General features: G+C 46.3%; 3 protein-coding genes, 1 non-coding gene and 1 pseudogene across 4 annotated transcripts; 2 read left to right on the top strand and 3 right to left on the bottom strand.

The window, feature by feature from the left end:
* Positions 1-14227: 14227 nt before the first annotated feature.
* On the top strand, positions 14228-15364 carry LOC103639705 (potassium transporter 25). Its single transcript, XM_020544184.2, has 3 exons — positions 14228-14345; positions 14477-14731; positions 14847-15364. Exons 1-3 carry the CDS (start codon positions 14267-14269, stop codon positions 15362-15364), a joined length of 852 nt encoding a protein of 283 aa, XP_020399773.2. The 5' UTR covers positions 14228-14266.
* Positions 15365-16134: 770 nt separating this feature from the next.
* Positions 16135-16216, top strand: LOC111590259 (small nucleolar RNA Z199). The gene has a single exon (XR_004852956.1). It is a non-coding gene; the product is annotated as a small nucleolar RNA Z199 (small nucleolar RNA).
* Positions 16217-26799: 10583 nt separating this feature from the next.
* Positions 26800-27423, bottom strand: LOC100277105 (uncharacterized). Its single transcript, NM_001150766.2, has one exon. It carries the CDS (start codon positions 27333-27335, stop codon positions 27009-27011), a length of 327 nt encoding a protein of 108 aa, NP_001144238.2. The 5' UTR covers positions 27336-27423; the 3' UTR covers positions 26800-27008.
* Positions 27424-32848: 5425 nt separating this feature from the next.
* On the bottom strand, positions 32849-34244 carry LOC103637874 (pto-interacting protein 1-like; annotated as a pseudogene).
* A 122-nt stretch (positions 34245-34366) lies between these two features.
* Positions 34367-36080, bottom strand: LOC100273755 (uncharacterized). Its single transcript, NM_001148163.2, has one exon. It carries the CDS (start codon positions 35952-35954, stop codon positions 34440-34442), a length of 1515 nt encoding a protein of 504 aa, NP_001141635.2. The 5' UTR covers positions 35955-36080; the 3' UTR covers positions 34367-34439.
* Positions 36081-72089: the final 36009 nt, after the last annotated feature.

Genomic DNA, 72089 nt, shown 5'->3' with positions numbered 1-72089 from the left:
GGCCGACCCAGTACAGTCAGCAGGCTGACATGCCGTGCCTGGGCCAGAGATGTGGTCCACGGGCGTCGGGCCCGTGTCAGGCCGTCGTTTGGCCATCTATATACGGGGTGTGTTTTGGGACGTGGAGGTTGGTTGCACGAAGCGGACATGCATGCAGCGGGGTAATTTGAAATAGATGTGAATGATTATTTATAAAAAGATGACATGGGACAACCATTGCAACTGGTGCTTTAATATAGTATATGGAAAACACAGCCGAAGGGGTATGGATATTGATGCCAGGGGCCAAGGGCGTCCCTAAGCCCGTGTGGACTATGCGACCGCACATTGGCTCTAAAATTACAGGGCCTCCAATTTAATAGAGGTCCATATATATTAAATAAACACTATATTATATTCCATGTATTCTAGGCCAAAATATTTGAGATAGCCGAATAGACGGTGTCTTGTAGCATCTCGACTCTAGAACCTAAGTGGTGCTCGTTGCTCTTCCAAATCCTACACATCTAACTCAGAGCTAGACTGACGCTGGTCAGTAGTATATAAATATACAAGTGCCAGGGCTTAGGGGCAACTCATTTTTGAGGGAATCATCTACACGTGGAAGAGAGACAAGGTGAATGATAGCTAGTCCCCAAGGAGACTTGAACAGTATCAAGGTTATGACGGAAGAGCCTAAAATCTTGTTGTCACAATCCTTAGGCTGCACATAAAAGAGATGAACGATCTGCTATTGATGCAAACAACATATGTATGGAGTTGAGTTTTCTTCAAGGTCTTATTCCACATGAAAATATGGGCCCACTTGATATTCTCAATTTTTTAAACAACATGATTATTTTCAAATGCAACTATTGCATATAAAGTAATGTTGACCATTTCTATGACCTTTGTATGCAGAGTTTTCCAAAACTAAAGCTATTGAGTCCTAGTTAGGCTCTATAATCTCTACTACTTATTAAGTAAGCAATAGTAGTCTACCAGGTTCTGCCCCGACGTACAGTCCCCCACGCCACAAAATCGTTTTGCTGTGGCCTCTAACTCATTCTGAGTCTAACGTCTAAGCAACAAACAACACACACCAACACATCTGAGCAATGAACAACACACACCAACGCTTATAAGTCACGTTTCGACGCTCTCGGTGGCCGGTATGGTACTATAATTAAATAACACCATACCAGTGCTTGTGTCCGAGCGGTGGGTGCGGCCCATTCTGCAGCCCATCCTACGGCGCCTGCCGCTACAGCCCAGCCTACGGCGCCCTGATGTTGCCTAGGCATTGCAACGGGAGCCTCCACTCCAGCGACGGCGCGCTGCCTACGACCTCGACCTCCTCCCCCACGACCACGGCCTCAACCGCTCCGCTAGCTCCGCCCCCCGTGGCCCCGTTCACCTCGTTTTTTCAGCGCCTCCCTCGCCATCGACGTCGGAAACCACCCAGACCCCGGCTCCCAGATCCGTGTTCACCCTAGATCCACCAGCGTGATGCGGCAACCGCGCGGGCTCCCCTTCAAGGAAGTGGAATGGGGGCCTCCACCACCGCCGCTCGTGTGTGGCCGCTGCACACGTACGCCGGCCCAAATGATGGTGCGATGAACGCGATGGACCGACTCCAGCGCCGGAACACCCACGACCTCCGTGAGGGCCGACCTTCCAACCCCCCATCGGCATCGAGGCCCCTACGAGAGTTGGAGCCCTCCTCCACAGGTCTTTGCCTAACTCCCACCGTTTCATGTTTCTTGTTCATGAATCTCCATAGTTTTCTTTCGCTCTGAGATCCCAGCTAACTCAAGACCGAGGAGATCCAGGAGGGGGTCACGGTTGCCTCCTCTGCCAACCACAGCAGCACCTCATCCCCACGCGTGCAGCCACCGCGCCATCGATCCCGGCCATCGACCTCGGCCGGCCGCACGAAGGTCTGCCCTGGGCCTCCGCCCCCGTCGACCAAGCTGTCGGAATGTGCTCTCCTCTATTTCACAAAAGAGGAAAAAACAAAAGCCAATAATGAAAAACCTAATCCCCCAAATCCCCAATCCCTCTCGAGTTGCAATTTAATGTTCATGTTCTTCCCCTCCGATTCGATGTTCCTAACTCTGCACCCCGCGGAAATCGGACCCCGGATTGCAGAACTCGCGGTCGTTGAGGAGGTGTCCGATGCTGGTTCCAGCGCCTTGTCGTCGACACCATGACGAACAAGCTGGACACACGCTTCCCCTCTGTAAGATTCAATCTCATATGGTGTGATCAGTTTGAATTCCCGTATCTTGATTCCATTGTGTATTTGATGCTTGATACATGTGCCTTTGTTATGTGTGTAGCTGTTTGAATTTCTGATGGTGAAATCTGCTTACAATTTCTTTCTTTCTTTGTCAATAAAGCCTTCCCTATGAGTTTAATAGGTCAGTACATTCTACGCTTGTGTTTCAATAAACTTTTTGTAGTCCAATAATAAGTACATACATCAGGATACTTTAGGGCTTCGGTTGACGATTTGGTGAATTCACTGTAGATCTAAGTAGTCCATCTATACAAAGACCTGGTGCCTGATGCTCCTTGCTGCACACCCAGACTGGCAGGATCGTGCTCGGGCTGAGGTCCTAGAAGTGTGCCGTGGACAGACAGCGATGGACATCGACGTCCTTCGTCAGCTGAAAATAGTAAGAGACTCTCTCCTGGTTCCTGTGGCTACAAACAAATCATTCTTTTGGTGACGCACACTAACTAACAGTGGCATTTCCTTAACCACTTTGTCTTTGCAGGTAATCCATGTTTCATTAATTCATTTCTCATCTTGCCATTTATGAAGTGTGGTTAGTTTTGTTCTAATGTAGGAGAATTATATTGATGACTGAGAGCACCTAGAGGGGGGGTGAATAGGTGATCCTGGGAAACTTAAATTTATAACCACAAAAACTTGTTAAGTGTTAGCACAATAATCGCCAAGTGGCTAGAGAGGAGTCTCAACAAAACACAATACCACAAGAGATCAAACACAGAGATGACACAGTGGTTTATCCCGTGGTTCGGCCAAGACCAACGCTTGCCTACTCCACGTTGTGGCGTCCCAACGGACGAGGGTTGCAATCAACCCCTCTCAAGCGGTCCAAAGACCAACTTGAATACCACGGTGTTTTGCTTTGCCTTTCAATATCCCGTTTGCGAGGAATCTCCACAACTTGGAGCCTCTCGCCCTTACACTTGAGATTCACAAAGAAATACGGAGTAAGGGAGGAACTAGCAACGCACACAAGACTCAAAATCAGAGCAACAGCACGCACACAAGTCGCAACAAGAGCTCGCAACACAACTCAATGAGTTCACAACTCAACAAGAGCTCTAGATGCTATCACAATGAACCAAATGCGCGGAATCGATGTCTTGGTGCTTAGGAATGTTGTAGGAATGCTTTGTGTGCTCCTCCATGCACCCAGGGGTCCCTTTTATAGCCCCAAGGCAGCTAGGAGCCGTTGAGAGCAATCTGGGAAGGCTGATCTTGCCTTCTGTCGACTGGCGCACCGGACAGTTCGGTGCACACCGGACACTGTCCGGTGCCCGATTTCTTTCCTTAAACGGCGCAGCCGACCGTTGGTCACCAGAGAGCCGTTGGCGCACCGGACATGTCCGGTGCACACCGGACAGTCCGGTGCCCCCTTCCGACCGTTGGCCCGGCCACGTGTCGCGCGCAGATTCCGCTGCCGACCGTTGGCTTCGGCCGACCGTTGGCTCACCGGACAGTCCGGTGCACACCGGACAGTCCGGTGAATTTTAGCCGTACGCCGTCGGCGAATTCCCGAGAGCGGCCTCTTCACGCCGAGTCAGTCTGGCGCACCGGACACTGTCCGGTGCACCACCGGACAGTCCGGTGCTCCAGACCGAGCTGAGACTTGGCTGTACACATCCAAGCTTTTTGCACCTCTTTTCTTTTCTTCTTCCTTCCGTTTCTAGCACTTAGACAAGTATATTAGTACTCAAAACCAATGTACTAAGGCTTAGAAACATACCTTTACTCATGATTTGCACTTTGTTCATCCATGGGCATTAGTTCACATTTAAGCACTTGTGTTGACACTCAATCACCAAAATACTTAGAAATGGCCCAAGGGCACATTTCCCTTTCAATCTCCCCCTTTTTGGTGATTTATGCCAACACAACATAAAGCAACTAGAACAAGTGCAATATCACTTCAAATAAAAATAAATTTGAGTTTTATTCAATTTTGGCATGTATGGATCATTCTTTGCCACCACTTGGTTTGTATTTGCAAATCAAACTCAGATCTCTATCTCTAAGTTAAACACACATGTTGAAGCATAAAGAGAGTCATTCCAAAAGAGATTGATCAAAGATTTCAAAAACTCCCCCTTTTTCCCATAATCACTACTTCTCCCCACAAGAAGCCAACTTTTGACAAAAGAGACAATGAAAGAGTTTTGACAAACCAAAAACTCTACTCTACTATTTTCAAATCTCTCAAGTGGTAGCTGATCCATTTATTGCTTTGGCCCTTTATTTTCTCCCCCTTTGGCATCAAGCACCAAAACGGGATCAATCTTGGCCCTTTAACCCCATTGCCTCACCAAAATCTTCAATTAAGAGCAAATGGCAATAAGAGTTCATGAGATGAACTTGGAATAAGTTACCCTCTCATCGGAGTGCAGTGGAAGTCTTTCATGGTCCAAGTCCACCTTTTTCCTTTCAATTCTCCTTGGAGACTAAAACAAGCAAACTCAAGCATATGGTTAGTCTCAAAGGGTCAAGTTGTAACACATCTCCCCCTAAACATGTGCATCACTTTGCAACGGACTTGTGAGGTCCAGGGAGTGTTTGTACAACTTGAGCACCACAGTGAACAACAAAATGCAGAATGAACATGATCAAAGGCATAAACACATGTATGCTACGATTCAATCCAAGTTCCGCGAATCTAAGACATTTAGCTCACTACGCAGCCTGCAAAAGGTCTTCTCATCTAGAGGCTTGGTAAAGATATCGGCTAGCTGGTTCTCGGTGCTAACATGAAACACTTCGATATCTCCCTTTTGCTGGTGGTCTCTCAGAAAGTGATGCCGGATGTCTATGTGCTTTGTGCGGCTGTGCTCAACAGGATTTTCCGCCATGCGGATAGCACTCTCATTATCACATAGGAGTGGGACTTCGCTCAGATTGTAGCCAAAGTCCCTGAGGGTTTGCCTCATCCAAAGTAGTTGCGCGCAACACTGTCCTGCTGTAACATACTCGGCCTCAGCGGTGGATAGGGCAACGGAGGTTTGTTTCTTAGAGTTCCATGACACAAGGGACCTTCCTAAGAATTGGCACGTCCCCGATGTACTCTTTCTATCGACCTTACATCCAGCATAGTCGGAGTCTGAATATCCAATCAAGTCAAAGGTAGACCCCTTTGGATACCAGAGCCCGAAGCAAGGCGTAGCAACCAAATATCTAAGAATTCGCTTCACCGCCACTAAGTGACACTCCTTAGAATCGGATTGAAATCTAGCACACATGCATACGCTAAGCATAATATCCGGTCTACTAGCACATAAGTAAAGTAATGACCCTATCATTGACCGGTATGCTTTTTGATCAACGGACTTACCTCCTTTGTTGAGGTCGGTGTGTCCGTCGGTCCCCATCGGCGTCTTTGCGGGCTTGGCGTCCTTCATCCCAAACCGCTTCAGCAGGTCTTGCGTGTACTTCGTTTGGGAGATGAAGGTGCCGTCCTTGAGTTGCTTCACTTGAAACCCAAGGAAGTAGTTCAACTCGCCCATCATTGACATCTCGAATTTCTGCGTCATCACCCTGCTAAACTCTTCACAAGACTTTTTATTAGTGGAACCAAATATTATGTCATCGACATAAATTTGGCACACAAACAGATCACCATCACATGTCTTAGTGAAAAGAGTTGGATCGGCTTTCCCAACCTTGAAAGCATTAGTAATTAAGAAATCTCTAAGGCATTCATACCATGCTCTTGGGGCTTGCTTAAGTCCATAGAGCGCCTTAGAGAGCTTACACACGTGGTCGGGGTACCGTTCATCCTCGAAGCCAGGGGGTTGCTCTACGTACACCTCCTCCTTTATTGGCCCGTTGAGGAAAGCGCTCTTCACATCCATTTGGTACAACCTGAAAGAATGGTGAGCGGCATATGCTAGCAAGATACGAATTGATTCTAGCCTAGCCACAGGAGCAAACGTCTCCTCAAAGTCCAAACCTGCGACTTGGGCATAACCTTTTGCCACAAGTCGAGCCTTGTTCCTCGTCACCACCCCGTGCTCGTCTTGTTTGTTGCGGAACACCCACTTGGTTCCCACAACATTTTGCTTGGGACGTGGCACCAGCGTCCAAACTTCATTGCGCTTGAAGTTGTTGAGTTCCTCCTGCATGGCCAATACCCAATCCGGATCTAGCAAGGCCTCCTCTACCCTGAAAGGCTCAATAGAAGAGACAAAGGAGTAATGCTCACAAAAATTAACTAATCGAGATCGAGTAGTTACTCCCTTGCTAATGTCACCCAAAATTTGGTCGACGGGATGATCCCTTTGAATCACCGCTCGAACTTGGGTTGGAGGTGTCGGTTGCGCTTCTTCCTCCATCACGTGATCATCTTGTGCTCCCCCTTGATCACACGCCTCCTTTTGATGAACCTGTTCATCGTCTTGAGTTGGGGGATGCACCGTTGTTGAGGAAGAAGGTTGATCTCGTTCATCTTGTTCCTGTGGCCGCACTTCTCCAATCGCCATGGTTCGTATAGAGGCCGTCGGAACATCTTCTTCATCTACATCATCACAATCAACAACTTGCTCTCTTGGAGAGCCATTAGTCTCATCAAATACAACGTCGCTAGAGACTTCAACCAAACCCGATGATTTGTTGAAGACTCTATACGCCTTTGTATTTGAGTCATAACCTAACAAAAACCCTTCTACAGCTTTGGGAGCAAATTTAGAATTTCTACCCTTCTTCACTAGAATGTAGCACCTGCTCCCAAATACACGAAAGTAAGATACATTGGGTTTGTTACCGGTTAGTAGCTCATACGAAGTCTTCTTGAGGAGGCGATGAAGGTAGACCATGTTGATGACGTGGCAAGCCGTGTTCACGGCTTCCGACCAAAAACGCTCGGGGGTTTTGAATTCTCCAAGCATCGTCCTCGCCATATCGATTAGCGTCCTGTTCTTCCTCTCTACCACACCATTTTGCTGTGGTGTGTAGGGAGCGGAGAACTCGTGCTTGATCCCTTCCTCCTCAAGGAACTCCTCCACTTGAAGGTTCTTGAACTCGGACCCGTTGTCGCTCCTTATCTTCTTCACTTTGAGCTCAAACTCATTTTGAGCTCTCCTGAGGAAGCGCTTGAGGGTCCCTTGGGTTTCAGATTTATCCTACAAAAAGAATACCCAAGTGAAGCGGGAAAAGTCATCAACAATAACTAGACCATACTTACTTCCTCCTATGCTCAGATAGGCGACGGGTCCGAAGAGGTCCATATGCAGCAGCTCCAGAGGTCTTGAAGTGGTCATCACATTCTTGCTGTGATGTGCTCCTCCCACTTGTTTACCTGCTTGACAAGCTGCACAAGGTCTATCTTTTTCGAATTGAATGTTAGTCAAACCTATCACGTGTTCTCCCTTTAGAAGCTTGTGAAGGTTCTTCATCCCCACATGTGCTAAGCGGCGATGCCACAGGCAGCCCATGCTAGTCTTAGCTATTAAGCATGCATCTAGACCGGCCTCTTCTTTTGCAAAATCAACTAAATAAAGTTTGCCGTCTAATACACCCTTAAAAGCTAGTGAACCATCACTTCTTCTAAAGACAGACACATCTACATTTGTAAATAGACAGTTATACCCCATGTTGCATAATTGACTAACGGATAGCAAATTATATCCAAGAGACTCTACTAAAAACACATTAGAGATAGAGTGCTCATTAGAAATTGCAATTTTGCCTAACCCTTTTACCTTGCCTTGATTCCCATCACCGAATATAATTGAATCTTGGGAATCCTTATTCTTGACGTAGGAGGTGAACATCTTCTTCTCCCCCGTCATATGGTTTGTGCATCCGCTATCAATAATCCAGCTTGAACCCCCGGATGCATAAACCTGCAAGGCAAATTTAGGCTTGGGACTTAGGTACCCAACTCATGTTGGGTCCTACAAGGTTAGTGCAAATATTCTTAGGGACCCAAATGCAAGTTTTGTCTCCCTTGCATTTTGCCCCTAACTTCCTAGCAACTATTTTCTTATCCTTTCTACAAATAGCAAAGGAAGCATTTAAAGCACAATAAATTGTAGAAGGTTCATTCACTACTTTCCTAGGAGCATGAATAATGTTCTTTCTAGGCACATGATGAATAGCATTTCTCCTAGACATATTTCTACCATGCATATAGGAAGAACTAGAAACAAACATGGCATGGGAGTCAAAATCATCATAAGCATTATAACTCCTATAAGCATTTCTAGTTTGTCTCCTATCATGATACATAAATGCATGGTTTCTTTTAGTACTACTTGCCATGGGGGCCTTCCCTTTCTCCTTGGCAGAGATGGGAGCCTTATGGCTTGTTAAGTTCTTGGCTTCTCTCTTGAAGCCAAGTCCATCCTTAATTGAGGGGTGTCTACCAATCGTGTAGGCATCCCTTACAAATTTTAGCTTATCAAAATCACTTTTGCTAGTCTTAAGTTGGGCATTAAGACTAGCCAATTCATCTTTTAACTTGGAAATTGAAACTAGATGTTCATTACAAGCATCAGTATCAAAATCTTTACACCTAGTGCAAATCTCAACATGTTCTACACAAGAATTAGATTTACTAGCTACTTCTAGTTTAGTATTTAAGTCATCATTAACACTCTTTAAAGTAGCAATGGTTTCATGACAAGAAGATAGTTCACTAGAAAGCACTTCATTTCTTTTAACTTCTAAAGCATAAGATTTTTGTGCCTCTACAAATTTGTCATGCTCTTCATACAAAAGGTCCTCTTGTTTTTCTAAGAGTCTATCTTTTTCATTCAAGGCATCAATCAATTCATTAATTTTATCTACTTTAGTTCTATCCAATCCCTTGAACAAACTAGAGTAATCTACTTCATCATCACTAGACTCATCATCACTGGAAGAATCATAAGTGACATTGTTTTGATTACATACCTTCTTCTCCCTCGCCATAAGGCATGTGTGACGCTCGTTGGGGAAGAGGGATGACTTGTTGAAGGCAGTGGCGGCGAGTCCTTCATTGTCGGAGTCGGAGGAGGAGCAATCCGAATCCCACTCCTTTCCGATATGTGCCTCGCCCTTGGCCTTCTTGTAATGCTTCTTCTTTTCCCTCTTGCTCCCGTGTTCCTGGTCACTATCATTGTCGGGACAGTTAGCAATAAAATGACCAAGCTTACCGCATTTGAAGCATGATCGCTTTCCCTTGGTCCTAGTCTTGCTTGGCTGTCCCTTGCGACCCTTTAGTGCCGTCTTGAATCTTTTGATGATGAGGGCCATCTCTTCATCATTAAGACCGGCCGCCTCAATTTGCGCCACCTTGCTGGGTAGCGCCTCCTTGCTCCTTGTTGCCTTGAGAGCAATGGGTTGAGGCTCATGGATTGGGCCATTCAACGCGTCGTCCACGTACCTCGCCTCCTTGATCATCATTCGCCCGCTTACAAATTTTCCAAGAATTTCTTCGGGCGACATCTTGATGTACCTAGGATTTTCACGAATATTGTTCACCAAGTGAGGATCAAGAACGGTAAATGACCTTAGCATTAGGCGGACGACGTCGTGATCCGTCCATCGCGTGCTTCCGTAGCTCCTTATTTTGTTGATAAGGATCTTGAGCCGGTTGTATGTTTGTGTCGGCTCCTCGCCCCTTATCATCGCGAATCGTCCGAGCTCGCCCTCCACCAACTCCATCTTGGTGAGTAAGGTGACATCATTCCCCTCATGAGAGATCTTGAGGGTGTCCCAAATCTGCTTGGCATTGTCCAAGCCGCTCACCTTGTGATACTCGTCCCTGCACAAAGAGGCTAGCAACACAGTAGTAGCTTGTGCATTTTTATGGATCTGTTCATTAATAAATGAAGGGCTATCCGAGCTATCAAATTTCATTCCACTTTCCACAATCTCCCAAATGCTTGGATGGAGAGAAAATAGGTGAGTACGCATTTTGTGACTCCAAAATCCGTAGTCCTCTCCATCAAAGTGAGGAGGCTTGCCAAGTGGAATGGGGAGCAAATGAGCATTTGAGCTATGCGGAATGCGCGAATAATCAAAAGAAAAGTTTGAGTTAACCGTCTTTTGTTTGTCATAGTCGTTGTCGGCGTTGTCCTTTTGGGAAGAGGAAGATTCGTCGCTGTCGTCGTAGTAGACGATCTCCTTGATGCGCCTTGTCTTCTTCTTCCCTTCCTTCCGTCTATGGCCCGAGCCGGAGTCGGTAGGCTTGTCATCTTTGGGCTCGTTGACGAAGGACTCCTTCTCCTTATCGTTGATCACGATTCCCTTCCCCTTAGGATCCATCTCTTCGGGCGGTTAGTCCCTTTCTTGAAGAGAACGGCTCTGATACCAATTGAGAGCACCTAGAGAGGGGGGGTGAATAGGTGATCCTGGGAAACTTAAACTTATAACCACAAAAACTTGTTAAGTGTTAGCACAATAATCGCCAAGTGGCTAGAGAGGAGTCTCAACAAAACACAATACCACAAGAGATCAAACACAGAGATGACACAGTGGTTTATCCCGTGGTTCGGCCAAGACCAACGCTTGCCTACTCCACGTTGTGGCGTCCCAACGGACGAGGGTTGCAATCAACCCCTCTCAAGCGGTCCAAAGACCAACTTGAATACCATGGTGTTTTGCTTTGCCTTTCAATATCCCGTTTGCGAGGAATCTCCACAACTTGGAGCCTCTCGCCCTTACACTTGAGATTCACAAAGAAATACGGAGTAAGGGAGGAACTAGCAACGCACACAAGACTCAAAATCAGAGCAACAGCACGCACACAAGTCGCAACAAGAGCTCGCAACACAACTCAATGAGTTCACAACTCAACAAGAGCTCTAGATGCTATCACAATGAACCAAATGCGCGGAATCGATGTCTTGGTGCTTAGGAATGTTGTAGGAATGCTTTGTGTGCTCCTCCATGCGCCCAAGGGTCCCTTTTATAGCCCCAAGGCAGCTAGGAGCCGTTGAGAGCAATCTGGGAAGGCTGATCTTGCCTTCTGTCGACTGGCGCACCGGACAGTCCGGTGCACACCGGACACTGTCCGGTGCCCGATTTCTTTCCTTAAACGGCGCAGCCGACCGTTGGTCGCCAGAGAGCCGTTGGCGTACCGGACATGTCCGGTGCACACCGGACAGTCCGGTGCCCCCTTCCGACCGTTGGCCCGGCCATGTGTCGCGCGCAGATTCCGCTGCCGACCGTTGGCTTCGGCCGACCGTTGGCTCACCGGACAGTCCGGTGCACACCGGACAGTCCGGTGAATTTTAGCCGTACGCCGTCGGCGAATTCCCGAGAGCGGCCTCTTCACGCCGAGTCAGTCTGGCGCACCGGACACTGTCCGGTGCACCACCGGACAGTCCGGTGCTCCAGACCGAGCTGAGACTTGGCTGTACACAGCCAAGCTTTTTGCACCTCTTTTCTTTTCTTCTTCCTTCTGTTTCTAGCACTTAGACAAGTATATTAGTACTCAAAACCAATGTACTAAGGCTTAGAAACATACCTTTACTCATGATTTGCACTTTGTTCATCCATGGGCATTAGTTCACATTTAAGCACTTGTGTTGACACTCAATCACCAAAATACTTAGAAATGGCCCAAGGGCACATTTCCCTTTCAATGACCCAATGAAATTTTTATTGGTAGAAAATTTTATCAAAAGTAAATTTAGAAACAGCCTTTGTATGGTTCGTGGTATCTGTTATTGCCTTATTGGCAGTGAATGACCTGAAGAACACACAACATTTAAAGCTGCAATAGACTTTTTTAGCTTATTGACCTTTTCATCTAATAGTGTGCTATGCTTTTTAGGTGTATCACTATTTGGAGCCCTTGGGTTTGTTCTCTATGGAGGAAGGTAACATTTTTTACTCCACTTTGCCATAACAAAGTGTTGCTATTCTCCTGAAAATCAAGAAACATTCTTTGCTCTCTTTAATGGGTGTTATGTGTGCAGCTCCATGATCTTGCTATGCCATTTCCTTATAGAGTAGACCAAATGCCTTCTTTTGCTTAGATGGTAGTAGAGTTCTGACCAATTTTTTTCACTAAAAGATGCAGAGCAAGACTTTCTTTCTGTAACCACTATTTTACAAGCATAATCAAAATGAGTAGAAGTGGTTTTCAATGCTAGCCATAGACCACCCATTGCTAGGATGCTGAAAACTAAAATTATGCACAAACATGGATTTGAATCCTGGTTGTTGGCTCCAAAGCCACATTCACAACCATAGCCAACAAAAAATGTATATGTCTTTGTGTTCTATGATCTATATATACTCATGTATAAATGGAAACCGTGGCAACAAGAGTGATAGTCCATGCATGGGTTATTTCGTCTCGGATTATAGTTATTGTACTTGTATGGCCAAATGCTTGTTTTTGTGCAGATATACTTCATGTCTTCTCTTCTTTGCCAATAAATCTTAATTTTATCAAGCACTTTCGGTTATCTGGGTGGAAAGTGTAGGTTCCCTACTAATTTGTTAATTTGCTAACTTGTATAAAATGTCTCTATTTTTGTGCCCTTACTTTGTGGCGTTTTCCCCAATCTCAGTAATATAAGGGCAAAACCAATTGTTCTGGACCCAGGGCTCTATCTGTCAAAGAAATTTGACCTTACTATATCAATTGGTGGTAATGGTATTTTAAGATTAGATCTTTCTGTCTTTAGTAACTTCTATATCTGTGTTATGGTTACTTCTGGTAGTCAATGAAAGATGCTGGTGCTTTCCTTTGTACATTAATCTCTTTGATGCCTAATTTATCAAGTGCCTGAAAGTTCAGGTATGTGCCTCCTGCATGTTTACCCTTCACGAATATGGACTGGTCCACTCACATATACATTGATCTTGCTTGCTTCATTTTTTTGAAGTTCAAGGTTTTTGGCCTCCTGGTTCCAATGCTCTCTGTTTTTTTCTTTATCCTTTTACACTGTATGATTGTTCCTGTGGTGAATTGCATGTAAGTCAGCATATATCTTTATTCTTCTTTCTCTCATTCATTCTTTTTCGTCTACAATATCATCCGTTGGGACCACCACGTTTATCGAGCCCTCTCGCCATATTACATGTATCAATTCCTCAGGAAGACTCAAACTGGTGGCTGGATGTCACTGGGTGGAATCCTTCTCTGTGTAACAGGTACAAATAAGCTAGGCTGCTGTTGCTTAACGTTTGACTGCGGCAATACCTGAATTCTACTGATGGAAGTCTGTCATTTTTTTCTATTATTGTTAAAACTTTTAGGCTCTGAAGCTATGTATGCAGATCTTGGACATTTTTCGCAATCAACAATACAGGTATAGACGAGACTGTTACAACTTACAACAGCAAGTCAACGACTATGAAACGTGATTACTGTTATATTTATAGAATTTTATTGATTCCCAATGTTTACCATTTTCTCATAATAAAATCATATATAGCTTACCTCAGTTTCTTATTCTTTGTACAAGATACTCCAGATGTTTACACGACTCACATTAAAACTCCTATTTTCATTGTATTTGCATATCACCATCTTAACTTAGACTTCTGCAAATGTAGAAAAAATTGTAACACACTAAGAACCGTCAGTATAATTTTCTAATTGTCCTTAACATTTAAACTACTTTTTTAATCCACATTGTTTCTTTCCTTAGGAATTTTGTGTTGAGTCAGTTCCTGATCCAGTAAAATCATTCCTGAAAGCATCTGCCTCTTGACTGAAATCTTTTAATTATAGGGCTGGGAAGATTTAAATTTTCATGCAAACACTAATTACTGATTTCTTTGAAAGGTCAACCAAGTACCTGTACTCGATGCATGTTTAAGCTGTCAGCATATCTGTAATTCTTTATATTATACTCGCTATCCTTGACATCCCTGCATTTCATGAGATATTAACATTTGCGTCATCTCTGAATCTTGATTGTGCTAGCTACTCACCACACTTGAAAAAGGAAAATATAAATGTTGAACTGTCATCCGATTCTGAACGTTTTCAAAAAAAAATCCTGACAGATTGCATTCATATATGTGGTTTATCCTGCACTTGTATTGGCTTATATGGGACAAGCGTCTTTTATTTCACAACATCACAACTTCGAGAGCAGTTATCATATTGGATTTTATGTGTCAGTACCAGGTAGTTTCTTTATTTTCCCTTGTCTTTTTTTTCTTTATAAAATGGTATTATTAAAGTAATTTGTTATTATAGAATTCTATTAAAAAGACCTGCAATGTTTGAAGCACTGATGTATGCAACTTTGTTGGTAGAAACACTCAGATGGCCTGTTCTGGTGATTGCTATATTGGCAGCTGTAGTTGGGAGTCAGTCAATTATTACTGGAACCTTTTCAATCATCAAGCAGTGCTCTTCATTAAGTTGTTTCCCTGGAGTGAAGATTGTGCACACATCCTCGACAGTGCATGGTCAGATATACATACCAGAAATCAATTGGATGCTGATGATACTCTGCCTGGCTGTTACTATTGGCTTCAGAGACACAAAGCACTTGGCAAATGCACAAGGTAAAAAAAACTCGGATTCATATAGCTGATCCCAGCTACTTGTAGTGCTTGTTCATGCATTGAAGTGAATCTCATATATAATTGTTGTGGTTTTGCCTGTCTTTTCTTGGTACAGGGTTGGCAGTAATCACTGTCATGCTTGTTACCACTTGCTTAATGTCACTCGTTATTGTGCTTTGCTGGAACAAGAGTGCCCTTGGTTTCCTGCTTTTCTTTGGCGCGATCGAAGTAATCTACTTCTCAGCTTCCCTTGTCAAGTTTCATGAAGGTGCTTGGGTTCCCATTACTCTCTCCTTCATATTTATGGTGGTCATGTGTGTCTGGCACTATGGCACGATAAAGAAGTACGAGTTCGATGTGCAAAACAAGGTTTCAGTAAACTGGCTCTTAAACCTTGGTCCTTCGCTGGGCATTGTTCGTGTTCGAGGCATTAGGCTAATACATACAGAACTGATGTCTGGAATCCCAGCTATCTTCTACCACTTCGTCACCAATCTTCCTGCGTTTCACCAGGTACCTTATCACTTCAGAGCTCATAAACATACTCAAGCAACAGTTTTTCTGAATGCACTTCCCAGATATCTGGATAAACAGCATCAGTGCATGGGGGCAGTTTATGGATGCAACTTTTAGAGTTCTCACAACTGTTTTCCATCAGGTACTGGTATTCCTCTGTGTCAAATCAGTTCCTGTGCCGCATGTGCAACCTGAGGAACGATTTCTGGTGGGTCGCATTGGTCCGAAAGAGTATAGGCTATACAGGGTCATTGTCAGATACGGTTATCGCGATGTCCAGAAGGATGACCTACAGTTATCGTGATGTATTTTGCTGAAGGCTTGAAATTCATTTGTTTTTCTTTTATAGCAGATATATTTTTAAAAATAAAGCTCAACCTTTTTCCTGGGAATATATGCAGTTCGATGATCATGAAGTCAGTTGCGTTTTTGCTGAGTTCTGAAATGATTCCTTTGTGTCTGTGTGCTATTAATATGAGCAATGAGCTTTCAAAATTGTATTTACCAACCTACCCGACCATTACTGAAAACACAATTAATCTTTTATGTTTGCTCTATGCTGACTACTCAATTAATGCGCTCCTTTCTTGTTCTATTCTCCATATATCGTGATTGCTATTTGAGATATCAAACTATTTCAGTGATCAGAACTGCAGATGATGAAGTGGTGAGCTATTAACTTGCTCCAATGTCATGATTGGAGTTAGTTATTCTCCTATGATTCCTAAGTTTTAAGCCTCTGATGATCCCATCTTTATCCTTGTGCATCATATTATGAGCAGAAATATACTAAACAATGAGTGCCATTGTTTCTCTTTGAAAATCTAGACTTTAGTTTGCTATATTTCTTACTAAGATACTTAGCTAGGTTTTTTTGCATGTTTCCATGGTCAGATGAAGAATATAAAACTGCAACAATATGATGGGATTATTCTCCTATGATTCCCTCATTTTAAGTCTCTGATGACACTTCTAAATTTTTCCTGGATTTTGTTTGCATCATCCATTTCTCTCGTGACTTTGCCTTCGTAGTGACTTTGTGTCACGGTACAGAAATCGATTGTTTGTTCATATCTGGTTAAAGCTTTGTTTTTCAATTGTTGTGTTGCAGTCTTACATGGTTGTTCCCCAGGGCATGATAATATTGAATCATGAGATGGATGATGATCGCATAGAGTGCCTAAGCCACCACCTCAAGAAAGTAGTGTTGAAAGGTTACAGGGGGCAAAAACATCAGACACAACTTGACATTTTTCTTGTTAGTTATGTAGGGTTCTACATGTTTTCAACTGATTCTCCGCGCCCGGTGATTGTAGGTGTGGTGCTCCAACTGATTCTCAACACAGGTGTGGTCGTCCAGCTTCACACATATTTGTAGGACTTGGGTATCCGGTCGCTAGCCAAATATAACTAGCAGAATTTGCACATAAGAATTTCTCTTTGTTGGTGGATCATGTTGGGTTCATCTAAGGCTTATGAAATTTGTTTGAGTAAAACTTTAGTAGTGGTGTTGCATCTTAATAATTCAGATGATTATTATGTATGTATCCAAGAGCCCAGGACTATTCATGCATTCAATTTCTTTCAATGTTTACTGTGTGGTTTACTGTTGGTACCTTGTTTGACTTGCTTAGGCCTATAGACTAAGGATGCTAGGATAAATGCTTTGTTCAGCTATATCCGAGACATTTCCTGAGCCCAACCGGAGGTAGCTGCAGATGTTGTCTTTGCATTTTTTTTGGGATAAAACTACCTGTATGTGTCATGTGTATAATGTACACACCAAGATTCCTCCAATTTTATAGTTTGATTGGTTATTGAAAGTATGATGATGTAATTAGATTTCACATTTGGTTCAATATTAATATGCTATCCTGGTTTAGGTCCTTGACTTGTTTTCGACCTTCTTGTGAAGCTGCCAAGCATCACTATATCATAATTTGTTCACATCAGATGATTCTTTTTTCAGGAATCCATAACAGATGATTCTGACCACAATGTTTGTTTATCAAGGCCAGAGCTATACTACTATGAAGAACCTAAGGGGTAGGCTACCTCCATTCTGCCTCTCGCGCAGACGTCCCACGCCCAGCCAAAAACTAAAAAAGCAGGTTGCGAGGGAATTCGATCCTGCACCCCCAAGTTCTCAATATTGTGGTGGGTTCTAGCGTTTCCTTGCATTTGGGCCCGAATTGAAGTGATAGCTTTGAGCTCTCAACCTCCCGCCGCACCCCCCAAGTTCTCAATATTGTATTTTCACAACTGCTCAGATCCAAAATTTAGTTCCCCTTGTTGCTGCCCCTCAAGGAATGGTTCTTCCTATGCTTCATGAGCTTAGTTTATATTTCTTTCTACAATGTATATGTGTTGTGGGATTACATAGGCATTCGTTTACACAGTTTTTTTGAATCTACACAATAAAAGATTAGTCTGCCTCTTGTTTTTCAGTCATATGACTAATGAGATTAAATTGTACTCCTTTTTGACAGCTATAATTACATAGGATGGGTATGCCTTGATAGAAACATTTTTTTACCTTCAATACAGATCCTATTGCTCACATTACTGATCATTAACAACATGAGATGCTTATGGCTAAAAATTTATGTCATCAAGTGAACCCCATATACCATTGAGTTCCTAAGTTCCAGCAATGTATTTTATCAATATATTTTATTATAGTGTTTCTACATCTCAATGTATCTTATCATTACATGTTGACTCCGTAGCAACGCACGGGCATCCACCTAGTGAAACAAGAAAGACCGAATGTGAGAGTGAAATGCTTGATAGGATTAGTAACAAGAACATCATTGAAGATTTAATTTCTAAGAATAGTCACAGAATAATGCTTTTTAAATAAAGAATATGTAACTAGGACAATTTAGTACATACAATTTATATTATGATATATATTATTATTTTTCTATATTAAATTAAGCCCTTTTAGATATTTCGCACTGGGCCTCTGAAAATACCAGGACGCCCCTGATTGATGATACTACACATTCACTTCCATAATAGCGATTCTTTTTTGTATGATAAACCTCATATGTGCAGATTGTACAAAGCTTACCAAAAATTTTATGCATCCATGCATGATGAAGCAACTGGTCTACACAAAACTCAGCTTCTGTCTTCTCATCCTCTTCCAAAGCTTTGATTAAAGAGTTCCTCTTCTTTGTTTCCATCCTTGCAAGAGCAATACTTGCATATGATGTTTTAGGTTTTAAATGACAACTTGTACTGAATTTCGATGAGAAGACAATTATTTAATAATTACCTCTGTCATTGGAGCCCCCTTGCTTCTCCTAGCAATAAAGAGATCCATTGTCGTTGATAAAACCTAAAATATTGGAACATTATAGATTTTAAATGTCCATTTTTCCAATTGCGTAATATCACCATGAAAAAATACCTCTGCATCCAGCTCAGTGCCAAAATTAAGACCAAAATTTGGAAGTTGTGTAATGAAAGGGTCCTTTGAAGTCTCATGTTTACACAGTTCACAAAATACAAATATAACTTAATAAACTATGAACTTTGGTAACCATATCTTCCAGATGAAATTCATTATCCCTGTTGAAAACAAAGTTTAGTGAAATGAAATAATTAGAATGCAAAAGTACCAGCAGATCACAACTTTCAAAGAACCATTGAGACTTAAGTTCAAGCTTGGCTAATTTGAGAATGAAAATACTGACTTGCAGAGTTTCAGCAACCCCTTCAGAAAACTTTGTTCTAGAAGTCTTAATATTTTTGGAGCTCACATCTATCTTAGATCACTTTCATCTATGTTATATATATATAATCTATTATTGCTAAGACAGTTTATTTGGCGAACTGAGCTGAAAGGCCTCACAAAAGTGGGGTTGTAGTTTCTAGAAAAGACATCTTTACATGAGTAGATCGAATATTACTTTCTAACACACTAATAAGAGCAAAAAAAATATGTAGGAGGTACATATGTAAAAGAAAATTATGTAGGAGGTACATTTGCCATACACATGCAGGAGTACAAGCCACACTTCGACTACTTCCATGACAGGGTCAACCAGCTAGGCTCTGAGCGACCACCGCTATGCCACCGTGCTCATGTGCCTGTCCACCGTTCGCGAGGGAGGCGAGACTGTGTTCCCCAACACCAAGGTAGGTGTTGCTGCTTGCTCACACACAGGTCTCGTCGCGGGCAAGATCTTGCATCTGAAATGAAATAGGTGACAGGATGGTGCGAGTGCGACCAACTGCCAGCGTGGTGATCGTTCGTACCTGTGGATTGGAGATGTAGGGGACGACGACGGCGTAGGGGACGGCGGCGGCGTAGGGCATCAACAGTCCTGGTGAGTGTTAGACTACCCGTCTAGGGTTTGTGGTGTTCCCCTTGTAATGACCGTCATACCCCTTGTATAATGGGCCTGGCCCAGTTACTTACTCTATTAATACCACTCCCAACCCTTGTTTAGGGTATGGGTTCAGTTTCCAATATGGTATCAAATTAGGGTTACGTCCTCTCCACTGCTACAACCGACAGGGGCTTCTTCCCCCTGCAGCCGCCGCCGGCCCCCCCCCCCCCAGTCGCCGGCGTCCCCTCTCCCTCCCTCACTCCCCACCGCCCGCGCCGCCTGCTGCCTCGGCGCAGCAGGACGCCACCGCGCCCCCCCACCCTCTGGCCGGTCGCAGCCGCGACCGCTCCAGGCAGTCGCCGCGCCGCCCGCTGCCAGGGCGCCACCGCGCCCTTCCTCCCGGTTCGCCGCGCCGCTCTCTGGCCGGACGCAGCCGCGGCCTCGCCCGGTCGACGCCGCACCACCTCCCGCCAGGACGCCGCCGCGCCCTCCCCGGTTCGCCGCGCCGCCCTCTGGCCAGACGCAGCCGCGACCACGCCCGGTCGACGCCGCACCGCCTCCCGCCAGGACGTCGCGCCATCCGCAGGTCCACGCCCGACTGCAGCACTCCTCTGCCTCTCTGTCCTGTCGCCCTGCTGCGTCCACGCCCGATGGACGCACCTGCCGCCACCACGGCCGGATTCAACATCGGGGACATCACCGGCCCTGGCACACACCCCCCCATCGCCCCCGCTGCACCCAGCAGCGAGCTCACCCATGGGGGCCCCCCTACATCGCCGGCCTTGGGCCGATCCACGCCTCCTCCCCGCTGCCCCTGCGTCGCAGCTCCCCACCGGGCTTTCCCGCCTTCGCTTCACCCACCTGGAGTCACCGAGTCGCGCCCTCCACCGACTCCCCGCTCGTCGGCACCCTCGCCATGATCCAGGCCGCTGTGACGGCCTCGCGGGAGCGCGAGCGCGCTGCCTCCCTCGCCCTGGAGCGTGAGCGTGCCCTGGGCGCCGCTCTGACCACCCAGATGGCCACCACGCAGCGCCTCCTCGGCCGCCCGACACTCACCGATGCGGAGCCCCCAGAGGACCCCCACGCCTCTGACCTCGACGCCGACCTCATCGCTGCTCTCCACGCTCAAGCCGCCGGCCTGCACAACATCCGGGCCCTCGTGTCCGTGGTGTTGGATCTGGCGTCTTCCCACTACCCCCGGTGGCGAGGACAGGTCCTTCTCACGCTGCGGCGGTTCGTCCTTGACGATCACGTCCTCGTCGACCACGACACTCCGTCGCCTCGCTCCTGGTGCCTCATGGACAGCGTTGTCCTCTCGTGGCTCCACGGCACCATCACCGTTGAGCTACAGGACATCATCCGCGACCAGGCGGACACTGCGCGCCAGGCGTGGCTCGCTCTCGAGGACCAGTTCCTCGGGAATCGGGATGCTCGGGCACTCCACCTCGACGCCCAGTTCCACCTGTTCTCTCAGGGGGACCTCTCCGTGGGCGAATACTGCCGCCAGATGAAGGGCCTCGCTGACTCTCTCCACGATCTCGGCGAGCCAGTTGCCGATCGTACCTTGGTGCTGAACCTCCTGCGTGGCCTCAGCCCCCGCTACGGCCACCTGAAGGCTCTCATCAAGAGGAGCGTGCCCTTCCCCACCTTCCACGCCGCGAGGAACGAGCTTCTCCTCGAGGAGCTCACCATGGCACATGAGGCGCCCACACCCTGCCTCGGCTCTCTACAGCGCTCCTACCAGCGGTCCTCCGCCTTCAGGGGGCCAGGCCAACCGTCCTCCGACGACCGGGGCTCCCACACGCCCTCCACCCTCCGTCCCGGCGGCCCCTCGTCCGACTTCCACGACCGACGGGGGTCGTTGCTCCCGCAAGGGCGGCCGTGGAGGTGGCGGCTCCTCTCGTGGTGGTCCCTCCGGCCGGGGTGGCGACCACGCGTGGCCGTCATTCTACAACCCCTGGACCGGGACCATCGCCATGTGGCCGGGCCAGGCACCGAGTGCCTCCCGTCCTCCGGCGCCTGCACTCCTGACTGCACCTCACTACGGCACGCCTCCCTATGGTGTACCCGTCGTGCCCCAGGCTCCGTCCGCGCTCCTGTCCCCGGGGACCCACACCTCGACGCCCTGGTCCCCGCCGACCGGTGGTTGGGACAACGCATCCCTCGCTGCTGCCTTCAGCACCATGGCGATGACCCCACCCCCCTCCGACTGGGTGATCGACTCCGGTGCTTCGTACCACACCACTCCCACGACAGGCACGCTCTCTCGCTCTCTTCCCCCCCTCCCCTCTCACCCATCCTCGATCGTCGTTGGAAACGGTTCCACTCTGCCAGTCACCTCAGTAGGTGCATCGTCGTCTCGGCCATCCTGGACCCGACGTCATGACCAAGATTACCAGTAGTCTAGATCCTTCATGTAGTAGGGGACATTTTGAGGGTCTCTGTCATGCTTGTCAGTTAGGCCGACATACTCGTCTCCCATTCACTACTTCTTCCTCTCGGGCTGAGCAGGCTTTTGACCTGGTTCACTGTGATCTTTGGACCTCCCCTGTACTCAGTCTTTCTGGTTATAAATACTATTTGGTGATTTTGGATGATTTTTCTCATTTTCTCTGGACCTTCCCGCTTCGGCTGAAGTCGGACACATTCTCCACCCTCACACACTTCTTCACCTGGGTATCCACTCAGTTTCGTCGCCCGGTCCGTGCTCTGCAGTGTGACAACGGCCGCGAGTTCGATAACAACGCCTCTCGCTCTTTCTTCCTCACTCATGGCGTCCAGTTGCGTCTCTCGTGCCCCTACACCTCTGCACAGAACGGCCGAGCCGAACGCATGATCCGCACCACCACTAATATGCTCCGCTGCCTCCTCTTCCAAGCGTCTCTCCCTGCCAGCTACTGGGCAGAGGCCCTGCACACTGCTACACACCTCCTCAACCGTCTTCCCTCGAAGGCGGTACGCCACCCTACCCCTCACTTCGCCCTATACGGCACAGCCCCTTCCTATGGCCACCTTCGCGTGTTCGGCTGTGCCTGCTACCCTAACACTTCCGCTACCGCTCCACATAAGCTTTCTCCTCGCTCCACCCGCTGTCTATTCCTTGGCTACTCCCCTGACCACAAGGGGTACCGGTGTCTGGACCTCACCTCCCACCGCATCATCATCTCTCGTCATGTCATCTTCGACGAAGATGTGTTTCCCCTTGCTGGCTCCACCCCACCCACCGATCTTGACTCCCTCCTCGAGTCCGATCTGATTCCTACCCCACCTTCGGCCCCCCGTCTTGCGTCGTTACCTGCTCCTCGTGCGGCCACTACGACCTCTGTCGCGCCACGTGCGGCTCCGTCAACCCCGCCTGCGCCACGCGCGGCCCCGTCGATCCTACCTGCGCCACGCGCGGCCACGTCGACCACGCCTACGCCACGCGCGGCCCCGTCGACCCCGCTTGCGCCACGCGCGGCCCCATCGACCCCGCCTGCGCCACGCACGGCCCCGTCGACCCCGCCTGCGCCACGCGCGGCTCCGTCGACCCCGGCTCGCTTCGCCAACCCCGCCCTCGTCTACCATCGCCGTGGTCCCGCCACTCCCTCGGCACATCCCGACTCGGGCCCGTCGACGAGCGCGGTCCGATACGCCGACCCCGCCGTCGTCTACCACCGCCGCGAGCCGACCATACCCGACACTCTCGACGTCCCGGCGGTGCGCTCCGAGTCGCCCATATACCACCCGGTCGCCATCCACCGCGACCCCGGGCATGTCCACCCGATGGTGACTCGGCGCGCAGCCGGCGTTCTCCGCCCCGTCGACCGGCTGATCCTGGCAGCTACTACGTCCAGCACCCCCCCCCCCGACGCTTCCCCAGTGCCCTCCTCCGTTCGCACTGCCCTTGCCGACCCACATTGGCGTCGGGCTATGGAGGAGGAGTACGCGGCCCTCTTGGCCAACCACACCTGGGACCTGGTGCCGCGTCCACCAGGCACCAATGTGGTCACCAGCAAGTGGCTATTCCGCCACAAGCTGACCTCGGATGGCTCCCTTGACCGCTACAAGGCCCGTTGGGTCCTTCGGGGTTTCACACAGCGCCCCGGAGTGGACTACGACGAGACCTTCAGCCCCGTCGTCAAGTTCGCCATTGTTCGCGTCGTCCTCTCCTTCGCCCTCTCCCGCGACTGGGCGATTCATCAGCTCGATGTCAAGAATGCCTTCCTCCATGGCACTCTGACAGAGACTGTCTACTGCAGCCAGCCCACCGGCTTCGTCGACGCCGACCGTCCGGATCTGGTCTGCCGGCTGAACCGGTCCCTGTACGGCCTCAAGCAGGCGCCACGGGCTTGGTACAGTCGCTTTGCCTCCTACCTGGCCTCCATCGGCTTCGTTGAGGCCAAGTCGGACACGTCCCTGTTCATCTACCGGCGCGGCGACGACGCCGTCTACCTCCTGCTCTACGTCGATGACATTGTGCTCACGGCATCCACCGCCGACCTTCTACACCGCACGATCGTCGCCCTTCAGCGGGAGTTCGCGATGAAGGACCTGGGGCCCCTCCACCACTTCCTCGGCATCACCGCCGAGCGTCGGCCCCAGGGTCTCTTCCTCCACCAGCGCCAGTACGCCATCGACATCCTGGAGCGGGCTGGCATGTCTGACTGCAAGCCCTGCTCCACGCCTGTCGACACTCAGGCAAAGCTCTCTGAGGACGACGGGCCTCCGGTCGTCGACGCGACGTCCTACCGGAGCCTGACCGGCACGCTCCAGTACCTCACCTTCTCCAGGCCCGACATCGCATATGTCGTCCAGCAGGTGTGCCTGCATATGCACACTCCGCGGGAGCCCCATCTCACCGCGCTCAAGCACATTCTGCGCTACCTCCGTGGCTCCCTCGACTACGGCCTCCTCCTCCGACCGTCCCCGACGTCGGAGCTCGTGGTCTACACCGACGCTGACTGGGCTGGCTGTCCCGACACACGCCGGTCCACCTCCGGTTACGCCGTGTTCCTGGGCGCCAACCTAGTCTCTTGGGCCGCTAAGCGTCAGCCCGTCGTCTCTCGCTCCAGCGCTGAGGCCGAGTACCGTGTCGTGGCCAACGGCGTGGCCGAGGCCTCCTGGCTGCGCCAGCTCCTCCACGAGCTCCACAGTCCCCTCCAGCGCGCCACCCTCGTCTACTGCGACAACGTCAGCGCGGTCTACCTCTCAACCAACCCCGTGCAGCATCAGCGCACGAAGCATGTGGAGATCGACCTGCACTTCGTCCGCGAGTGTGTCGCTGCCGGTGACGTTCGGGTTCTCAGCGTCCCCACCACGCTTCAGTTCGCCGACATCTTCACCAAGGGGTTACCGTCGAGTGTCTTTTTAGACTTTCGATCCAGTCTCAACATCTGTACAGGATAGAGTTGTGACTGCGGGGGGTGTTAGACTACCCGTCTAGGGTTTGTGGTGTTCCCCTTGTAATGACCGTCATACCCCCTGTGTAATGGGCCTGGCCCAGTTACTTACTCTATTAATACCACTCCCAACCCCTGTTTAGGGTATGGGTTCAGTTTCCAATAGTGAGGTTCATCGACAACGGAGGGGATTGGTGGCTGCGACGGTGGGGGAACCAGCGATGGTGGTGGAGGGGACCAGCGGCATGAAGCTCGGTGAGTGGGGGGCTGGGGGCTCTCGTGGTCATGGGTCATGATGGGGAGAAACAGAGACTGTTTTTGCTAGTTTTAGCCGGTGTGGGCTAGCTAAATAATGGATATTAATATAGATAATTATTAGTTGCACTTTTAGTTGGGTTATTTGGATGCACATAGCTAATATTATAGCTAATATTATTAGCTAATTATCAGCTATAGTGCATTCCAACACCCCCTAATTAGGTTTAGGTCCCGATTGGTTCAGAGTTAGTGACTAAACTTTAGTCACTAAAAAGCCAAACAAGATGACTAAAAGAGGATGACTAAAGCTTAGTCCTCTAGACATCATAGGGGACTAAAAGTGGATTTTTACGCCCTTTACCCTCTCCCTCATTAATACCCTCCACGCCCTCCTCCTTTTTGCTTCGGGCAGCATGCTCTTGCTAGTAGTAAACAAGGGTAATGCAGTCATTTTGTGTAGTAATTAATGTTCTTTAGTCAGGTTTAGTCACTTAAACCAAACAAGATATTTTAATAACTAAACTTTAGTCATTAAATTTTAGTCAGGTGACTAAACGAACCAAACAAGGTCTTAATAGGTTTATATTATCGTTTAGTTCTCATGTGTATAATTAGTTTTATAATTAGACTATATTTATTACTTTTAATATGGTAATGAATCCCTATTTAAATGCTTTTCATAAAAGGTTAGAGCCCTTAATTAATTTTAGTCCAAAAATGAATAAAAATAGAGCTCGATCCTAATTCGATTCGATCCTTAAATTGTATGCAGTTTAAAATCTAAAGCTCATTACGAACCCTACATAGGGATGACAATGGACTCTAAATTTTACACTATAAGAGTTAAGAATCGGATGGAGTTATGATCAGGCTTTATTTATATTTATTTTTAACTAAAATTTATTTAGGACCCTAACATTTTGTGAAGAAATATTTGGATCATGATCTATTACCACCCTACTACCTAGAGAGAACCAAACAGGGCCGCATTAGCGCAGACCGGTTTATTTTTTTTATCAAGGTACAAAGACGTCATGAACACACACCACTACACACACCACACCATCGAGCACACATGTGTGTGTCCATAACATACCCAGAAATAGATTGAGAGGTCTAGACCTCTAATGCATGGAAACACGTAATACCGTTGAACGCGCAAACGTGTGTACCTTAAAACCTGATGAAATTCTAGCGGCCCTGCACTGGTTCCATAGGGCTTTGTTAAGAAACCAGTTTGGGCCCCGAAGGCCCATGTGGCCCATTTAGCCGAAACCCTAACTTTGCACTATATATAGAGGAGGACACCACCATTTGTTGTAACCTGTAAACAGAACAGATGAATGAGAATACTAGTTCCTCCCATATCTTTGTGTCTCCTGTGTTTATGAGTTAAGAAGCCTTTGGACTACACTCGGTAGCAAAGGGTTCCTAACACGTTATCAGCACGATTGCTCTTCAGGAGTTCACAAATCAGTAAGGTAAGTTCACTCGGCATTAGAAAGTTTCTGCATTTTTTTTAGCCCATTTCTCTTCCGACGGGCATAAACACAAATGCACACATGAAACGAAAGAAAAACATCTCTATAGCATATTTTATCTGTTGGCTTGAAGCTGACATGCAAATTACAAAGAAGCCAGGAAGAAAAAGCGTCATATGTTCTAATGGCTTCGGCACTACAGCCTAACAGAAAGAAGCAGAGAGGAGTTGACACTTTCACTACTGGTCAAGCACATGGCATACTGGCATGTGAACAAGCTTTAGTCATGTTTTTGTAATTACCGTGAAATTCTATGAGCCATAGCCGCCGCGCCAGAGCATGCGAACACATGGGTGTGGGCCTTGTCGATGGTGCACGCCGCCGCCGTGAGCAGGCGCACGGCCACTGGCTGTCGGCCTGTCGCCCTGCATGTGTCGAAGTTGAAGGACTGTGCTGTTGAAAGTTGCAGTGTGTGCACCAGCCACGGCACGAGCACGCAGGCGCAGAGCGGCGTAGCCGCAGCACAGCCACAGAGCGGCGTAGCCGCAGCACAGCCACGCAGGCACAGGGCACCGCCTCGCAGCTCCGGCCCAAAGGAACCCGGGCTCGAGCGCACCACCACCATCGGAGCACGGACACGGCCGCGGTTGAGCCGCCACCACCCCTGTCCTTCGGGCAGAAGAAGAGAAGAGGGAGAAAGAAAGTAAAAAGATAGAGAGGGATAGGGTTGACAAACCCTAAAAATAACTTAGATTGGGCCATTTGGGTCGTTGCACCCTATGTAAACTACGTGGTTTTTCCCCTTTTACCTCTTAAATTATAGAAAAGTTCATAAATAATCATGAAAATGCTGAAAATAGTAAAAATATTTTCATGCAATAATTGAGATCGAAATTATTCCCTATTTATATATTTATATATTGTATTACTTAGCATGTTATTATATTTTTTTAAGCATATGAACTATGAATTTGTATTACTATTGTACATTTGTTATGTTTATCCTATAGTGTAATAGGAAATTACAAGAAGTAATTTCCCTCAATCTATAGATGTATCACATAACAGTTTTTTTAAGAAAATGGATGAAGGCCTAGAATACTTTAACATTTACAAGAAGTAAATCCTAAAGCGCATTATGGAAAGGCCTAGAATACTTGACATATCACATGAAGCATTACACGTCGCACTTTGTACATGTGAGGTGGAGCACACTGCATATTATCAGAAAGAACATTACATATTATTGAAGTCCTACATAAAGTAATGGACCTTATTTTTCTCAAAAGTACATGGATCATTTTCTAAATGTATGAATAATTACATCTAAGATGTCTGAAACAACAAGAAGTGGTTTTCGGAAATTATAAATTACAAAGAAGTACTCATGATTAAACTACAATTGCAAGAAGCATTGTTGATGGTGTAAACGGGTCATGACATTTTTTTCCATTATGAAAATTGAGGTAATTTTATGGTATTATTTACCTTTACGCAATACATTTACAAACTTACTAGTGCCATTAATCTTGCATGGATATTGAATTTTATGAGAAGAATACCATATACCACTTATAGGATTACAAGTATTTTGTATATATTTTCAAATACGGAAATATGGGCAAACTTTATGTATTGTATCCACACGAATACACCATCGCTGCTGACTAGTAGTCGCCGACAAGAAGTCGATCAAGGTGTGGTATATGATTGTTGCAGATTTAAAATCGCCGACTTCTACGTTGATCAATTAATATGCACAAGTCTCATGTGTGGACACAAGGTCGATAATTCATTTGACCTGGTTGAATATATTTGACAAGAAGTCCAACACATGTGTATAAACAATAATGACCATTCACATGAACCATAGAAGGTCATCTTGTTGCTTCTAATAAGCACAACCTTTTACCTTAATTGCATCATTTTATGCATAAATAATATCCAATTTTAGTCATATGAATTGCAAAATGAAGGAACACCGAATTGATTTGTTCCAATGAAAGTTTATTGTCAAACATGCAAAAAGAAAGTCATTGACACTATGAATGGACCCTCATGAAGAGGTACCCCTTGCCCCTAGCCATATTAGAACCACATGAAGTGGATTGGAGAGGAAAAAACTCCAAACAAAAGTATTGAAATTAAAGTCAATATTTGATTTAAATGATTTTTACAAATGATCAACATCTATTGCATCCTTTTAGAATTATGGTTGTAAATATTGCATAAATTAGAAAGCCACGAAGAATAGACCCTTTTGGCAAATAATTTCCAACTCTTGAAGAGAAGGTCACAATTTTCTCATCGGTATATATGAATCTTTACTTAGTATATATTTGAAATACATTCAATATTTGTTTCCACTTTGTATGGAATCTTGCATTTACTCGATTATTATGAAGCATGAAAGTAACATAGAAGCATATGAATCATCTCTTTAATACTTTGAAAGTATCCTATTGATATAAAATCTCGAAAGAGATACCGACACAAAAAGAATTTTTTAAGAAGAGTACATCCAAGCGGGCCACAAAGGTTACCCTCTATAATGTCATTCCTCGGAGTATTTATTTTACATTATATGCATAGATTGAAAAATGTGATATTATATCAGCACTTGAAGAAGCATGATCATACGAAGCATCGTACATGCAGTACTCTCTCATGTTTAAAAGAGATACATAAGAATTCATTTCAAGAAGAAACAATGAACATCGTACCTTCACTATGAATTGTTAGGAAATATGGATGATTTTCCATATGAATTATTAAGAAAGGTTGAATGTGAAAATCATTTATGAAAATTTTCCCTTTGAAACTCAATGCACACTTGAATTGTCAAATTATTATTTGGATAAATAGTTTAGAAGCTTAGATATCCTCTCCCATTTTTGAATCATAAGAAATTTCATTTATATTTGCAAATAATGAGAAGCAATCAATTTGCAAGACCATCACATTAGCATCCCCTAAATTAAGAGGATCCTTGTGAGCACTTTTGAGCCACTGGGGAAACTAAAAGTGCAATACTCTCTTATGAAAAGTGTAATTTAAAGAATAACCCTTGCCTAGAATGCATCTAGGAGATATCCATGGTCATATAAAATCCTTATTAGGGATTTTAAGGATTTATACGTGTCAAAATATGCTTCATCAAAGTGGTCATAAGTGAGTGCGCTCCTTAGAAAACCACATACCAATGAAGTTGATAGCATTGCTCATAAGAATTATGGATATATTGGGTAATCATCACTATGAAGTCTAGCAATATGAAGGAAGATGCCAAATGAAATAAGGATACACTTGGAAAATATGGTCGTACTAGAAGAATTACCCTTTTTTTCAAGAAAAGGACATGAAGTCCATAATTTCAAAAGAAAAGAAAAGGGGCATATAGTCCTATTGCATATGACTAATGCAAATGATCATAAGAACAACTCCCCAACTTCAAATCTATGGTATATGTACTTACCACAATAATGCCCAATTATCTATTCCACGACATTAGGGGGAGGAAAAGAATACTTGAAATAAGAATGTCGGGAAATCGCTCGAAAAGCCAAAAAGATCCCCGTGCAAGACACACACTAATAAGAAAACTAGAAAATCAAGAAGCCGGGAATTCACATAGAATATTCCCATGCAATACTAATAAGTAAATTGGAATGTCAAGAAGACATTGAAACAAAGTATTGAACTGCCATTTTGTTTTGTGATTTGTAGAGCGTGATCAAGTCGCACTATTGTTTAGTGCACTAGAGAGGACTTAAGTACCATGAATGGTATTCCTCATCCTATTCTGAGGCCTCAAAGAAAAGGATAGGAAATCTAGTTACTCTAATTCCAAGTATCCGGGGACGCCTGGAGAAAAATGGATAAGAGAGCTTATCACAGCCTAGTCACGAAACACCCCAACGAAATAATGGGGAACCAGTTGAGAGCTGGTAACTGGAGAGCAGCCTGCTAGCGAGGTGCCTTCAGGATAAGAATATACCGTTAAATGAAAAAGAAGACAAAGCTGAAACAAATTTGAGCTCATCAGCTATTAATTAAGGAGCTTGCTATCGTATTGAGAAATATTAAAGTAAAGCAAGATAAAGTGCATAAAGCACCCCATGACAAACGACCGTGAATTTTGAAAAGGAATGGTAATACTTGAACAAGAGCAATTGTCATTATGTATCTATCATATAATGCAGACTATCTTGAAAAATGGTTGTAGCTTGGATACAATGACCACTAGTAGCTCAAGGTCTTGAAGATCTATTTTCCTAATCATGGGCATTATCTCCTTTGTAAGTATGTTTATCTCAGTGGCAGAAATCAACTGGAAGTTGAATAAAGGGATGGTTATATAAAGAAAATATCTAGATATGGGCTTTATATATATTTATAGGCACATAGAAGTGTCATTGCCCATAAACTAGGAAAGGCAAATAGAATTAAAGCATAGTGTAACTTCGAAAAGTTACCACAAGTATTGAAAGAATGATGAAAAGAAGCAACCATACTTGAAGTATGAGCAAACCATAACTTGAGGCATGATTGAATGAATATTTGAAACATATACCTTATCATGCTCAAAGGGTTTCAATATAAAAATGTGTATTATGAAAATGCTATTAATTGGTCGGTCATTTGTGAAGAACCTAAGGATGAGGGGGAGGAAATACCATGCCGATACAACATGAAGATAACACGAAAGGTAGACACTATGTGTCATTGTGTTGGATCGGTAATGGCACTACATATAAGTAAATACCTTGTGTGTGGATCATGAATGTCCTCCAATACATCCAAAGGGTTGAGAAATTTTGAATTGAAGATCAAGACATGAATCTAAATGTGAATATAAATTCCCTTTGTGGAAAATCAAAATTGAATTGAAGTCAGAAAGTAGACCTTTGTGTCAACAATGACAAACTCATATGGGAACCAAAGTCTAGCATAAAGATTTTGTGAAGATGTATACTTTGAATAAGAAACACTCCACGATATAAGCAATGTGGATTAAGAATCTCCACTACCAACTTATGAAATAAAGAAGCTTGTGTTGCACAAGTAATGATGGGATATATGCTATGTATGAAAAGTCCATTAAGGTATGATTAAGAAGGCATATGATGAACCATGTTAGAGTCTTGCTTAATAAGGCACAAGAGGATCTTGTAGATCTCCATTTAAGCATTGCATCCATCATTAAAAGGATGGACTTGAAGCAATTATAAAGGACTTAAAAGTATGGTTCTCAGGGGGAGAAACATGCATACTCCTAAATTGAATCTTGAGCATGAAGTTCAAATACTTAATTAGATTACATGAAGGAAAAAGTGATTTGCACTCTTTTTCCCTTAAGTGAGTTTTCAATAGAAGTTTCTCACGTAAGGTTTTTAATGAGACAAATCATGCAACACAGCAAGCGTGAGCCATGTACTCTTTCTCCAAATTTTTCCTACTGGGTTTTTGTGGAGTTTTGGGACATGTGCATCTCGCGGCAAAGGGCCAAGGGGGAGTGTTAAGAAACCAGTTTGGGCCCCGAAGGCCCATGTGGCCCATTTAGCCGAAACCCTAACTTTGCACTATATATAGAGGAGGACACCACCATTTGTTGTAACCTGTAAACAGAACAGATGAATGAGAATACTAGTTCCTCCCATATCTTTGTGTCTCCTGTGTTTATGAGTTAAGAAGCCTTTGGACTACACTCGGTAGCAAAGGGTTCCTAACAGGCTTCACGAAATATGCGTCACAGCCTCAGAACTTCAGAGTTTAGCCCAGACCAAACATTCAACCTTCATCTCAGCCTGCTGGGCTTCGAGTTCTAGGTTAAAAGAAATAGCAAATGTGGGCCGAACACAAAGCCTCACAACCGAGCCCAGCAAAGGCAGCTTTCCCTAAAGAAGTGAAAACCCGAGCCACCGCCACCGCCTTGCTGTGCTGGCTTTCTTCTACAAACAATCAAACATGATGGCGGGCGGTAGTGCCGCCGCTTTTACACTGTTTTTTTCCCCCATTTTTCTTTGTTACAGCTAACAACGCAGAAAGCGCACGTGCGCACAAAATCTTCAGCGTAGCAATAGAATAATTCTGGGCGGCGACGTTAATGTTCTACAACAAAAGTGCAAAACGAAGACATTTTGTTGGAAACCTTGAAATGTCACGAGAATTTTGATATGTTGCAACAAATTTTGGTTTGACTACCTTTCCCAACCCCACTCCTACCAATCTACCGCCTAAAAAATCGTAATTCGCACCGCCGGCGATGTCGGTGCGGGCCGGAGCTTGGGTTCACCGCGGCACCACCGACACGGAGAATTCGGTGGGCACTTGAAGCTTCTGCTCTCAGACCCGGGACTCCACTCTCCAGATACACATTGGACACCTTCCCCGCGACCCACGTATTGTCGGGCCGATCCTCCGCCGCTGCGCACCGGAGCGCCACCTCCACCAGCCTCTCCGCGGCCGACACTGGGAACGAGTACCCCAGCTCCTGTCCACCCAATTCCTCACGCCGCTTTCCACTGCGGCCACAGCAGCCGTCTCGAGGACCGACACCCGCTGGAACTCCTTGGTGCCCCTGTCGAAGCGGTACCTCGCCGGCTCCTCCCCGGAGAGGAGCTCCAGCAGCAGCACCCCGAAGGAGTACACGTCCGCCTCATGCGACGGCTCGCTCGAGCCCGGGGCAGCGTAGGGGGAGTCCTCGACCTTACTGGCGTCGGCGGGGGCCGCGAGTTCAGCCGCACCGAAGTGGGTGAGCCGCGCGCGGAGGCCCGGGTTGGACACGATCACGGCGGAGGCCGAGACTCGGCCGTGGACGGCGCCTGCGTGGTGGTGGACGTACTCGAGCCCCTGGGCGACGTCGGCGGCGACCTGGACGCGGGAGACCCAGGTGCGGAGGGCCGTGAAGCTGGGGCTGCGCGTGCTGCGGAGGCATACCGCCAGCGTGGCGGCGCCCGGCGGGAGCTCGTAGGCGAGGTAGAGGTGGGCGCCGGCGGGACACGCGCCCAGCAGCCGCGCGAGGCTGGTGTGGTGCTACCTGCCGATCCTGGCTAGTACGGCGGCATCCACACGGCCGCGGCGCCGTGGCGACGCTGGAGCTGGAAGAGGGCTGCGTCGCGGCCGCGGAGGGAACAGCTCCAGTGAGCGGTGGAGGCGGCGGCCCCGCCTGCGCGCTTGGCGAGGAGAATCCTGTCGCGGCGGGACGCCGCTTCCCGGAGGACCGGCGGGGAGAAGGTGTGACCACGGGCCGCGACGCCAACGCGTCGGAGGTGGCCCTGGGCTTGCACATCGCTGCCCGTGGCGACGGTGACCAGCTGCGGTTTCGAGTTGCAACTTGCAACCGCGCCGGGGAAGAGCATACCCCGCGGAATCTCAAACGTGCGCACAGATGGCAGTCTGCTTAAAGCAACAAAACGGGACCCCGTCTGATGCCGTGGTACTGCTGCTACGGTTTGCTTCCTGCTCTCCACAAGTCCACGGCCATCATCCAATGACCCATCACAGTTCATAGCCAGAGCCAGCCAGACATGACCAAGTATATGAAGCGAGGACAGATACCCTGCAATATACTACAAGTACGTCACCTGCCTACGCCTTGGCCTACGAGAACGGATGTGCACTAGCCAACCGAGTCAAGAAAAGATGGCTTCTGGTGAAGTGGTAATCCGGCCTCCGGGTGCCTGTTGTCTTCTCCAACTAGTGTTATCCTGTACAGTGCAGGAGTATCTCAAGCGTGCAATAAGCTATGCACGCCTGCTGTTCTAGTTGATTGGCGGCACGAATTCAAACAAGAAGCGCGCTTTGCGTTGCGTGACAGGGGATCCGGACAGCCAGTGACGACATTTGGTTTTTGAGATGCTGGTGAGTCACAGACACTCCATCGATCGTCAGTCTGCATGCCTGCCTTGACTGCCAATCGAAGCCAGGCCGGTGGCGCGGGCCCGGAGCAAGCCCGGCCAGGCCGCTTGCGGCGCGGGCCCTTGGCGTGTCTCACGGCGGCCCTCAATTGCCTCCTCTGTTCCTCGACGCGATCCCATCGCTGCAGCGACGCGTACACGTTGGACAGACTGTACGCCGCGCCGTCGTGGAGGTCCAGCTCCGATATCCGCCGCGCCGCCCACTCGCCCAGCCTCACACCGTCCTCCTGCCACCGCTGCAGGACGTGGGCGTCGAGCAGGAGGGCTCCGAGCACCTTGGCGTTGGGGCGGCCGGGCATCGCCTGCACGAGCAGCGCGGCCTCGTCCACGTGGCCCACGCGGCACAGGAGGTCCACCATGCAGCCGTAGTGCTCGGGCTGGGGCGGTAGGCCGAACACCGGCAGCATCTGGAAGAAGAACTCCCTGGCCTCGACCACCAGGCCGGAGTGGCTGCACGCCGACAGCAGCGCCACGAACGTCACCCCGTCGGGCCTGACGCTGCTCCCATTCTTCACCCTCCCCCTCCCCTCGACCATGTCGTGGAACGCAGCTACGGCGTCCTCGCCGCGGCCGTTCATTCCGAGCCCTGAGATCACCGTGTTCCAGCAGAAGAGGTTGGGGCTGCAGGGCATGGCGCGGAAGACGTCGAGAGCGCAGCCCACGCTCCCGGTCTTGAAGTACATGTCCATGAGCGCGTTGCTCAGCACGGCGTCCATCCATATCCCCGCCTGCTGGACGAGGTGATGGATCTGCCGGCCCAGTGCCAGGTCCCCCACCCGCGCGCACGCGGTCACCGCGGTGGCCATGGTGCCGTTGGTGGGTCTCAGCCTCTGCTCCCCCTCCCGCTGCCTGCGCATCAGAAGGTGGAACATCGAGATGGCGGAGGCCGGGTCCCCTCTGCGCAGGTGCCCGGCCATCATCGTGTTCCAGGTGACGACGTCCGGCAGCGAGGAGCCCATCCGGTCGAACAGCTCCCGCGCCGCGTCCATCCGCCCGGCCCTGCAGTACCCGTCGATCATCGCGTTCCACGACACGACGCTGCTGCTCGCGGCGCGGAGGCTGGCCTCGAAGACGTCCCTGGCCGCGGCGAGGTCGCCGGCCCTGCAGTAGCACGTAACCATGGTGTTCCACGACGCCGGCGTCCTGTCCGACATCCGGCCGAACAGCGCCCCGGCGTCTGTGACCCTTCCAGCGGCGCCAAGGGCGGCGAGCATGGCGTTGGTAGCGACCACGTCTCTGCGCGGCATTTCGTCGAACAGCCTCTGGGCGGGAGCCACAAGGCCACGCTTCGCGTAGCTGGTCAGCAAGGCGGTGCTGATCACCATGTCGGGCACGAGCCCCGTCTTGAAGGCGAGTGAGTGTAGGGCTTGCGCCTCCCGACAGCCGGTGCACGCAGTTATCGCTCGGAGCAGGGCGGTAGTCAGTGGCACGGGATTGTGAAAGCATCGGCATGACCGCATCTGTTGACAGGCGGCCAGGCAGCCAGGCCAAGGGCATGCGCCCGCCTGTGGCATGAACGACCAGGAGGCTGACCTTCTCTCTTTGTAGACCATTTTAGATTCCACACGCGGGAGACAATAAAGTTGATTTTTTTTACCAATTTAAAACTAAAATTTGAAGGAAAAAAAACTCTACGGTCTAGTTTGACACCCCGATTTTTTAAGGAAAATTAATTTATTTTTTGAAACAATAGAGTTGTCAAACTAGCCCTACACAAACTCTTTGGCCAAGTGTCAGTGCGGTAGGTTGTGTGGCATGGCAAAAACATTATGTCGTGTCATGAATAATGTATTAGCGCTAGGGCTGGACCTATAGGGTGGGTGTGGGGGACATATATCCCCGGGTTCACTAGAAGGCGAAAGGTCCTTGCATGGGGCCACAGACCAGTTACCCCGTAAGGTCGTCTCATCGTGGGCCGGACAAAGACCGCAAGTGAAATGGGCCGACCCAATAAGGCGATGGGCCCGTACCCGGATCATCCGTGTATTACGCGCAATCTCAAGGAAACGTCTGACTTTCCCGCGCCTGGCGCCCTCGAACGTCGGGGATAGATCAGGATGTAGTCGGCGGGTTTTCCTTAAGATAAGCTAAGTCAGTTCGCTATTAGTTAGGAGATATACTGGAAGAACGTGATCATCATGTACGTAGGGAGTATCCCACAGTCATGTATATAAGGCCCAGGGGGAACCCCATCATTTTTATCTCATCAGCCCCTCTCGATTCATGAGACGCCACTTGCAACACACCACACGGATAGAGCCACCCCAAGAAGTAGGGTATTACGCCTCTCAAAGTGGCTCGAACCTACAGAAAATCACATGTCTCTCTCTTACTTTCTCGTGCTCCTAGCACGAACCATCGAGCTACGATAAGCAACACTGTCCTACCCAAAAGCACCACGAGGGTATCCCCAGGTGTGCGGTCGGACACTAAACACCGATAGCTGGCGCGCCAGGTACCGAGTCTGTCGTTGATCAAAGCTAGCTCGATGGCCATCACCTTCAAGAACAAGATCACTCTTCGCCCAGGAGCTATATTCCGTTTTGGAACCATCTCATGCATAATAGACAAAGAAGGGACCCTACACCGCATAGCAGATCTACCCGAGAAGAAGCCTTCCTCGGGAATCCCAAGGGAAGCCGGAGCAAGACTACGGACAACACCCCCACTCGCAGCTCAGGGGAAGATGATCCCTTGCGGACCGAAATTCGAGAACCCTCGGGAAAGGAAAGATCGGTCGGAGTTTCGCTTACCCGAAAAACTATGTTGTCCACCTCACCCACAAAGGAGTGGACACGGATCACTCGGAAGAAGGAAACAAACACCCCGAGTGAGGGAAGGAGAACACGACAAGCTACCTTTCTGATACCTCTGCCCTCAAAGGAGGACGGGAAGAAGAGCACCGTCGCGCCGTCTCCCTTCTACCTCGACATCCTCTTCATCCAGGGGAAATTGGAGTCAATGCCCATCTCCGACGATGAGCCCACCATACAAGGGGAGGAACCTCCCCAGCGTGATGCCCCGCGACGGAGAAACAGACGCTGGAACGTGTGGCGACATCATGAAGCTGAGGAACGGGATTCGGCAGCCCGTATCCCGAGATGAAGCCTCGGAGGTGGGAGAAACTCCCGACGAACGAGTGCACCGAGAAAGGCGTAAGTCTCGCCGTCGCGATCACCGACAGGATCAAGATCGGGAGCGAGAGCTAGCCGAACAAGACGCCAGGCTTCGGCGAGAGAACCCTCTCCTCGCTCGGAACCTATACCCTAATTTTGCTCAAGCACTGAACACGTCGAGTGAAGTTGGAGGGGTACTGGCATAGATAGCCGACGGCCTCCCGCGAACCCTAGACGCGAAAGGTTACCGGCGGCTGCTTACTCAGGCAGCTAATCATCTTCTACCCTTCGCTCATCCTGCGAATGACCAGCGCCATGCCATCAACAGCCGACGAGACGCGCGGAGCACCATAAGCGCTTCGTGCGACCGACGACATGAAAATGAGATAAGGCACCAGAAGGAATACGACTAGGACCGCGGCGTACCGGCATGGAGCCACACCACCCGAGTTGAGTCGGCGGCAGTCTCAACCAGTGGCTCGTTCCGGGGACGGTCCAGATGACTTACTACTGACTCCCCTCCCCGGGACCGACGACATGAACACTGGTAGGAAGACACGTGCGGAGTCTCTGCGCTCACTCCATGTCTCCGGGCCATCCAATGGCCTCTGAACTTCAAGGTCTCCAACGTCGACAAGTATGAGCCTAAGCAGGACCCGGGCGGCTGGTTGGCCGTCTACACGACTGCCGCCCGAGCTACTAGGGCAACGAAGGACGTCATGATGGCGTACTTGCCCATTGTCCTAGTGCAAGATGCGCTGCAGTGGCTCCGGCATCTACCTCGGCACTACATCGATGATTGGAGCGACTTCAGTCACCGGTTTATCGCGAACTTCCAGTCTCTCTCTGATAAGCCCGTGCCTCCATGTGAACTCAAATCCATCAGGCGCCAGAACGATGAGACCCTCTGATCATTCCTTAAAAGGTTTCAAACAATGAGGAACCGCATCCCCGAAGTCGTTGAAGCGACCGTAATTGAAGACTTCTCTCGGGGGATCCAACGACTCGGCCTTCGTTCGAGCCATACTCCAAAAGGTGCTGGCCACCTCTAAGCAATTGTTCCAGGAGGCAGACATCTACATCACCGCGGACGAGCGGGCCTAGGACCTCATCGGGGACACGAAATCCACGCCACTCGTACCACGACGGGACATGAACCAGCAGCCGGACAAGCGCTGGGAGAAAAGGCCTCGTGAGGAGGTGCATACCGCTGGGCCACTTGCTGCTCAGGCCCGCGGCACGCACCGCGAAGGAATATGGACACTGGATGAAATCCTCGACTCTCAGTGTCCGTACCACAAGGACATGCGCCACACCCTGCGGAACTGCAGAGACTTCAAACATTCCGTCAGGCATGGTCGACCATTCTAGCCACTACCACCTCCCCCGCCACGAGGAGAGCCTAGCGAGCCCAGGCAGCCTCAGCAACATAAAGATGGGAGGGGTGGAGCTTTTCCGCGCGTTGACAGGGAGGTCAACGTTATCTTCGGAGTCCATGGAGCACAAGAAAACAGGAGGCAACAAAAGCTCAACGACCGACAGGTCCTTGTAACCACAACCAGTGCCCCGGCCCCTTACTGGTGGTCCGAGCATGCGATAACCTTCAGTCGAGCTGATCAATGGCTCAACTTTGATCACCCTGGCAATTATCTGCTACTCGTTGATCTGATGATCCGAGAAAGCCGGGTAAAGAAAGTGTTGGTGGACGGGGAAAGCAGCATCAACGTCACCTTCCCCCGGACACTCCAGGCCCTAGGGGTCGCTGTCAAAGACCTACTGAGTTGAATACTCCCTTCTTCGACATCGTGTCGACCAAAGGGGAGTACCCGCTCGGACACATCTACCTGTCTGTCACCTTTGGAACCCTAGAGAACTACAGAACCAAGTTCCTGAGGTTCGAGGTGGCACGCTTCGACTGCGGGTACAACGCCATCATCAGAAGACCAGGACTAGCGAAATTCATGGCTATTCCGCATTACTCATACATGATACCGAAGATGTCGGGACCTCAGGGGATTATCATCGTGCACGCCGACTTCCAAGGCGTCGTGGAGTGCTTTCGGGGCGCCATCCAAACAGCTCTCATCGTCGAGCCCCCGGTAGCCCTTCCCACACAAGCGAACATCAGATGGAGGAAGAAAGTCTCACGATCCCCTCGAACGAAGCTCAGGCCACGACCTTTATGCGACCGACTGAAGAAACTAAAATGATTAATCTGGGATTCTCTGATGAACGCAAGACTGTCATCATCAGCTCCAGCCTCGACGAGAAATAGGAAAGTGCGCTCGTCCGGTTCTTGCAAGATAACCGCGATGTATTCGCATGGCAACCTGCGGACATGCAGAGAGTCTCAAGAGAACTGGTCGAGCACAAACTTAAAGTGTATCCTCAGGCGAGACCGATTCGACAAAATCTCCATCGTTTCACGCTCGATAAAAGAGAAGTTATTCGTGCAGAGTTAGCTCGCCTAGTGTCGGTAGGATTCATTAGAGAAGTACTGCACCCTGAGTGGCTGGCAAACCCTGTTCTTGTACTCAAAAAAATAAACTTGATTGGCACATGTGCGTCGACTATACTGATCTCAACAAACATTGCTCGAAGGATCCCTTCGGACTCCATAGAATAGATCAGGTAGTTGACTCAACCGCTGGCTGCTCTATGCTCTCCTTCCTAGACTGTTACTCTCGGTATCTTTAGATCAGCCTGGCTGAAAGTAGCCTAGAGGGGGGGTGAATATGCTAATCTGAAAATTTTCACAACAAACTTCGAAAGATTGTTAAATACACAGTTCAACTGGTGCAGGCCGGTTCAACAGCTACGTGGGAAAATTGAACCACTCTGAACCAATCCAACTATTTTGTAAACTTTAGACTATAATCTACACGAAAATGTATTTTGCGAGTTCTTTTGAGAAGTGAAGTATAACTAAGTTAAATGTGAAGATGAATATATGAAAGCTATTTCACTTTTAGGTCCACTACGAGAAAATCTATATGTCAATCTTGCTAGTAAAAATATCTTAAATTAAAGACAAGCAAGAACACAAGACATAAGATTTATCCCAAGGTTCGGCCACACCACAAATGTGTCCTACTCCCTGTTGAGGAGCCCACAAAGGGCCGGGTCTTTTTCAACCCTAATCCTCCAAAAGTCGACCACCAAGGTCAAGGCAATCTCTTCTTAACTTAGCTCAAAGAGCGGGTGATACAAACTTCTTAGGGTCATCCACAAATTTGGAGACTCCCAAGCAACCTCAAACCGTCTTGAATCTTAGGGTTTCAAGAACACCAAGAACACACAAGAGGTGTTTGCAAAAGCTCAAGATCTTAAAAGAGATGGGAGAGGAAAACCAAATCGTGAGCACAAGCACAAACCTCACACCCAAGAGCTCCTCCAACAAGGTTGAATCTTGAGGAAGATTTAAGTGTGTGTGAGAGAGAGGGGGAGAAATGTGCTTTCTTCTCAAGTTAGGTGAGCAATAAATGTGTAAGTGTTCAGCGGCATTGAAGAAGGGGGTGGAGGGTTCTATTTATAGCCACGGCTCAAAAACTAGTCATTTGACCTGGAACCCCACTGAAGACCGGTTGAACCGCCCCCTAGGGTGGTTGAACCACCCCCTGGCAGGTCAGCAGACTGTCTGCCAGTCTAACTGTCAGACTAACTGGCAGACTGACCTGCAGACTGGTCAAGCTGACAAGATTGGTTGAACCGCCCCCTCACAACTCTGGTGACCTGTCTGCTAGTCTGACTAGCAGACTGCAGGTCAGAAGTCAGAGGGGACAGAGACCAGTTGAACTGCCCCTCAGGACCAGTTCAGCTAGTCTAGACCAGATAGTTTAGGAGAGAAAACCCCAGCTCAACTGCCCGGAGACAAGTTCAACTGGTGTATGGTCAAAGAGATTCACAATTGAAGTTGAAGTTCAGCTGGAGTTGAGAAAGCTCAACTCAGCTAAAGTCCAGCTCAGCTGAAAAGCTCAGCTACAGCTGAAGAAGCTCAACTCAGCTAAAGTCAAGTTCAACTGGAGAGCTCAGCTGCAGTTGAAGAAGTTCAGCTGTTTTTCAACAATAACGCTCTAGGTTTATCAAACCTATCCACGGTCAACCATAGAATTTTAAAGTGATTTTTGGTTTTCAAAAATAGCTTTTGAATTTGGGGACTTGAGCTATAGCAAACACCATTACCTGTGCGAAAAATACTAAGGAAGAATTACATCATGCAACTCAAGATTTACATAAAATTTTATACGACCGTTGCATGAAGTCCTTGTTGCTTCCTTAAGTTTCTGTTGCTTTCTAATCATACACTGGGAACAAAAACTGTTAGTCCCCTTATTTGTTGTCATTAAATCACCAAAACCCTCACTTAGGGTTGATTGCACTTGCAATCTCCCCCTTTTTGGTGATTGATGCCAAAACAATTAAGGTCAAAAAGATAAACATTTGAAATAGTAAAGTTCTTTTGAATGATTGTATTTAGATGGCTCCCCTAAATGTGTGCACGAATGTGAATCAAGCGTGTTGACATAATATGTCATATGAGCAACACATTTAGAGATAGTGACCAAGTCCACACTAAATACAATCATCCGAGGGGTGCAAGAGTGTCATAAAAGGAGTTGTGATGCATATGACTATCTCTAAACACATATCATTTGTACTTCATAGCAAAATAATCATTACAAACTAATAGGACAAAGGATGATGGCCAAAAGACCATCATATCACATTGAATAATATGCCAGCAGTTTGATTTCATCCATTGATAAGAGGGTACAAGCCACAACAGTGGCCAAAACAAAACAATAAACAAGAGAGAAATAAAGAACCAAAAGAACCACAAACAGAATGACTTGACTAGAAATTTTAGATTTTCTCCCCCTTTTTGGCAGCAAGTACAAAAAACGAGGAGAGAGTGAGAAGAAGGCACAGGAATCAATATCCTCCAGGAGGAGGATAGGACGGAAGATAGGAGGTGTAGTTGGGAAAGAAGGTCTGCATCATGTCTTCCTCAAGTGAGGAGTCCCTAGGAGGCTCATCACCCACAGAAAAAATGGATGCAGAAGACATACACTGATGAGGAGGAGGAGGGTGGTGATGGTAACCAGAGCCAGAAGGCCGCAGGTCACCAGGAATGGGTCCCTGACCTGGGTAGGGAGGAGGAGGATAGTGATCAGAGCCGGATGGCCTGGGGTCACCGGGAGTGGGTCCCTGACCCGAATAGGGAGGAGGAGGAGGAGCCGAGGTATAGGGGTCATCAAAGTCTTCGGCCTCATCCTCCGGGGTAATGAATGGCACACCAAATTCCTATTGGTGCCACTCATTAAGGTCCATGGGGAAGGTAGGGGTCGGAGGTGGAGGGGACCCGGGAGGGAGAGGATGACATGTCTCGGCTGCATAACAAAGAAAATCCTCATGCAGCCGGTCAGTCCTGCGACGGCGCACAGACTCCTCGACCGCCTGGGTGCGGCACATGGCGAAGACACCAAGAAGGCCCTTGGCCGGACGAATGAAAAGTCCCCGGCCTCGACCCCGTCCCTGGCCCGGACCACTTCCTCTCCCGCTGCGGTCCATTGGACGTGAGGCAGCGGCGGCGCGAGAGGAGGATGGGTGATGTGGAGGCTGAGGAGGTGGCTCATCAGAAGAAGCAGGGCCTCCAGACCCTGAGGGAGCCCGCTTTGTACGAGCAGCTGGGTTGGTGGAATCAACCCAATAGGGTACATAGCGAAAGTGTTTGACATGTTTTTTGAAGTGAGTCTGGGTGACCACTTCGATCATCTTCATAATAAAGGGTGCATGAAGACACCCCTTGAGAGGAGACCAGGGAGCACGAAGGATCTCTTCCCAGATCATGTCAAACACATTGATGCGGGTGAGACTATTGGGAGCAAGGAGGAGAAGGAAGACTCGACTCGACCCAAGGACGTTCATTTGATTTCCGCCCTTCGGGAGAACGGTCATCCTGGACAAAGAGTTAAGGTACCTGTAGTACCTATGCATGTTGCGGTGGTCCAGAACTCCCGATCCAAAGAGACATGAATAAATTTTGTCTCTTCTCGCATGGGCAGCCTAATGTCATGAACTTTCATGTTGCTGCCCTGAATATCAGCATCAGAGAAGCCCAAAATGTGGGCAAAATGACGGTAGCTGACTTTGTGCCAATTCCCCTGGATAAAGAAATACATGACTGGGTAGTCATACCCATCAGCTTCTTCATCTACTTTCTTGACCCAGAGAGTGGCATAGAACTGAGCTACCACCTCGTCGTTCCAGGGGTATTCCATAGTCATAATATTTTTCAACCCCTTTCTCTCCAAGTTATGGAGAGCTGACATCATGTCAGCATCTCCCATATTCTCACACCCTTCCCAGTCAATAAAACGACGCCTAACGACTGGGTGTTTCTTTGATAAGATGACTGAATTATAGAAATCAGCCTGGAAAAGATTCTAGAACCGAGGGTTCTAGACACCAGGATGACGAGGTGTGAGAGTGGGGTTAGTGAACCTTAGACGTTGAAGGGTGTCCACCCCCTTCAAAGAGAAGTCGACTGAAGGCTCATTAGGTCCCCGGAAAACATTCGCCAGATGCATGTGCAGACCGATGATGTAGAGAGCGTCAGACGGTGGAAGATCGACTACGTCATCGAACGCTCCATCCTCCTCCTGGCAAGGAACGTATCCTGCGGAGGAGGTGCTGCGGCGAGGACGAGTGGCACCAACCTTTTGGCCTCCCGCGAGCAGGTTGCGAGGGTATCGAGGATCCCTTTCCTTCCATCTGGCCAGAGCCGCGTCCTCTCTTGGAGAGGGAACGACGAGGCGGAGGAGAGAGAACCGATGATTCTTCCTAGATCTCGTCAGAATCGCTGCTGAACTCCACCACCGAAGGGTTGCGGCGACACACCATCTTGTTGAGAGGCTTTGAGAAGATGATCGGTTGAAGTGTGAGTGTGTGAGGAGGCTCAAGAGGCTAAAATGCTAAGTACTTGAGTGTTTGTGAGTGAAGGAAAAGGGAGGGTAAGCCTATAAACAGACAACTTAACTAGTCAGGCAGGGACCGGTTCAACCGCCCCCTATAGACCGGTTCAACCGGTGTGGAGCAGAACGGTCAGACTGTGCAGGTGCGGTCAAAGGAATAAAGAAAAGAAAAAAATCTGACGCGTCTGCAAAAAGAAAAGCTGACGCGTCTGAAAAGCACAAAGTACCTGAGGCAGTCTAAAAAGGCGCGAAAAAGACACTGACGTGACATAAATTAAAGCTGCAGATTCTGTAAACAGAAAAGGCTGAAAATGCTGCAAAAGTTACTGAAAAGGTGCTGCAAAAGTTGTCCTGACGCCTGAAAAAGTGTTGCCGCAGACTGAAAAAGGCGTCTGAAAAAGGGGCTGACGCGGTCAGTCAACCGGTCAGACTGACCGGCGCCAGCGGGTCACACAATGCTAGACCGGTTCAACCGGTTCTGGACACCGGTTCAACCGGTTTCAGCCAGGGAGTTTCCTGGTGAAAACCAGCCGAGCTGAAGTTCAACTCAAGAGTTCAGCTAGTCTCTCCAGCTGAACTAGAAAGTTCAGCTGGTCAAACCAGTTGAGCTTTGAGTGAAATTTTAAAATATTTTTTAACACTAAACCTTATTTCAATTTTAAAATTTACGCAAAGTTTGAATGAACATCACTAATATTTAAACCTTTCAAACAAAAAACAGTGAATCAAGCAATCTTTGCATCCGTTTTCAAGTTAAGTTACGAGAATCCAAGATATTTAATTCACTCCTAAGAAATCAAAATCTAGTCTCATCGAGGGGTTTTGTGAAGATATCGGCTAGTTGATTTTCTGTGTTTACATGACATAATTCGATATCTTCTTTTGCTTCGTGGTCCCTCGAAAAATGGTGTCTTATGTCTGTGTTTGGTTCTAGAGTGTTGCACAGGATTATTGGCTAGTTTAATGGCGCTCTCATTGTCACATAGTAGTGGAATTCTTTTAAATTCACAGCCAAAATCCCTCAAAGTTTGTTTCATCCACAGCAACTGAGCACAACAAGCACCAGCAGCTATGTATTCGGCCTCGATAGTGGAAAGTGCAACACATATTTGCTTCTTGGAGCTCCAAGACACTAGGGACCGCCTAAGGAATTGGCAAGTCCCCGAGGTGCTTTTTCGATCTACTTTGCAACCGACATAGTCTGAGTCAGAGTAGCCAAATAAATCGAAAAAGGAGCCCTTGGGATACCAGAGACCTAGATTTTGGGTATGAACTAGATATCTCAAAATTCTCTTAACAGCCACTAGATGACACTCTTTCGGGTTAGCTTGAAAACGGGCACACATGCACACACTAAGCATGATATCTGGTCTAGATGCACATAAATACAGTAGAGACCCAATCATTGATCTATAAAGCTTTTGATCTACAGTTTTACCTTCTTCATTTAAGTCGAGATGACCACTTGAAGCCATTGGTGTCTTGGCGTGCTTAGCCTTTTCTATGCCAAACTTCTTGAGCATGTATTGCGTGTACTTGGTTTGGCACAGAAAGGTTCCTTCCTTGAGTTGTTTAACTTGAAATCCTAGGAAGTACTTGAGCTCGCCCACCATGGACATCTCAAACCTATTTGTCATAACCCTACTAAATTCCTCACAAAATGTTTCATCAGCACTGTCAAATATAATGTCATCGACATGTATTTGACATACAAATAATTGATTGTCAATTTTGCGAGTAAATAAAGTAGAGTCTACTTTTCCTATTTCAAAACCATTTTTAAGCAAGAAATCTTTAAGACATTCATACCATGCTCTAGGAGCTTGTTTAAGCCCATAGAGCGCTTTGTGAAGAAGGTAGACATGGTTTGGCTTCTTAGGATCTTCAAAGCCCAGCGGTTGCTCCACATAGACCAACTCTTGCAGTGGTCCGTTTAGGAATGCACTTTTGACATCCATTTGATACAATTTGAAATCATGGTTAGTAGCATAGGCAATTAATATTCTTATGGACTCTAACCTTGCTACTGGTGCATAGGTTTCTCCAAAGTCAAGTCCTTCCACTTGAGTGAAACCTTGAGCAACCAGCTGCGCCTTGTTCCTTGTGACCACACCGTTTTCATCTTGCTTGTTGCGGAAGACCCATTTAGTTCCAATGACGTTTTGCTTGGGTCTTGCCACTAAGGACCAGACTTTATTTCTTGTAAAGTTGTTAAGCTCTTCTTGCATAGCAATGATCCAGTCTGGATCGCTTAGTGCTTCTTCTACCTTAAGTGGTTCAAGAGAGGAGACAAACGAGTAAAATTCACAAAAATCTGCTAAACGAGATCGAGTTGTTACCCCTCTCCTGATGTTACCCAGGATGTTGTCCACAAGATGATCTCTCTGAATGCCCTGGTGCACTCGAGGGTGAGGCACTAGAGAATGTCTCTGAATTTGATCATCACTTTCATCTTGTTCAATGGATTCTTCACTAGCAACCTCTTCTTGCTCATTTTCCACAATGGTTGGCATATCTTGCGGTAGAAGCACTTCTTCAAGGATTGGATGACTTGAGGTTGATGGGTTTGCTTGGATGGAAGGATTTTCACCAACCACTCTAGCACTCCCATCAACGACCCTATTTGTCATCCAAATTATCCCTTCATCATCGTCCTTTTCTTGTGGCTTCACTTCACCTATTACAAGCTTCTTGATGGCTTCATTAGGTGGGATTTCATTTCCTGCAATATCATTAGAAGCATGCCCTTGTGAGCCATTAGATTCATCAAATGTCACGTCTATCGCTATTTCAACAAGACCGGTGGTATTGTTGAAAACACGATATCCATGCGCATTTGATGCATAACCAAGCAAGAAACCCTCGTCCACTCTAGGAGCAAACTTCGAGCTCTTGACTTTCTTGTTAAGAATGTAGCATTTACAACCAAAAACTCTAAAGTAATCAACCTTAGGTTTGTTACCGGTGAGAAGCTCATAGGCAGTCTTCTTGTAAATCTTGTGAAGATAAAGGTGGTTGATTGCATGACAGGCGGTGTTGACCGCCTCTGCCCAAAAATTGTCAGATGTCTTGTATTCATCCAACATGGTTCTGGCAGCTTCAATTAGTGTTCGGTTCTTCCTTTCCACTACACCATTTTGTTGTGGAGTGTAGGGGACCGATAACTCATGTTTGATTCCTTCTTCGCCTAAGAATTCTTCAACACCTGTATTCTTGAACTCTGTCCCATTATCACTTCTCACCTTTTTTATTTTTAACTCAAACTCATTTTGAGATCTTCTCATAAATTTCTTCAAAGTCTCTTGGTTTCACCTTTGTCACTCAAAAAGAAAACCCAGGTGAAGCGAGAAAAATCATCAACAATAACTAAACCATACTTACTGCCACCAATACTAATATGGCCACAGGTCCAAAGAGGTCCATATGAAGAAGCTCCAAAGGCCTCTTGGTTGTGACCACATTCTTTGATTGATGTGGAACGCCATGTTGCTTCCCTGCTTGACATGCGCTACATACCTTATTTTTCTCAAACATAACATTTGTTAGTCTAATAATGTGATTATCCTTTTGAAGTTTGGCCAAGTTCCTCATGCCAACATGAGCTAGCCGGCGATGCTAAAGCCAACCCTTGTCGAATTTTTCCACTAAACAAGTCTCAGGCGTCACTCTACTTGTTGTGAAATCAATAAGATAGAGTTTGCCCTTCAAGCGACCTGTAAAAGCAACAGAGGAATCCTCCCTTCTAAGAATCTTCACATCAACATCAGTAAATAGGCAATCATATCCCATTCCACAAAGTTGTGAAACGGACATCAAGTTATAGCTTAATGAATCAACTAACAAAACATTTCAAAGTGACTGGTGGTCAGAGATAGGGATGTTACCAACACCAATCACTTCACTCTTGCCACTATCTCCAAACACAATTTCTTGTGCTTCTTGAGTTAGTTGCAAGGAGTGAAACATGTCTTTCTCTCCGGTCATGTGATTTGTACATCCACTATCAAGCACCCAGCTTGACCCACCAGAGGAGTAGACCTGCAAAACAAGTTTAAGCTATGCTTTTAGGTACCCAAATTGAATTGGGTCCTGTAGTGTTAGTTATTGCTTTGGGTACCCACACACTCCTTTTCATAACATTTCTCTTAGTGTAGGCACCCACATATTTTACAACCAGTTTTCCTGAATCCCAAGTCAACATATAATCACAAAGGTAAGAATGAGAAATAGGAGCTTTAAACTTTTCTCCATTTGTGGAGATTTCATCCTTCATCTTATCCTTTGTGTAACTTAAGTTTACCTTCACTTGAGTTGACTTGTCATTTGAGGAGTGAATCCTCCCCAAGGCATCATATAGGGTGGTTCCCTCTATGAACTTGGGGGATCTCCACCCCTTATGATCTATGCTAGGGTTTACCTTATATGAGTTGTACCCAAGCCCCTTTCTCCCATTGTTGGGATTCAAGGACTTGTACTTGGGTTCAACTTTCTTTAACCCATCATTGCTAAAGCATTTCTTCAATCTTTCTTTGACCCTAACCTGTGGGCTTTTCTTCCTTGCATGGTTAGTCAAACAACAAGAAGCATGATATTTTGTACAATGTCTGCAAATATTATTATTTTAAGAGCTAGCCTTAGACTTTTCCACTAAAGATGAAGTGTTGAAGTTCTTGCAGTTTTCAAGTTGCACTTGAAGTTCTTGATTTTGAACTGTTAAGCATGACAAGCTTGATTCAAGTGCATCCTTTTCATTTGCAAGACTAACTATAGAGGTTTTTACATTAGCCATTTCTTTCTCTTTATCCTCTATAGTTGTTTTGGCTAAAGATATTTCCTTAGTCAAAACGTCAAGCATCTCATCTTTGTTGGATAGCAATTCTTGAAGCTCTAGGTTTCTCTCCTTTTCAAGGATGAGTAAGTCTTCTTGAGCATCAAGAGTTGCTTTTCTTTTATCTAGCTTCTCCATTAGTTTAGTGATTACATTGTATCCATTTAAACCAAATTCTTTAATCATCTTATTTTTCATAGCTAGTTGCTCTTCATCATCATTAATAAAGTCATCATTAAACAAATGTACCTTGTCTCCTTTTACCATGAGGCAAGTAGAAGTGTAGGAGTCATCGTGGAGGTTGGTGAAGAGTTGCGAGCTTGAAGTAGATTGGATGGCGATGTTTGCCACCTCTTCCTCTTCTTCGGAGCTAGAACTTTCTTCATCAGAGTTCCATTCTTCACCAATGTGGGCTTGACCATATTTCTTATTCTTGAAATATTCCTTGTTCTTGCCCCCCTTTTGAACTTATCCTTTTTGTATTCCTTCTTGGCTTCTTGTTCCTTTTTGTTTGGACAATCCACTATGAAATGACCGGTTTGGCCACATTCATAACATGCCCTCTTCTTTCCTTTTCTTTGATACTTATCATTTTTCTCACAAACTTCTTGAAGGTTTTGATGAACATAGATGTGTCTTCATCACTTGAACTATCTTCATCACTTGATGTTTCGACCACTTTCTTTGCCTTGTGATCTTTGTTCTTCTTGGAGGAATCTTGTTCATTTGAGATCAAGGCACGAGTGTCTCTTGTCTTGATTGGGGCTTCTTCAGACTCATGTTGTTGAATCTTTGCAAATAGTTGGTGAGGTGTCATTTCCTCATAGTCATCACGGTCCCTTATCATTCTTGCTAGACTTTTATCCTTTTCTTTGTATGCTCTCATAAATAGTCTAGTGACCTTGGAGTCACTCTAATCTTCACTTCCAAGCACTCTTATTTTGTTGACCAACACCATTAGCCGGTCAAAGAGTGATTGAAGTGACTCACCCTTAGTCCAATCATATCGTGCAAGCTCACTCTCCAAAGCTTCAATTCCATGTCTCTTAGCTTTGGGGTCTCCTTCATGTGACATTTTGAGAATGTTCCAAATGTCACGAGCATCCTCTCTTCCTTGGACTTTCCTGTACTCTTCCGGACAAAGGCTTCCTTTTATTATGCTCACCGCTTGAGCATTGCGGTGCACTTCTTGCATCATTTCCGGAGTCATCTCTTCTCCTTGGGCGGGCTTATGCATACCTATATTTACAATCTCCCAAAGACTAGGATGTACACCGATTAAATGCGACTTCATCTTATCGGCCCACTCGTCATAGTTTAACTCACTAAGAGTTGGTAACTTTCCAAGTGGGGCGGAAGAGAAGTTGGGAATAAAATTTCTAGAATAATCAAATTGAACTTTATTGAACTTGGTACCTTTACTTTTGGTGGATGATCCTTCGATGGTGAGACTTACCTTGCTCATCACCCTTGACACCAAAAGTTCTACCAAATCATCATTGTATTCAATTTTTTCCTTTCCTTTGTCTTCTTCGACCTTTCTTCTTGATTCTTCTTCTTCAGCCCTTTTCTTAGCATCTTCCTCTTTCATTTTGAGGAACATCTTCTCGGTAATCTTCATGGCAAGGTCAAGGACCTTAGGGTCCATTTCCTCTCCAGAAGATGTGACGGGGATTTCCTTGAGGAGAGGATCCTCATGGTCCCTTTGAGTAGACATGATCGTTTCCTCACGCGGTTAAGCGTAAAATGAGGTACGAAGCTCCGATACCAATTGAAAGTAGCCTAGAAAGGGGGTGAATAGGCTAATCTGAAAATTTTCACAACATACTTCGAAAGATTGTTAAATACACAGTTCAACTGGTGCAGGCCGGTGCAACAGCTACGTGGGCAAACTGAACCACTCTGAACCAATCCAACTGTTTTGTAAACTTTAGACTATAATCTACACGAAAATGTATTTTGCGAGTCCTTTTGAGAAGTGAAGTATAACTAAGTTAAATGTGAAGATGAATATATGAAAGCTATTTCACTTCTAGGTCCACACTACGAGAAAATCTATATGTCAATCTTGCTAGTAAAAATATCTTAAGTTAAAGACAAGGAAGAACACAAGACACAAGATTTATCCCGAGGTTCGGCCACACCACAAAGGTGTCCTACACCCCGTTGAGGAGCCCACAAAGGGTCGGGTCTTTTTCAACCCTAATCCTCCAAAAGCCGACCACCAAGGTCAAGGCAATCTCTTCTTGTCTTAGCTCAAAGAGCGGGTGATACAAACTTCTTGGGGTCGTCCACAAATTTGGAGACTCCCAAGCAACCTCAAACCGTCTTGAATCTTAGGGTTTCAAGAACACCAAGAACACATAAGAGGTGTTTGCACAAGCTCAAGATCTTGAAAGAGATGGGAGAGGAAAACCAAATCTGTTGCTTTCTAATCATACACTGGGAACAAAAACTGTTAGTCCCCTTATTTGTTTTATCATTAAATCACCAAAACCCTCACTTGGGGTTGATTGCACTTACACTGGCGAAAGAGGACAAGGAGAAGACCGCCTTCATCACACCATTTGGAGCCTGCATATTATACCTCCATGTCGTTCGGCCTCAAGAACGCTGGAGCGACTTATCAGAGAGTCATTCAGACATGCTTAGCCGATCACTGGGGCAAGCGGGTGGAAGCTTATATCGACGATGTGGTTATCAAGACAGAAAACTCAGAAAACTTCATCGAGGATCTACAACTAGTCTTCAACAGCTTGAGACGCTACAGATGGAAGCTAAACCCAGAAAAATGTGTATTCGGAGTGTCAGTCGGAAAGCTACTCGGGTTCATTATCAGTCATCGGGGAATAGAAGCAAATCCAAAGAAGATTGAGGCCATTATGAGGATGGAACCGTCGTGGTCACAGAAAAAGGTGCAAAGGCTCACTAGGTGAATGGCAGCGCTAAGCAGATTCATATCAAGGCTAGGCGAGAAAGGAATGCCATTCTATAAATTACTCAAGAAGGTGGACAAATTTCAGTGGACCACAGAAGCGCAGGAGGCTCTAGAGGCACTGAATAAATTCTTGACCACTCTGCCAATACTCAAGCCACCATGCCGACCTACGCCCGATCAGCCGGTAGAAGATTTGCTGCTATATATCTCTTGCACGTCCCACGTGGTAAGCACCACGTTAGTAGTCGAGCGGGCGGAAGAAGGACACACATATCCATTACAACATTCAGTTTACTTCATCAGTGAAGTCTTCGGACCCTCAAAGATAAGGTATCCTCAAGTTCAAAAGTTGTTATACGCAGTACTTCTAACTGCTCATAAGCTCTGGCACTACTTTGATGGCCACAAAGTCATAGTAGTCATAGGATTTCCAATAGGTGATATTCTTCACAACAAGGAAGCTATTGGGAGAATAGCCAAGTGGGCATGTGAGCTCGGAGCTCATGATATAGAGTTCCGACCCCGCACGGTGATAAAAACTCAGGCACTGGTCGATTTCATATCAGAATGGACTGAACACAGGTCCCGAAAAGCCAAGAGGTCACTGAAATATGGAGGATGTACTTCAATGGCTCGCTGAGGCTGCAAGGAGTAGGTGCAGGGATTCTCATTATCGCTCCTGGAGGTGAAAAACTCAAGTATGCACTCTAGCTCTTATTTCCAGCATCTAATAATGCAGCAGGGTACGATGCACTGGTCCACGGGCTGAGCATCGTTGTTTCACTCGGCATCAAGAAATTAATAGTGTACGACGACTCATTGGTGGTCATAAGTCAAGTAAACAAAGATTGAGATTGCTCGACCGACTCAATGAAAAATTATTGTGCAGCGGTGTGGAAGCTGGAGGACAAGTTCGAAGGATTAGAATTCCACCACGTGGAAAGGGATCGCAATGCAGCGGCTGACGCATTGTCAAAGCTGGGGTCCAGTCGGGCTCAAGTTCCACCTAGGGTTTTCATCCAAGAAATACAGCAACCGAGTGTCACCATAGATCAGATGGAAGAATGCCACATTCTGAGTCAGACAAAGGCAGATCCCAATGACTGGAGAGAGCCAATCATCAGATACATAAGAAATGAGGAAGAACTAGATGACAAAGTTGTGGCGGAGCGCATTGCGAGACAGTCGGGCCACTATACCATCATAGGGGGCCTATTGTATAGAAGAGGTGCAGGAGGGGTCCTCATGAAGTCCATCCACTCGACTACTGGGAGGCAGCTGTTAGATGAGATTCATGCCGGGCAGTGTGGCGTGCATGCAGCATCACAGACTCTGGTGGGAAAGGCTTTCAGATCCGGATTATACTGGCTGACAGCGAAGAATGATGCAGCCGAGTTAGTTCAGAAGTGCGAGGCGTGCCGATTTCTATCAATGCAGCAGGATCTAGCTGCACAACAGTTACAGACTGTTCCTATGACCTGGCCGTTTGTATGCTGGGGGTGGACATGATCGTGCCCTTCAAGAAAGCTCAAGGGGGATATACCCACATACTAGTTGTCATCGACAAATTCACAAAGTGGAAAGAATACAAGCCCATTGCCTCTTTGACCTCAGCAAAGGCAGTGGAGTTCATTTAGGAAATAATGTTTAGGTTTGGAATACCTAACAACATCATCACTGACCTAGGATCTAACTTCACCAGTTCGGAGTTCTTTGACTTCTGCGAGCAGAGGAGCATCCAGATCAAGTATGCATCAGTGGCACACCCAAGAGCTAATGGGCAGGTGGAAAGAGCCAACAGGATGATACTCGATGCACTCAGGAAGAAGGTGTTCGACAAAAGCAAGAAGCTCGCAGGGAAATGTATCAGGGAACTACCATATGTGGTATGAAGCCTATGAACCCAGCCGAGCCGAGCCTTGCACGGAAACACCCCATTCTTCATGGTGTATGGATCGAAGGCAGTGCTACCAGCAGATCTCATCTTTGGAGTGCCCAGATTAACATTCGAAAGCATAGCGAAGCAGAAGCAACCAGGCTAGAGGACATCGATGTGCTGGAGGAGGAACGACTAAATGTGGTAATTCAGTCGGCCAAATACCAACAGACCTTGAGGCGCTACCACGACAAAGCGGTGCGGCATCGATCCTTCGCAGTGGGAAACTTGGTCCTTCGCTGAGTGTTGATTGGGGAGGGACGACACAAACTATCACCACTGTGGGAAGGACCATTCATCATCACAAAGGTCACACGATCGGGATCCTACCGGCTCACTCAGATGGACGACATTGAAGTCAGGAATTCATGGAATATCGAGCACCTCAGGAAATTCTACCCCTAGCGATGCCTCAAAACTCTTAAGGACGAGTTGTTCTTTGTAAGCAGAAGGTTTCATTATCAATAAAGTGTCCATTTTCCAAGGCATACAAGTTCTTGATCAACAACTGACCTAGGTCGGGCTCAACTCGAAATCAGCACAACATGACTTAGGGTGATCACTATACCCTACTAACAGAGCAATCGGCTTAAGTCGGAAACGCCTTAAGTCGGTGCGACATGCTCACGATTACACGACTCAGGGTGATCACTATACCCTACTAACGGAGCAATCGACTTAAGTCAGAAACGCCTTAAGTCGGTGCGATATGCTCACGCTTACACGACTGAGGGTGATCATTATACCCTACTAACGGAGCAATCGACTTAAGTCGGAAACACCTTAAATTGGTGCGACATGCTCACGCTTACACGACTCAGGGTGATCACTGTACCCTACTAACGGAGCACTCGACTTAAATCAGAAACGCCTTAAGTCGGTGTGACATTCTCACGCTTACACGACTCAGGGTGATCACTATACCCTGTTAACAGAGCAATCGACTTAAGTCAGAAACGCCTTAAGTCGGTGCGACATGCTCACGCCTGCACGACTCAGGGTGACCACTGTACCCTACTAACAAAATAATCAACTCAGATTGGGAGCACTTCAAAGAAAAGTAACTCGTTCACATGCCCGAGGGTGGTTTCAGCACCCTGCTAACAGAACGATCAGTTCAAACGTAGCACAATTACACGCACACAGAATTCATAATACACTGTTTCACTAAAAAGTACTAACTCAATGAAAAAGTGTTTTTGATTCGAGCGAATCACTATGCAGGAGCATTTTGTAGGAAACCTCGGTTGTAGGAGTAGCATAAGAAGAGGGTCGACTCACGACAACAGGCGTGACAAGAACATCAGCAACAATGTCTTCAGGCACCACAAAGCCAGGCCTCCTCATTAGGATCCGCCCAGCGCGAACAGCCTTGTCCATGGCCTTGTCGCACATCGCCTTCATGACAATACGATCATCCTCTAAGGCCTTGATGTTGAGGCGGACGACCTCCAGCTCTTGAGTGACAAGTTTCTTTGAAGCACGCAGCTCCTTGATGACAGAGTCCTCGGAAGACAGCAGCTTACCAAGTCAAGACACTTCAAACTGGGATGTCCTCAGTTCATCTCGATGATGGTCCAGGTCTGACTTGGTGAAGCGATGACTCCTCTCCAAAATAGTCAAGGAATTGCTGGCGTCGCGATATAATCTGTCTAGATTGTCGTGAGAATCAATGAGTGTTCGTCTCTCCTCTTGCAAGCAAAAACAACACTGAGCATCGAAGCAAAGAAAGCAAAGCAGAAGCAGTCAAGAAAATTTACCTCATAAGCCATCTTCTCCTAGTCAAGTTGAGCGTTCAAAGAAGAATTCAAGGTGTGGGCACTGTCCAAGAAGGCAAAGACTTGGTTCAGGTCAGCCTGTCTCTGGGTATACTTCTCCTCAGCATCGGAGCACCGCTGAGTTAAAGCTGGTAAAGCAGTAGAGAAGAGTGCAAGATATGAGATAAGAAAAGCAATAAGTAGCAAAAAGGAAACTGTGGACTCACTAACCAAGGTTGGAGGCCTTCAGATCTTCTATCTGCTTATGAAGCAGTAGAGGGTTCCATTGCATCAAAGGTTGTAACACCACAAAAGCCATCAACTAAAAATAATGAATTTATTTATTATGTTAATTAGGGTAATACATTTTTTTATTGTTTAATTATTTATTTGCATTTTGATCATTTTCTTTGTATGCGCTTGATTGATTATCGGATGTTTATTATCAATTCTTTTTAAAGAAAAACCTAGTAAATAATATAATAATTAAATAATATAATAGTTATTAGTCAAAAAACAATTATTTTATTTATAAATAGTTTTGATGAATTTTTAGGAATTTTTGAGCTCTTTAACTATTCATTTCGAAATTTAAAAAAAAAGAAAAAAATATAATCCAAACCAGTCGGCCCACTAGGGACCCATGCCACCCCAAACCCTAACTCCACGCGCGCGCGCCCAGCCTTCTTCCCAAGCAGTCGCCGCCGCCCCCTGCTGTGCTCTCTCTCCTCTAATCCTCTCTCTCCTCTCTGCTCTCTCTCCCGCTCACACGAAGGACACCGCCAAGCCGCGCCGAGCCACCTCTGTCGCGCCCGAGCCATCCCCTACGCCTGCAGCAACCGAGCGTCCCAGCCGCGCGATGCCCCGCCGAGCCGACCTGCACCCGCGGCCAAGACACGACATCGAGCAGCGCCCGTGACCCCGTGCCAGACCGACCACCGCGCGACCAAGCCGTCCGTCCGACCGAAGCAGCAAGCCAGTCGGTCGAGCCAACGCCGCGCCGAGCGCGCCAACCCTGCACGTCCGAGCCGCGCTCCTTGCCGCGCCCGATGCCGAGCGACCGAGCTTCCTGAGCCCTGCACCAGCCGACACCGCGTGCCCCGCGACCGTTTCATTTTCTGTGATTAATGGACTTCATGCTTCTGTTTCCTTCCCTCATTCCTCCTCTCCATTACTCCCTCCCTCAATATTCTCTCTGGCAACGTAACCAGTGATGGAGCTTGAAGACAGTCGGCGCTCCATTCAAGTTCTCTCTGATCGTCCCTTTCTCCTCCCCTCCCTATCTATAAAAGGCAGCAGAGCCTCTCTCCCATCCTCCCTACCCGAGCTCTCTCCCATTCCTCGCACTCTCTCGCTCGCCGTTCGTCGCCGGAGTTTGCCGCTCGTCACCCGAGCCCGTGGAGTTCGTCGGAGCTACGCCATCCACCGTCCGTAGTCGAGCCCTGCTCTTCTCCACCCGGCCGAAAACCCGTCGATCCATCGTCGTCACACGCACGAACCCAAGGTTGAAGACGACCCAAATTATTTTGTGTATTTTATAAAAGTACTTTTTTATTCGATTCATGAGTTGTATATTTTGTTTGTTGTAACATAAACACGTGTGATTCGCAATTTATATGTATGTGCGTTGTGGAATTCTTGGTAGAGATATGCGATCGTTAGTACACCGTTATATTTCATGTTAGTCGTGGCGTTGATTTTTGGATTAGAAAGAGATGACAAAATTTAGTAGTCACACGTTGGTGATAAAAACAATAGATAGGAATTTTTGTAGGTAGATTTGGTCGCAATAAACTTAGAAACTATTTGGAGAATTATAGGTGCAATTTTAATGGATTTAGAAAATAGTATAGAACTCATGTCATATGAATAATATAGGAATTCTAGATGATTTAGTTAACTATTTTATTAACATTTTCTTTTTATAAAGAAAAGATAAAATATCATTAGTGGGATGGAAAATAGATTTTTGCTAGTCAAATAAACATGTTCACAAATTTAGCACTAAAATTGTTAGAGTACTAGTTTATGTCAAAATAACCTCGCTTGTGTTGGAAAATGTTCAATTAGCAGTTTATGTAGATTTTTAGAATATTAATATTAATAGATTCATTTTTAGCCATACTCAAATTGAGTTAGAAGTAAAAAGGATAAAAGGCATTAATTTATTTATTAGTATTAAAGACGATAATTATCAAATTGAGTTAGAAGTAAAAAGGATAAAAGGCATTAATTTATTTATTAGTATTAAAGACGATAATTATTTTCATTGATGATGTTAAAATATATTAATATTAGTTAAAATTATATTTATTGCACCCACTCATAAATTCACCATTAGGACTCACAATAATAGCTATAATTAAATTAATAAGTATTTACGCGATTAGGACGTATTTAAGATGTGATTAGTGCGATATGTTAATGTATGTAATGGTGTATGTTTATGTAATGGTGCATGTTTATTTATTGGTGTATGTTTTATTTTTGTATGTGGGCTATGCGACTTTATTAGAAGCCGACTGTGCGGTAGACGAACCGAACTCGTTCGAGGACGATCCGCAGGACTCGCTTGAGCAAGGCAAGTGGATTCTCCCTCTGCATATTCTGTTTGTACCTACTCATTGCATATAATAATGTTTACTTTTTTTGATATATTGCATAATTTGATGGGTTTATCTAGCTAAAGATTTCCTAGATTTACTACCTGTATTCCTTGTTTAACCTGGGAAAATTATTAAGCTGTGCAAAATTTATGCTATCGCTCAACTTAATGATTTTTAATGTCACTCATTAATTGGTATTAATGTTCCAAAATTGAAATTGGCAATTATGACATTAAACCCGATGGTTAAAACGACATTATTTCAAATTAATTGGAACATGGAGTGACCACCCAGGATAACAGTGCAAACACGAGTGCTATCATGGCTCTGGCTTTGGTAATTAGCTTTATATGCTTAGTGCCTAGCAACCTTACCTGAAATATGGGCAAGAGGGGGAGTGGTAGGTGCTGGCAGCCCACGTTAACATGGGGTTGTATTCTTGGCTAAGGTACCTCACCTAGGGGCCACCACCATCGTCTTTAGAAACCTTAGCGAGTTGCTTCGTATTAAGTGTATTTTGTGAAAACCTCATAATGGATCCCTAGCCATTCACCTCGACAGTGTCTAAGGGTCCGATCAACCCGGGCTAGATGGGATACATGGCTTGTGGGTAAAGTTGTACCACCTCTGCAGAGTGTAAAACTGATATATCAGTCGTGCTCCCGGTTATGAGCGACCTGGACTCCTCACATGATAATTGAACTTGAAGATGGAATCAAATTGAGATCCGATGATCAGCCAATAATTTGCTTAAGTGGTTTCACTTAAGTGTTTTTGCTATATTCATATTCCTTTGTTTAAATGGGATATTTGGGATTCACACTTATTAGTAAGACAGGTGTTGTTAATAAAACATTGACCAACTAAAATGCTTACTGCTCAACCTTAGCCTCACCTTGTTATACCTGCATTAGTTTTTCCCCCACTTGCTGAGCTCCGACCATAAGTGAGCTCACCCTTGCTAATATTTTGATCAGAGGGTGATGCTGAAGACTTTGATGGAGATTTTATCGACGACGATGAATTCTAAGTCTAACGATGCGCCGGTCATCTTCCTGTGGGAGATTGACCAGTTGTTTATTTCCGCTTTACTTTGATGTGATACTTGTTAAAGATACAATGTTTGAGATGATGTAATAAAGTATTATACTCTCTTTACGCCTTTATTGCATTGTCTTTTGATATATTACACTTGTGACGTCAACATATGTGTGGAAATGGATCCTGGCACACATATGGTATGCGCTCGGTTCTACCCCCTGGAACCGGGTGTGACAGAAGTGGTATCAAAGCTATGCTGACCCTAGGTCGTTAGATTAGTTAGAAATGGAAAGCCTAGTTGTTCAAAACTTGCTAATTTCATTCCTATAAATTCCTTTATCAGTCTTACCTGTTTGAAATTCAACTGAGTTGACACTTCTCTTGTAGATGGTTCGCACTCTCCAAACTACCCGCATCAACACCAGCTATGCCCCTCAGCCCCGGCAGATCCCGGTCTACCCAGTCCGGCGGATCTCCCTCCCATCCGAGTGGAGAATATAGTCAACCTGGAGGACAGCTCGGAGGAACAGCTGCCGACGCCCACCCCGTTGGCAGAGTCCCTGGCCTTCGCAGCTGGGTCATCGACGTCAGCACCGTCTGCACCAGCCTTCCAAGCACCTGCACCCGGAGGCGACGACCCCGACGACTCCGGAGATGACGATGACGAGGATGACGACGACGAAGAAGGTGGAGACGAACACGTCCACGAGGAAGCTGACTACGCCCAGCAGGACAACTTCATGGGGTTTGGTCCTGTTGTCGAACATTACACATCAATGTTCGAGACGGGGCACTTCCCCAACCTGCTACAAGAAGTGCTGCACGCGCTAGGCACCTACGTCCGCCCCCTGTACAAAATAAGGCGAGTGAGCGAGCCTCCCCGGGCTTGCTATTACATCACTCGCATCCACGTCAGGGTGATGGATGCAGGGGACAGGGGATTCAGGACTCTGTCTGCTCACGAGTCCCTGACACCACTGTCCACCTACGCTGCCTCGGTCAGCGATGCTGCCCGTCGGACCCTGTGGTCGCTCAGCCACACCTACCGGCAGCAGCTGCAGAACACGAGGTTCAGGCATCTTCCTCAGCGTCTGCGTGGAGGAAGTCAAACCAGCATCGTCCCAGGTGAAGCTGGTGAAGATCGCCTCAACACCCTAGCTGGTGTAGTGGCCGGTCTCAACACTGACCTGGACAGTGCCACCCTGGATCTCTATAGGGTGCACTTGGAGCTGGAGAATGCCCACGCCAGGATTGCAGCCCTGGAAGCCCAACTGCAAGGACTGGATCCACCCGAAGCTCAGGTCCCCGCCATGGCATTGTCTCCTCCCCGCAAGAGGCTGCGCTATGGAGAGCCCGGATCCGTCACTAGGCTGCTTTAAGTATTTTGAGCTATGATGTAATAAGTTAGTCTTCGCGTTAGACGATGAACACCTTTTTAAGTTATCATATTAATAAATAACAACCATGTGATGGTGATTGATTGAAATGTTTGATTTGGATCTTTGTTTGAGTGCCATGGTCTTATGGAATGATGGCCATAAGATCATATAACAAAAATAATAATAATAAACTTAGGATATTCCCCTCTAGAATCTTTTCTACTCTTCACTCCTCTAAGATGTTCACTTTCTAACCAATCAGATGGTGAACGCACGCCAAGGACCTAACAACAACAACCAGAACCAGCGTGGTCAACAAGTACCACCACCACCCCCACCGAATCCCAACATGGAGCAGTTCATCGCTGCCTAGATGCAGATTCTGCAAGGAATCACTGCGGCTGTTCAGTAGATTCAACAGAACCAGCAGAATCAGCAGCATCAGCAGTATGCACCCCCGGCCAGAGATAAGCACCGGGATTTCATGAGTCATCACCCGCCAACATTTTCTCATGCGGTTGATCCTCTGGATGCCGATGACTGTCTAAAGGTCATTGGAAAGAAGTTGGACATCACTCAGTGCAACGACCGGGAGAAGGTCTTGTACGCCTCGGGAAGACTCGAGGGTTCTGCGTCCGATTGGTGGGATGCCTTCACAATGGCACATCCCTTCAGGAATTATGAAGTTAAAGAAGAAGGAATTCCTTTCCCTTACTCAAGGGAATATGTCTGTCAGTGAGTATCGTGATCGCTTTACTCATCTTTCACGTTACGCACCTGAATATGTGGATACAGATGAGAAGCGCCAAGAGCGTTTCCTGGAAGGACTAATTGGACCTCTAAACTATCAACTTCAGAGTCACACTTTTCCCAACTTCTAGACACTGTTGAACAAGGCAATTGGCCTTGAAAGTAAAAGGAAGGAGTTATCTGACCACAAAAGGAAATTTCAAGGTCAGTCTAGCAGGAATACTCGCCCAAACAACGCTCAAGGTTCGCAGTTCCGCTCTGGAAATCAAGGTGGAAATAGTTATCAAGTGCAACGCTCTGGACAACAAAGCTAGAGAAATAATCAGAGTCAGAACCAACAAAGGAGCAACTCTCAGACCAACCAGAGGTCTGGTGGGAATTCCCAGAATCGTCAAGGTGGCGCCAGTAACACGCAGGCTAGAAATAACGCACCTGTCCAACCCAATGGCTGCTTCAAGTGCGGTGAACTGGGCTACTATGCTAACAACTGCCCAAGGCGCAACCAGCAAACACCCCAAAGGAGCAATACTCAGAAGAATGACCAGAACACCCCCGCTCGTGGATCTGCTCAGAACAAGACACCGCAGAACCAGAGCAGAGGAAGGGTCAATCACGTCACTGCAGAATCAGTGCCTGAGGATGCCAACATAGTGTATGGTATGTTTCTTGTTAACTCCATACCTGCATCAGTTTTATTTGACTCTGGAGCATCGCATTCCTTTATAACTGAGTCATTTGTGGAAAAACACAACATACCTAAGTACCCTCTTAGGAAGATATTACACATTAGTTCACCCAGAGGTGACATGAAGGCCACACACTCATGCCCCCATGTTAATATCAAGATTCAAGGAATAGATTTTTCAGTCGACCCAGTGGTCCTAGGATCCAACGGTATTGATGTGATTCTTGGATGCAACTGGTTGAAAAGTTGTGATGGAGTGATACAGTGTGCCAATGGAACAATTATGTTGACAAGTCCTCAAGGTGAAAGAATCCAAGTTAACATAGACAAGTCAACAGATGAAAAAGGGAAAACAGTGATCAATCACTTGGAAGAAAAGCCCTTGGAAAATATCAAAGTAGTGTGCGAATACCCAGACGTATTTCCGGAGGAATTACCAGGTATGCCACCTGACCGTGATATAGAGTTTTCTATTGAATTGTTACCCGGAACCGCACCGATCTCGAAAAGACCATATAGAATGGATGTCAAAGAATTAGTAGAACTAAAGAAACAAATAGAAGAATTACTAGAAAAAGGTTTCATTCGCCCAAGTTCATCCCCTTGGGGAGCCCCAGTGCTATTTGTGAACAAGAAGGATGGTTCGAGGAGAATGTGCGTTGATTATAGAAGTTTGAATGAAGTAACCATCAAGAATAAATACCCATTACCTCGGATTGAAGATTTATTCGATCAAATGAAAGGAACTAAGATATTCTCGAAGATAGATCTGAGATCGAGATATCATCAGTTAAAGATTTGAGCAGAAGATGTACCAAAGACAGCCTTCACGACGAGATATGGATTATATGAATTTTTGGTCATGTCGTTCGGACTGACTAATGCACCAGCATACTTTATGAACTTGATGAATAAAGTATTCATGGAATATCTGGATCAGTTTGTGGTCGTATTCATTGACGACATACTGATATATTCTCCGAATGAAGAAACACATGAAGATCATCTAAGGCTAGTCCTACAAAAGCTTCGTGACAACCAGCTATATGCGAAAGTTCTCGAGGTGTGATTTTTGGTTAAAGGAAGTTGCTTTCTTAGGGCATATCGTTACCGATGGTGGAATTAAAGTGGACCCAGGAAAGATAAGTGAGATACTGGATTGGAAGCAACCAAAGGATGCGTCCAAGATCAGAAGTTTTCTTGGATTGGCTGGATACTATAGAAGATTTATTGAAGGTTTTTCCAAGTTAGTGAAACCACTTACCTCTCTACTGGAGAAAGGTAAAGAGTTCAAATGGGATGAAGCTTGTCAGAATTGTTTTGAAGAACTCAAGAAAAGGTTAACCACTGCACCAATATTGGTAATGCCAGACATCCACAAGGGATTTGATGTGTATTGCGATGCATCACACCTTGGACTTGGATGTGTGCTAATGCAAGAAGGAAAAGTGATAGCTTATGCTTCAAGACAATTGAGAAAGCATGAGAAGAATTATCCTACGCATGATTTGGAACTAGCTGCCGTAGTGCATGCTTTGAAGATTTGGAGGCACTATATGATTGGAAACAAGTGCAAAATCTTCACGGATCACTAAAGCTTGAAATATATATTCACTCAGAAGGAACTCAATCTAAGAGAGAGAAGATGGCTTGAGTTGATTAAGGACTATGATTTGGAAATACAATATCACCCAGGAAAGGCAAATGTAGTAGCTGATGCTTTGAGCCGTAAGGGTCAAGTGAACAACATCACTACTCATCTGATGTCACAAGAATTGTGTTGGGAAATGGAACAACTCAACCTTGGATTGCTTTATAATGTAGAAGCAACAGTTATGGAAGTTGAATCTACTTTGGAAGAAGAGATTCGTAAAGGACAAGAGTCTGATGAGAAAATTAAGAAAATTAAAGCTTTGATTGGTTTGGGTAAAGCCCCAGATTTTACGGAAGATGAACAAGGCACAATATGGTTTAAGAAGAGAATCTGTGTACCCGAAATCGAGCACCTGCGCCAACTTATCTTGAGAGAAGCTCATGATCCAGCTTACTCTATTCACCCTGGTAGTACAAAGATGTACCAGGATCTCAAGAAAAAGTATTGATGGTACGGATTGAAAAGAGACGTTGCTACTCATGTTGCATTATGTGACGTGTGTCAGCGAGTTAAAGCCGAACACCAAAGACCAGCAGGATTGTTACAACCTCTCAAGGTACCTGAATGGAAATGGGAAGAAATCAGTATGGATTTCATAGTTGGACTACCCCGTACTCGAGATGGCTATGATTCAATATGGGTCATAGTAGACAGGTTGACTAAAGCGGCACACTACCTGTAAAGACAACTTACTCAGGAGCCCAGTTAGCAGAGTTATACATGTCGAGGATTATTTGTCTGCATGGAGTACCAAAGATGATCGTATCAGATCGAGGAACCCAGTTTACCTCGCGCTTTTGGAAAAGACTACATGAGTCCATGGATACCAAGCTAAACTTTAGTTCAGCTTATCATCCGCAAACGGATGGGCAAACAGAAAGAACAAACCAAGTGTTGGAGGATATGCTAAGAGCTTGCGCTCTAAAGCATGGTAGAAGCTGGGATAAAGGTTTGCCTTATGCAGAATTCTCGTATAACAGCAGTTATCAGGCAAGTCTAAAAATGGCACCATTTGAAGCACTTTATGGACGAAAGTGTAGAACACCGCTTTACTGGAATCAGACTGGAGAAAGTCAAGTATTCGGTCCAGAAATTCTCCAAGAAGCCGAAAAGCAAGTACAGATTATTAGAGAAAATTTGAAGACAGCACAGTCAAGACAGAAAAGCTATGCTGATAATAGAAGAAGAGAGTTGATGTTTGAAGTAGGAGACTTTGTCTACCTTAAAGTTTCACCGATGAGAGGAATGAAAAGGTTTAAGGTTAAGGGAAAATTATCACCTCGTTATATCGGCCCATTCAAGATTTTGGAAAGAAAAGGTGAAGTAGCCTACCAATTAGAGCTACCCAATGGATTATCGGATGTGCATGACGTATTTCACGTGTCACAACTCAAGAAGTGTTTAAGAGTACCGGAAGAACAGTTACCCATGGAAGAACTGAATGTCAATGAAGATTTGACTTATTCAGAGTACCCGGTCAGAATTCTAGAAACATCTCGCAGAATTACGCGGAGTAAAGTCATTAACATGTGCAAAGTTCAGTGGAGTCATCATTCGAAAGATGAGGCCACTTGGGAAAGAGAAGATGAACTCAGAGCAGAATTCCCCCAGTTATTCTCAGAAGTTTCTTAATCTCGAGGACGAGATTCTTTTTAAGAGGGGTAGGTTTGTAACACCACAAAAGCCATCAACTAAAAATAATGAATTTAGTTATTATGTTAATTAGGGTAATAAATTTTTTAGTGTTTAATTATTTATTTGCATTTTGATCATTTTCTTTGTATGCGCTTGATTGATTATCGGATGTTTATTATCAATTCTTTTTAAAGAAAAACCTAGTAAATAATATAATAACTAAATAATATAATAGTTATTAGTCTAAAAATAATTATTTTATTTATAAATAGTTTTGATGAATTTTTAGGAATTTTTGAGCTCTTTAAATATTTATTTCGAATTTAAAGAAAAAGAAAAAATATATAATCCAAACCAGCCGGCCCACTAGGGGCCCATGCCACCCCAAACCCTAACTCCACGCGCGCACGCCCTGCCTTCTTCCCAAGCAGCCGCTGCCGCCCCCTGCTGTGCTCTCTCTCTCCTCTAATCCTCTCTCTCCTCTCTGCTCTCTCTCTCCCGCTCACACGAAGGACGCCGCCAAGCCGCGCTGAGCCACCTCTGCCATGCCCGAGCCATCCCCCGCGCCTACAGCAACCGAGCATCCCAGCCGCGCGATGCGCGCGATGCCCCACCGAGCCGACCTGCACCCGCGGCCAAGACACGACACCGAGCAGCGCCCGCGACCCCGTGCCAGACCGACCACCGCACGACCAAGTCGTCCGTCCGACTGAAGCAGCAAGCCAGGCGGTCGAGCCAACGCAGCGTCGAGCGTGCCAACCCTGCACGTCCGAGCCGCGCTCCTTGTCGCGCCCGATGCCGAGCGACCGATCTTCCTGCGCCCTGCACCAGCCGACGCCGCGTGCCCCGCGACCGTTTCATTTTCTGCGATTAATGGACTTCATGCTTCCGTTTCCTCCCTTCATTCCTCCTCTCCATTACTCCCTCCCTCAATATTCTCTCTAGCAACGTAACCAGTGATGGAGCTTGAAGACAGCCGACGCTCCATTGAAGTTCTCTCTGGTCGTCGCTTTCTCCTCCCCTCCCTCTCTATAAAAGGCAGCAGAGCCTCTCTCCCATCCTCCCTACCCGAGCTCTCTCCCATTCCTCGCACTCTCTCGCTCGTCGTTCGTCGCCGGAGTTTGCCGCTCGTCACCGGAGCCCGTGGAGTTCGTCGGAGCTACGCCATCCGCCGTCCGTAGTCGAGCCCTGCTCTTCTCCACCCGGCCGAAAACCCGTCGATCCATCGCTGTCACACGCACGAACCCAAGGTTGAAGACGACCCAAATTATTTTGTGTATTTTATAAAAGTACTTTTTGATTCGATTCATGAGTTGTATATTTTGTTTGTTGTAATATAAACACGTGTGATTCGCAATTTATATGTATGTGCGTTGTGGAATTCTTGGTAGAGATATGCGATCGTTAGTACACCGTTATATTTCATGTTAGTCGTGGCGTTGATTTTTGGATTAGAAAGAAATGACAAAATTTAGTAGTCACACGTTGGTGATAAAAACAATAGATAGGAATTTTTGTAGGTAGATTTAGTCGCAATAAACTTAGAAACTATTTGGAGAATTATAGGTGTAATTTTAATGGATTTAGAAAATGGTATAGAACTCATGTCATATGAATAATATAGGAATTCTAGATGATTTAGTTAATTATTTTATTAACATTTTATTTTTATAAAGAAAGGAGAAAATAACATTAGTGGGATGGAAAATAGATTTTTGCTAGTCAAATAAACATGTTCACAAATTTAGCACTAAAATTGTTAGAGTACTAGTTTATGTCAAAATAACCTCGCTTGTGTTGGAAAATGTTCAATTAGCAGTTTATGTAGATTTTTAGAATATTAATATTAATATATTCATTTTTAGCCATACTCAAATTGAGTTAGAAGTAAAAAGGATAAAAGGCATTAATTTATTTATTAGTATTAAAGACGATAATTATTTTCATTGATGATGTTAAAATATATTAATATTAGTTAAAATTATATTTATTGCACCCACTCATAAATTCACCATTAGGACTCACAATAATAGCTATAATTGAATTAATAAGTATTTACGTGATTATGACGTATTTAAGATGTGATTAGTGCGATATGTTAATGTATGTAATGGTGTATGTTTATGTAATGGTGCATGTTTATTTATTGGTGTATGTTTTATTTTTGTATGTGCGCTATGCGACTCTATTAGAAGCCGACTATGCAGTAGACGAACCGAACTCGTTCGACGACGATCCGCAGGACTCACTTGAGGAAGGCAAGTGGATTCTCCCTCTGCATATTCTGTTTGTACCTACTCATTGTATATAATAATGTTTACTTTTTTGATATATTGCATAATTTGATGGGTTTATCTACTTAAGGATTTCCTAGATTTACTACCTGTATTCCTTGTTTAACCTGGGAAAATTATTAAGCTGTGCAAAATTTATGCTATCGCTCAACTTAATGATTTTTAATGTCACTCATTAATTGGTATTAATGTTCCAAAATTGAAATTGGCAATTATGACATTAAACCCGATGGTTAAAACGATATTATTTCAAATTAATTGGAACATGGAGTGACCACCCAGGATAACAGTGCAACCACGAGTGCTATCATGGCTCTGGCTTTGGTAATTAGCTTTATATGCTTAGTGCCTAGCAACCTTACCTGAAATATGGGCAAAAGGGGGAGCGGTAGGTGCTGGCAGCCCATGTTAACATGGGGTTGTATTCTTGGCTAAGGTACCTCACCCAGGGGGCCACCACCATCGTCTTTAGAAACCTTAGCGGATTGCTTCGTATTAAGCGTATTTTGTGAAAACCTCATAATGGATCCCTAGCCATTCACCTCGGCAGTGTCTAAGGGTCCGATCAACCCGGACTAGATGGGATACATGGCTTGTGGGTAAAGTTGTACCACCTCTGCAGAGTGTAAAACTGATATATCAGTCGTGCTCCCGGTTATGAGCGACCTGGACTCCTCACATGATAATTGAACTTGAAGATGGAATTAAATTGAGATCCGATGATCTGCCAATAATTTGCTTAAGTGGTTTCACTTAAGTGTTTTTGCTATATTCATATTCCTTTGTTTAAATGGGATATTTGGGATTCACACTTATTAGTGAGACAGGTGTTGTTAATAAAACATTGACCAACTAAAATGCTTACTGCTCAGCCTTAGCCTCACCTTGTTATACCTGCATTAGTTTTTTCCCCACTTGCTGAGCCCCGACCATAAGTGAGCTCACCCTTGCTAATATTTTGATCAGAGGGTGATGCTGGAGATTTTATCGACGACGATGAATTCTAAGTCTAACGATGCGCCGGTCATCTTCCTGTGGGAGATTGACCAGTTGTTTATTTCCGCTTTACTTTGATGTGATACTTGTTAAAGATACAATGTTTCAGATGATGTAATAAAGTATTATACTCTCTTTACGCCTTTATTGCATTGTCTTTTGATATATTACACTTGTGACGTCAACATATGTGTAGAAATGGATCCTGGCACACATATGGTATGCGCTCGGTTCTACCCCCTGGAACCGGGTGTGACAAAGGTGAAACTTGGTCGGGGACAGGAGCGTCACAAGATTTTAGTTGGGCAGACATAGAATCGAATACATTCTGTAATTTCAAAAAATAGCAAGAGAACCTGTTTTCTAACATGAATAGTAAGAAGCAAAAGTCGACTCACCTGAAGATTGGAGAGACATAAGGGAAGACCCAAAGTTGGAAGCATCTATGCACTGCTTGTTGAGCGGGCATCAACAGGAACAATGTTGAGAGCACGACTCGGAGACGCCTCAGCTCCACCAGCAGGCAGCAGATTCCTATCATCTGATCACTGGCCTCTAAGGTGACCGGACCGACGAGAGCAACAAATAAATTTGTCACCACGAGTTCCTCAGACCAAACCAGTGGTGATCCAACGTGAACGTCCATAGAATCAGCTGAGCCTGGCCTAACACCCTCGGGGGTTGTGTCGTCCTCAGCACCACCCTCGAGAGCTAGGTCGTCCTTAGAGGCAACATCCGAAGCTGAAGCACCCTTGGCCATGCCCAGAGGATCCGGGTGACTCTGATCAGCGTCATCGAGACCCAACGTGTCCTCGCGAGCTAGACTGCCCTCCAAGGTCGACGAAGCACAAGAAACTGTCTGGGTTACTGAAAGGGAAATGTGCCCTTGGGCCATTTCTAAGTATTTTGGTGAATGAGCGCCAACACAAGTGGACTTATGTTAATCTAGGCAAAGTGGTGGACAAGTGCAAATCAAGTAAAAAGGTATGTTTCTAAGACTTTGTACATTATTTTGGAGACTAATGTATTGTGTCTAAGTGCTGGAAACAAGAGAAATCAAGTTGGAAAAGAGATGGCTTTGTTCAGCCAAAGTCTGCTCAGTCTGGGTGCACCGGACTGTCTGGTGGTGCACCGGACAGTGTCCGGTGCACCAGACTGGCATCTGCGAACTAGCTGTTCTCAGGACTTCGACGGCGGTGTACGGCTATAAATCACCGGACTGTCCGGTGAGCCAACAGCCGGCCGGGCCAACGGTCGGCCGCACAATCCGCGCGCGACGCGTGGCAAGAGCCAACGGTTAGAAGGGGCACCGGACTGTCCGGTGTGCACCGGACAGTGTCCGATGCGCCAATGGCTCGGAATCTGCAACGGTCGGCTTCGCCAAATAAGGAAAGGGATCCGCACCGGACAGTGTCTGGTGCGCCAGGCGACAGAAGGCAAGAATTGCCTTCTTGAAATGCTCTCAACGGCTCCTAGCTGCCTTGGGACTATAAAAGGGACCTCTAGGCGCATGGAGGAGGACACCAAGCAATCCTTGAGCATTGTTGATCACTCACACTTCATTCTTGCGCACTTGTTCGACATTCTTAGTGATTTGAGCTCCGTTCTAGTGAGAACCTCGAGATATTGTCTTGAGCTCAAGTCTTGGTCTTGTGTGTGCGTATTTGCTGTGGATTTGAGTGTGTTGCTTCCCTCCCTTACTTTTTTGCTTCATATTGTTTCTTATTGTAAGGGCGAGAGACTCCAAGTTTTGGAGATTCCTCGCAAACGGGAAAAGAGAAAAGTAAAGAAGAACATCGTGGTATTCAAGTTGATCATTGGATCACTTGAGAGGAGTTGAGTGCAACTCTCGTCCGTTGGGACGCCACAACGTGGAGTAGGCAAGTTTTGTACTTGGCCGAACCACGGGATAAATCCTTGTGTCTCTTGTGCTTGTCCTTATTGTGTCTATTGTGCTTCACAAGAGCTCTCCTCTCTAGCCACTTGGCTTTACTGTGCTAACTCCTAACCAAGTTTTGTGGCATTAAAGTTCAAGTTTTACAGGATCACCTATTCACCCCCCCCTCTAGGTGCTTTCAATTGGTATCAGAGTCGTTCTCTTCAAGTAAGGGACTAATCGCCCGAAGAGATGGATCCTAAGGGCAAGGGGATGGTGGTCAATGATAAGGAGAAGGAGTCCTTCGTCAATGATCCAAAGGATGACAAGCCTACTGACTCAGGCTCGGGCCACAAAAGAAAAGACGGGAGGAAGAAGAAGACAAGGCGCATCAAGGAGATAGTCTACTACGACAGCGACGAATCTTCCTCTTCCCAAAAGGACGACGACAACGACTACGAGAAAAAGAAGACGGTTAATTCCAACTTTTCCTTTGATTATTCTCGTATTCCGCAAAGTTCCAATGCTCACTTGCTTTCCATTCCCCTCGGTAAACCTCCCCACTTTGATGGAGAGGATTACGGATTTTGGAGTCACAAAATGCGTAGTCACTTGTTCTCTCTCCATCCAAGCATATGGGAGATAGTAGAGAGTGGAATGCAATTTGATAGTACTGATAGTCCTATGTTTATCAACGAGCAAATTCACAAAAATGCACAAGCTACTACTGTTCTTCTAGCTTCATTGTGCAGGGATGAATACCATAAGGTGAGCGGCTTGGATAACGCCAAGCAGATTTGGGACACCCTCAAGATCTCTCATGAGGGGAACGACGTCACCATGCTCACCAAGATGGAGTTGGTGGAGGGCGAACTTGGGAGATTCGCAATGATCAGGGGCGAGGAGCCAACCCAAACATACAACCGGCTCAAGACCCTCGTCAACAAAATAAGGAGCTATGGAAGCACGCGATGGACGGACCACGACGTCGTCCG

The sequence above is a fragment of the Zea mays genome, chromosome 9 (genome assembly GCF_902167145.1).
Source record: "Zea mays cultivar B73 chromosome 9, Zm-B73-REFERENCE-NAM-5.0, whole genome shotgun sequence".
Lineage (NCBI taxonomy): Eukaryota > Viridiplantae > Streptophyta > Magnoliopsida > Poales > Poaceae > Zea > Zea mays.
This window is presented reverse-complemented; position numbering and strand designations above follow the sequence as displayed.

What these genes read in the sequence shown, in the direction of transcription:
- LOC103639705 (XM_020544184.2), top strand. Translation starts at nt 14,267, where the DNA reads ATGGGACAAGCGTCTTTTATTTCACAACATCACAACTTCGAGAGCAGT. An exon ending in ATTTTATGTGTCAGTACCAG is followed by an intron (nt 14,346 to 14,476) that starts GTAGTTTCTTTA and finishes CTTTGTTGGTAG; the next exon opens with AAACACTCAGATGGCCTGTT. An exon ending in GCACTTGGCAAATGCACAAG is followed by an intron (nt 14,732 to 14,846) that starts GTAAAAAAAACT and finishes TTCTTGGTACAG; the next exon opens with GGTTGGCAGTAATCACTGTC.
- LOC100277105 (NM_001150766.2), bottom strand. Translation starts at nt 27,335, where the DNA reads ATGGTGGTGGTGCGCTCGAGCCCGGGTTCCTTTGGGCCGGAGCTGCGA.
- LOC100273755 (NM_001148163.2), bottom strand. Translation starts at nt 35,954, where the DNA reads ATGGTGATCAGCACCGCCTTGCTGACCAGCTACGCGAAGCGTGGCCTT.